This window comes from Hylobates moloch, unplaced genomic scaffold (genome assembly GCF_009828535.3).
Source record: "Hylobates moloch isolate HMO894 unplaced genomic scaffold, HMol_V3 SCAFFOLD_3, whole genome shotgun sequence".
Taxonomy (NCBI): domain Eukaryota; kingdom Metazoa; phylum Chordata; class Mammalia; order Primates; family Hylobatidae; genus Hylobates; species Hylobates moloch.
This window is the reverse complement of record NW_026652278.1, coordinates 25136-95934: the sequence shown is the minus strand read 5'-3', so window position 1 is coordinate 95934 and position 70799 is coordinate 25136. Positions and strand designations below refer to the sequence as shown.

The following is a 70799-nucleotide window of genomic DNA, read 5'->3' as shown; positions in this document are numbered from 1 at the left end:
AGAGTTGAAGAAGCCCCTTTGCTTAGCTTGTTTCCCATAGGCTCAGCACAGGGTCCCCCAGGGAGTGCCTGGTTGACAGTGGTCAGGTGACTCAGACCTGCTGAGCCTTACTGGGGGTGGCCCTGCTGCCTGAGGATCCCAAAATGTTGGAAGATGAGGGACTGTCATCGGGCTTTGAGGATCCCCGTAGCCCTAGGACAATTCCAGGTATGTAGCAGGTGCTCCCCACATCTTACCACTTAGCTTGGATTTTGAGGTTTAAATGCTACAAATATGGTTACTTATTGTGGGCCATGAAATAACCTTAAATCAGTGTTGCAGTGACCTTTGATACTGAATGTTTTTATAAATCAACATTGTTTTTTAAGAAAAGTGGTGTGCTTGATTAGGAAAATCCGGCATAGCTGAAGGTTATATCACATTTGAATAAATTAGAGGAAGTGTTCAAATCTTGGGTTGCTAAAATGCTATTACATACACTGTCATGGCAAATAGATAATCATTGGCCAGAGATTAAAAATATGTGCTGATTGATTGAGTTGAAGGATGTTAGGAGGTTTGGAAAATCAAAGGGGCCAGTTGTCTTCCTTTGATGAAATTGAGAACCACTTTAAATCAGCCATGGCCGTGTCTCTGGTTCTTTTGCAATGACTGTTTTCTGCATGTCTTATTTTCCGCACTTGGTCACTAAGATAAATTGCTAGGTTTCTCCTGAGCACAATTATCGTCTCAGTTCTAACTATGGGCACTTTCTGTGACCACCTACACATGCTTTACCAATCAGTTGTGGGCCTTTGGCCCAAACAAGGAAGTGAGTCCACCCCCATGGGCTCACAATGCCTCATCTACATGGCCAGGCCTGCTGGGTGCAGAGTGGGGGTCTGGGCTCCAGCCTGCCCGAAGACTCTTAGTCTCCTCAGACCCTTTGGATGCTCCATCCTTGAAGGCAGGACAGTGTCTCTCTGGACACTGCAGGCCACCTCAGCGTCTGGATGGGCACATAAGAATTGTGATGAAAATATTAACCTTCTCAAGTTCACATCAACAGCAAGACATGCTGACGGTGTGCATCCCGGTGTGGTGTGATGAGAATGTCACGTGCCTCTGTGTCCTTCCGCCCCAAAACCCATCACTTTAATCACGAGTAAAAAAATAATCAGGCACATCCCAGTCAAGGGAATACCTGGCAAATACAAAATACCTCTGGCCAATGTTCTCCAAAACTACCAAGTTCATCAAGAGCAAGGGAAGTCTGAGAAAATGTCGCAGTCAAGAGAAGCCTAAGGAAGCTCCTAACTGTGATGTGGACAGAAGGACGTTAGGGGAGCACGGAGGAACTGGGAATCAGCCATGGATTGCAGTTGATAGTACAGGATCGATACTGGCACATTAATGTAACACATGCTAATGGGAGATGTCAGTAACAGGGGAAACTGGGTGGGGGCAAATTTAAAACTATTCTAAAAGATTAAGTCTATTTAAATAAAATTCTATCCTCCTGCAGGGAGGGTTGCACATGGCCCTTGCGTGTCCAGGGCAGAGGTGCTGGGGAGAAGCCGCCAGCTGTGGCTTTGTTCTCCCCAGGTCCATCACCCAGAAGCCCTGCAGGTGCCCTGGCCTGTCTCTGCTCGAGCCTGGGGGCGGTTCCCACGGGGACCTCTTTCTACCTCCGAGTGCGGTAACTGCTCCCTGAGAGCCGCTCCTGGGGGGCACATGGGCCTCTGTAGCAACCTCAGCGTCCACCCCAAGGGGACAGACTTTACTCAAAGGTCAGGATCAAACACAGGAGACACTGACTGGGAAGAGACGGGCGCCAGCCTTGAGGCAGCGTCATGTCCATGGACATTTAGACAGGAGCTGGCCCAGCCGCACTCCTCACTCAGTGAGTGGCTGCCACCCTCCGCGCCTTCCGCCCACGTGGATGACCCACCTAATTTTCCTTTCAATGTTTTTGAAAAGTCAGATCTGATTCTATCCTGCCCTGACCTACTTTAATGTGGAAAAAATGTTGCTGAAATTGCTTTGCTGTTGTGTTGAGGGTTTCCGTTTGAAACTGTAAGTGCCTGGGAACCTCTGTGGACCTGCTCTGTGCCCTATCTGTGCCCTCGATCAGGTGATCAAGAAGCCGGAGCCCTGTGGTTTGGCCTTTAAGGCAGATCAGGATCTGTAAGAGGGGCCTGGAAGCTTCCTGTGAATCTGGTGCAAGGCTCTGGGGTGCAAGGCTCAGCCCTGCCCTTGGTTTCGCGGGCAAATGGGGCTCCTGTGATGGAGGGTGGATTTCGGGCCTCAGACTGGGCAGCCAGGGGGTCTTTGGGACTGCCTGAGCTGAGGACTGCCTGGGCTGGGGGCTGCCTGGGCTGAAGGCTCCCTGGGCTGAGGGCTTCCTGGCCTGAGGTCTGCCTGAGCTGGGGGACTGCCTGGGCTGGGGGGACTGCCTGGGTTGAGGGCTGCCTGGGCTGAGGGCTGCCTGGGCTGAGGGGCACTGCCTGGGCTGAGGGGGACTGCCTGGGTTGAGGGCTGCCTGGGCTGGGGGCTGCCTGGGCTGAAGGCTCCCTGGGCTGAGGGCTTCCTGGCCTGAGGTCTGCCTGAGCTGGGGGACTGCCTGAGCTGGGGGACTGCCTGAGCTGGGGGACTGCCTGGGCTGAGGGCTGCCTGGGCTGAGGGCTGCAGCTGAAGGCTGCCTGGGTTGAAGACTACCTGGGCTGGGTGCCTCCTGGGCTGTGAAGGAAGTGGGCTGGGCCTTGTTTCCTCTGATGTTGACTAAGCAGCCTCTCCTTGCCCTGGGCTGGGCCTGTCCTGCCCGAGGAGGCTAGGTGGTCAGAGATGGGTGGTGGGAGAGGTACGTGAGGTTGATTGAGTGGAGGCACTGGATTAGGGGCTGCGCGAGGCTGGGTCTGTGCCTTTCTTTGATGTATCCAGTCTCGGACACAGCCTGACACCCCCTGAGGGAACAAACCTCCCGTCCAGACCAGGAACAGGGATGACCAGTCCGTGCCCGCTTCTGCATGGAGTCTGCCCTCCCGAGGGAGCGGCCTGGGGTGGCCGAGGTAGGGCCGCAGTTGTGGTTTCCACTAAGGAGCTGTGGCCAGGTCAACCCACAGCCGAAATCTGACAGCTGAGGTCACCTGGCCAAAAGAGCTGGAGTCTGGCCTGGCGGTAGTCGGAGCCACTCATTGCCCTGATGTCTCCACGTGCCTCCCATTGGAGAGTGCCCCTCACAGCCTCTGCAGGTGAAACCTGTGCTGTCCTGAGGCTAACTCTCCATAAAGCCCACGCCTGCTGGGTGGTTTTCCTTCTCTGGGACCCAGAGTCCTGTGCCCAGGTCACTGATGTGGTGGTCTCCGCCTGCCTCGGGGGCCAAACACACTTGCACACCACGAGCTTCTGTGTGCTGGAATAATGGAGGAAGTGTTTAAAATCGAAGCAATGAGAGGCTCTTGCTGCACTTTTGTTATTTACTGTGATGCCGGCCCCGCTGCAGGCCGGCAGGGAGCACTGTCCTCGGGGGTGAGTGATGCTGGGCTTGTTGACTCCCCCGCAGAGTGGAGGGTTAATGCTCTGATTCTCCCTGGGCGCAGGGACCCACGTTAACATCTTAATTATGTGCCTTCTGCAGCAAAGTTGCCAACAGCAAACTTTCCCAGAGAGTCTCAGCAGGACAGCGAGCAAGGTCGCCTAGCCACCCTGTTCCTGTGCTGGTGGCACTAGCTGTGCCCAGTGACCCCTGAGGGCCTCGCACTCCTAATGGCAGCAACCAGTCACACAGCGTAGAGGCGTTTGTCCTGCAGGGTTTCTCTGAAGACCCTCCGCTCCAGGGCTGCTGCTTTGCTTTTTTCCTCCTCTTTTACCTGATGGCACTTGTAGGAAACATCCTCATGGTCGTGGCCTTCAGCCTGAATCCAGTACTTCTTTCTCACCAACCTGGCCCTTTAGACATCGTCTGCACATCCATGGACAACAGCAGAGTGGTGGCTGTGCTGTACACAGTGGTCAGCCCCACCCCGAACCCCTCACCTACTCCCTGGGGAACAAGGACGTATCAGTGGCACTGAGGAGAGTGTTTCCTTCCATCAGGTAAAAGGAAGGGAAGTTTCCAGTGTGAAATGTTCCAGGTGTTAACAAACTAATTTCAACATATGACTTTGAGAATCTCATGCAAGCAGCAAGGAACAAGAAAGTAATTAACGCCACATATTTATAAATAATGTGCTCCCCCACGGGGCTGCCATCATTCAATGTGGAACTCCCAACATCCCAAGGCCATATGGGTAGGTGCAGTCAGGGCTACAAGGCAGCAGGGAGCTAAGGGAGGGCCAGCAGCTAGCGGAGCAGGAGCCCAAAAAGGCCACTTAACACCCTCTGACACCCCATGCACCTGCTTGACTCCCTTTCACTGGCAACTGGGACCCAGGAGCAATGCGGGAGCATTTACCTTGGGGGTGCCGCTGGCCATGTCTTCTTTTAGTCAGGGGTTCTTGCCCGGGGATGAGTTGAGAGTCACATATGCCCACTGTGCACACTGCCTGGTCTATGTTGGCGGGGTGGGGGCGTTTCTTGATATCCTGCTTTGAAGAAAATCACCCAAACCCCAACTCTCCAACCCAACTCCTCTTGGTGTGAGGTCAAGGAAAACACGAGAAATGCTCTCCTCCCTGTGTGAGGTTTTGTGGTCCTGGCACCATAAAGGGTGAGAGATGGGGTTATCCAGCCTTTCTTTTTAATGACCTGCAGGAAATACATGGGGCTTTACTGATTTACTTCCTTTCAGAGAAGGGCATTCTCATTCTTTATGCACCAATCACTGACATTCTGTCATTAACTTATTATTTTTGTTTAATTGATTATCCTTGTGTCCATCACCAATCCATCTTATTTTATGCATTTCAAAGCCAGTTGCAAACATCAGTTCACTTCTTAAATACTTCTGCGTGCATATTATTAAACATTTGTTTATAGTTATTTTTCCTTTTAAGGTAACATTTTCAAACAAGAAAATGCATAGATAAGGGTGTACGTTTGCTGAGTAATGCAATTATCAAATCAGGTGCCCGTGTGTGATGATCGAATCAGTTACTTGTGTGTGATGATCAGATCCTTCTGTCTAATTGTATGTTTGTACCCCTTAACAACCTCTCTTCATCCCTTTCCCCCACACCCTTCCCAGCCTCTGGTAACTATCATTTTGCTCTCTACCTCCATGAGATCAACTTTTTAAGCTCCCACATGTGAGTGAGAACATGCAATATTTGTCTTTCTATGGCCGGCTTATTTCACTTGTCATAATGACCTCCAGTTCCATCCATGTTGCTGCACATGATAAGATTTCAGTCTTTTTTATGGCTGAGTAGTATTCCATTGTGTATATATACCACATTTTCCTTGTCCCTTCCTTCATTGATGGACACTTAGGTTGATTCCATATCTTGGCTATTGTGAATAGTGCTGCAATAAACATGGGGGTACAGGTATCCCTTTGATATACTGATTTCTTTTCCTTTGGATAAATACGCAGTGGGAATGCTGGATCATATGGTAGTTCTATTTTTAGTTTTTGAGAAACCTCCATACTGTTTGCCATGATGGCTGTACTAATTTACACATCCACTAACAGTGCACGAGAGTTCCCTTTTATCCGCACTCTTGCCGCCATTCGTTATTTTTTGTCTTTTTGACAATAACTGTCCTAACTAGGATGAGATGACATCTCATTGTGGTTTTGGTTTGTGTCTCCCTGATGATTCGTGATGTTGAGCATTTTTCACATACCTGTTGTCTATTTGCATGTCTTCTTTTGAGAAATGTCTATTCAAATTATTTGCCCATTTTTAAATCTTCTTTTTTTCTGTTGAAATGTTGCAGCTTCTTTTATATTCTGGATATTAATCACCACTCTTTTGATTGTATCCTTCACCATGTAAAAATCTTTTAGTTTGATATAACACTATTTGTTAATTTTTGCTTTTGTTGCTTGTGACTTCAAGGTCTTATTCATAAAATCTTTTTTTCAGACCAATGTTCTGAAGCATTTACCCTATGTTTTCTTCTAGCAGTTTTATAGTTTTGGGTCTTACATTTAGACCTTTGATTCATTTTGAGTTGATTTTTGTATAGAGTAGAAAGGGGTCTAGTTTCATTCTTCTGCATGTGAATATCTAGTTTTCCCAGTACCATTTATTAAAGAAGCTGTCCTTTCCTCAGTGAATATTCTTGGCACCTTTGTCAAAAATCAGTTGGCTGTAGATATGTGGATTAATTTCTGCATTCTCCATTCTGTTCCATTGGTCTATGTGTCTGTTTTTATGCCAGTACCATGCCATTGCTGTTTTGGTTACTGCAGCTTTGTAGTATATTTTGAGGTCTGCTAATGTGACGATAGCTCCAGCTTTGTTCCTTTTGCTCAGGATTGCTTTGGCTATTTGGGATCTTTTGTGATTCCATTCAAATTTTATGATTTTTTTTTCTATTTCTGTAGGAATGTCATTGGTATTTTGATAGAGATAGCACTGAATCTGTAGATTGCCTTGGGTAGTATTCTCATTCTGCTATCCATAAGCATGAGATATCTCTCTATTTGTATCCTCTTCAATTTTGTTATCAATAATTTGTAGTTTTCCTTGGAGAGATCTTTTACTTCCTCGGCTAAATTTGTTCCTAGGCACTGTTTTTTAGTATCTATTGTAAATGGGATTGCCTTCTTGATTTCTTTTTCAGCTAGTTCATTGTTCATGTGCCTTAATCCATTTGTGTTGCTATAAAGGAATACCTGAGGCTGGGTAATTTATGAAGAAATTAGGTTTATTTGGCTCACAGTTCTGCAGGCTGTAACAGAAGCATGGCACTAGCATATGCTTCTGGTGAGGGCCTCCAAGTTTGCACTCATGGAAGAAGGCAAGAGGGAGCTGCTTCACATGGTGAGGCGAAGGGAGAGAGAAAGATGGAAGGAAGGTGCCAGGCTTTTAAAATATAATCAGTTCTTGCTCATTACCATGAAGATGGCACCAAGACATTCATTAGGGGTCTGCTTCCATGTTCCAAATACCTGCCATTAGGACCCACCTCCAACAATGGGGAACAAATTTCAACATAAGATTTGGAGGGGACAAATATCTAAACTGTATCATTATGTATAGAAATGCTACTGATTTTTGTATATTAGAATCCTTCAACTTTACTAAATTTATCAGTACTAAGAGTTAGAACTTTCTTTTCCTCTAAGCACTGAAACAAGGATACCCCCCCCACTTTTCTTCATTCAGTAAGATGTTAACTGTGGGTTTGTCATATATATTTATTATGTTGAGTTACTTTGATTATATATTTAATTTATTAAGAGTTTTTATCATGAAGGAGATGCTGAACTTTATCAAAACATTTTTCTGCATCTATTGAGATGATCATGTTTTTTTCCCTTCATTCTACTGATGTATGTATGATGTTTGTTGATTTGTGTATGTTGAACTACCCTTGCATTCCTGGGATAAAGCCCACTTGAGCATGGTTATTATTTTTTTGATGTGTTGTTTAATTCAGTTTGCTAGTATTTTGTTGAGGATTTTTGCATCTATGTACACAAGAGATATTGGCCTGTAGTTTTCTTTTTGCTGTTGTTGTTACATCCTTGTCTGGTTTTGGTATCAAAGTTATTCTGGTCTTGAAGAATGAGTGAGGAAGAATTCCCTCTGCTTTAATTTTTTGGAATAGTTTAAGAGGAAGCAGTATTAATTATTCTTTAAAAATTCTATAGGATTCAGCAGTGAAGCCATCCAGTACTGGACTTTTCTTTGTTGAAGGACTTTTTAATTCCTGATTCAATCTTGTTACTTGTCTTGGTCTGTTCAGGTTTTCTATTTCTTCTTGGTTTAATCTTGGTAAGTTGTATGTGTCCAGAAATTTATCAGTCTCTACAGTTGTTCATAGCAGTCTCTAATGATCCTTGATAGTTCTGTGATATCCATTGTGATTTCTTCTTTTTCGTTGCTGCTGTTATTTATTTGAGTCTTCTCTTTTCTTAGAGTTAGTCTAGGTAACGGTTTATCAACTTTCTCTTTTCAAAAAACCAACTTTTCATTTTTTGTTATTTTGTATTGTGTTTTTGTTTAATTTTATTTCTGCTCTGATCTTTACTATTTCTTTTCTTCTACTAATTTTGGGTTTGGTTTGTTCTTGCTTTTCTAGTTCCTTCAGGTGCATTATTAAGTCATTTATTTTCTTTCTAGTTTTTTTTTTATGTAGGCATTTATTGCTGTAAACTTGCCTCTTAATACTACTTTTCCATTGTGTTTCTATTTTCATTTGTTTCAAGAAGTATTAAAATTTCATTCTTAATTTCTTCATTCACCCATTGTTTGTTCAGGATTATGCTGCTTAATTTCCATGTATTTTCATAGTTTTGAATGTTTTTCTCGTTATTGATTTCTAGTTTTATTCCATTGTGATCAGATAAGATATTTGATATAATTTTGATTTAAAACATTTGTTGAGACCTGTTTTGTATCCTAGTATATGACCAATCCTGGAGAATGCTCTGTGTAGCGATGAAAAGAATGTGTTTTATGTAGCTGTTGGGTGAACTGTTCTGTAAAGGTTTATTAGACCCATTTGTTCTATGGTGCAATTTAGAACCAATGTTTCTTTGTTGATTTTCTGTCTAGATGATCTGTCCAGTGCAGACAGTGGGGTGCTGAAGTCCCCAAATATTATTGTAGTGGGGTCTACCTCTCCCTTTAGATCCAGTGATATTTGCTCTATATATCTGGGTGCTCTAGTGTTGGGTGCATATATATTTAAAATTGTTATGTTCTCTTGCTGAGCTGATCCCTTTATTATTATATAATGTCCTTCTTTGTCTCTTTTTACAGTTTTTAGCTTGAAGTCTGTACTTTCCAATATAAATACAGGCACTCCTGCTTGTTTTTTTTGTTGTTTGTTTGTTTGTTTTTTGTTTTGACAGAGCCTCATTCTGTTGCCCAGGCTGGAGTGCAGTGGCAGTATCTCGGCTCACTGCAACCTCTGCCTCCCAGGTTCAACTGATTCTTCTGCCTCAGCCTCCTGAGTAGCTGGGATTACAGGTGTGTGCCACCATGCCCAGCTAATTTTTATTTTTGTATTTTCAGTAGAGTTGGGGTTTCACCGTATTGGCCAGGCTGGTCTGGAACTCCTGACCTTGTGATCTGCCTGCCTCGGCCTCCCAGAGTGCTGGATATATGGATGTGAGCCACCATCTCTGGCACTTTTGGTTTTCATTTGCATGAAATATCTTTTTCCATTCCTTCCTTCACTTTCAGTCTTTGTGTGTCTTTATAGGTAAGGCAACGCATATAGTGGGGTCTTGTGGTTTTTTTTTTTTTTTTTTTTTTTTGTCCTTCAGCCAGTCTCTAGCTTTTAAATGGGCAATTTAATCTATTTACATTCAAAGTTATTACTGATAGGTGGCAACTTACTCCTGTTATTTTATTGATTGCTTTCTGGTTGCTTTGTATATTGTTTGGTCCTTGCTTCATCTATTATTATTTATTTTTGCAGTTGGGTGGTTTTCGGTAGTGATAAGGCTTGATTCCTTTATCTTTCCCCTTTGTTATATCAGTTAGTTTTATAGTTTTGCATGTTTTCATGATGGGTTATTGTCTTTTCACTTCCAAATGTAAGGCTCCCTTGAGCATTTCCTGTAAGACTGGTCTAGTGGTGATGAATTCCCTCAGCTTTTCCTTCTCAAGAAAAATTATTTCTCCTCCATTCTTGAAGGATAGATTTGCTGGGTATAATATTCTTGGTTGACAGGTTTTAAAAATTTATTTCAGTACTTTGAATATATCATCTCATTCTCTTCTGACCTGTAAGGTTTCTGCTGAGAAATCTGCTGTTAATCAAACTGGGATTGCCTTGTATTTGAATTGATGCTTTTCTCCTGCTACTGTAAAAATTCTTTATGTTTGACTTTTGACAGTTTGACTATAATATGCCTTGGAGAGGACCTGTTTGGGTTGAATCTATTTGGGGTTCTTGGAGCTTCCTGGGCTTGGACGTTCATCCCTCTCCCAAGATTTGGGATTTTTCTGCTGTTATTTCATTATATGTGTTTTCAATTTCCCTCTTTTTCGCCTCCTGGAATGCCCATAATATTTGTTTGCTTAATGGGGTCCCATATATCCTGCAGGCTTTCTTTATTCCTTTAAATTATTTTTTTGTCTGCCTGTATTATTTCAAAAGACCTATCTTCAAGTCCAGAAGTTCTTTCTTCTCCTTTGTTTAATCTGTTGTTGAAGTGCTTGATTGTATATTTTAATTTCATTCATTGAATTCATCAGCTGAGGATTTCTGTTTGGCTCTTTTTAATGATATCTACCATTTGGTTAAATTTCTTATTCAAATCATAAATTATTTTCTAATTTCATTGAATGTTGTATCTGTATTCTCTTGTAACTCACTGAGTTTCCTTAAGATTATTATTTTGAATTCTTTTTCTGGCATTTTATATATTTCCTTATGATTGAGATCTGTTATAGGAGAATTATTATTTTTCTTTGGAGGTGACATGTTTCCTTGCATTTTCATGGTTAATATGTTGAGGTGTCTGTTGATTTCTATACATCTGGTGGGAAAAAAAATCACCTCTTTTGCTTGTATGGAGTAAGTTTTGAAGGGAAAGACTCATTCATATGAATGGGCCTCAGGGCATCAGTTCAGTGGGGTGCATTGCCCTGGGCTCTAGATGGATGCAGTAATGTAGTCTCTGTGTAGTTTTTTCAGCTGTAATCTACATTAGTGGTGTTTCAAGTTTCTCAGTGGCCTAGTCTGAGAGAGTCTGTGGCACTGATGGTGCAGCTTTCCCTCTCCTTTTTAAAGAGCTTGTGCACTTAGGTCAGGCTTACCAGGCTGTTTCTTAGGTTGGGGTGTGTGTGCATATGCACAATGGGCTGGTCAGCTTGAGGTCTGGCTCCCTGGGGTTGGGGCCACTGGGCTGTTACTCTGGCCAGGAGCATGAGCATAGATATTTTGCTGGCTTATGGGCATGCTCACCATGCGTGGCTGACAGGGCTGTTTCTCAGGCCTGGTATGCAGGCACAGGGCTGCTTGACTGGCCTGGGGGGTGTGTCTGCTGCAGGCAGCCCATGGGACTATTTCTCAGACCCAGGACACAGCTGCATGACTGCTCAGCTGGCCTGAGTGTGTGTCTGCTGGGGGTGAGCCACCAGGCTGTTTCTTGGACGACCTGGGATGTGGGTGTGCATCTTCTCAGCTGGACTGGGGATTCGCCCACCAGGATTGGCCAGCTGAGCTGCTTCTCAGTCCCAGGGCACACAACTGCTTGGTTGTTCTGGGTGTGTTTTGCAAATGGCAGCCCCTAGAGCAGTTTCTCAGCCACTGATTGTGGACATAGGGCCATTGGGCAAGTCAGGGCCTTGTCTGCAGGGAATAGGGCGCCTCAAAACTATTACTCAGGCCCTGAATATAGGCACATAGCCACTCCACTGGCCTGGAAGTGTGTCAGCTCCTCAGAGTCTTGAGGGCCTCTCCCACTTGGAGGAGGGCATGCAGCAGTGTGGCTGGCTCAAGGGCAGTTTTGCCCTGGGTGGGACTGCCAGACTTTCCCTCTGTCTGGAAGTGAGGGTGGTAGGAGTTGGTTTTTCTGCTCTCCAGGGTCACAGCCAATCCTGGCCCCAGGCTTCATGCTGCCAGCATTGTGGTGCTCAGCCTCCAGTGTGGGCTTGGTGGAATAAAGACAGAGCTCCAGTGCTGGAGAGGTGCAGTGGATACTGGCCTCCAGAATAGGGTGCACTCCAGACATGACTCTGATCTCAAGATGGTGCCCTGCTGCAGCAGACTGGCTTACAGGGGATAGTTGGGGGATGGGGAGTGCACACTTTGTGCTCCTAATCTAGGGCAATGGAGCTGTGTGAATGCCCTGCAGCTCTCCAAACTGGATGACGATGGGATTCTCCTGTTGTAAGGACTTTAGGTGTTTACAGTGGCAATCATGGGTGGTGGGGATCTTTTGTTTATCCGCAATAAGTGACTCCTGACATTAGGCAGTTCTGTTCTGGATGAGGGACAAGGGGTTGCAGAGGCCAAGTGCTTCCACACTGCCCTCCTGGACTTCTAATCACCACAGGTGCATTTCCACTCCTCTTTTGCATACCAGCACTCTTCCTTCAACACTCCAGTCAACACTGAGCTGTTTATTTTTTGCTTTGGTTCCTTCTTGTCTGGGATAGGGGGTGGGGAGGAGATGAATACTAGGCATCTCTAGTCAGCTATCTTGTTCCCAAGCTTAGAGGCTCTCTAATGCTAGGTCACATAGGCCTCCTTTATGGCTCTAGGTGGTACCTTAAAAACAAGCTCCCCTTGGCTCTAGTAAATGGTTAGAGCACTGCTCTTCTCGAGTTAGAGGTGGGGAAGTCCCAAAAGGATATCCCAGTAGTGTGGGAAGGCTGGCTAGGGGTTTGTACCTAGGGGATCTGTGGGATGAACCTCCTACAGCATGGTGCTGCTGAACATCCACTGTAATTCGCATCTCATGTGGCTGAATTTCAGAGCAGAGTTTCCAGGGCTGGAGATGGTAGTCCCACCTCCCCACTTTGTCTCTGCCTGTCTTCAGGGATACTGCTTGATGCTTCCCATGGGCTAAGGTAGGGACAGTTCTCCTGCCAGGGAACCCAAGATGGTGGGGAAGCTGTTTGTCTCCTCCATTTGCTTTTCTCAGTGTAGAAACAATGAGTTGGGGAAATTTTTCAACACATGTGGTGCCAGGCAGAATCAGGGAGGGGGCATTGCAAATGTGGGTGTCTAGTTCTCTTACCAACTACTCAGAGTGTTTTCACTTCTCTGTGGGCCTGGAAGTGGTCTCATCTTTTTATTTGGGTTCTGGGATATTTCTGGTGATAATCTTGGTGCTGTGTATTTGTTTTTGGTTTTCTGTGGGAGAGAGTGAAACCAGTTTGCTTCTATTCTACACTGCCTTTTGAAAGTAGAAAAAAAAACCTCTCCTTTTTAAAGAGCTTATGTGCTTAGGTCAGGCTTACCAGGAAAATCTCACTGCCTTAGGGTTAACTATGCCATGTAATGTAACATAATCACATGTATGTTAAAAATGCTACTTGAATAAGTGGGTTTATCAAGGTCACATAAAGTAAAACATACAAAAATAAATAGTGTTTTATGTACTAATAACAAGGATTGGAAATTGCAATCAAATAAACAACACCATTTGCAATTGCATCAAAGGCATGAAATAAGGATAAATTTAGCAAAATGTGTTTAAGACTTATTTATTCCACATGGAATAAAGACTTCCATGTGGAAGCTGCCAAGGCTTAGGGCTTGGACCCTCTGAAGCCATGGCTGGAGCTTTACCTTGGTCCCTTTTAGTCATGGCTAGGGGCAGCTGGGACACAGGACACCAAGTCCCTTGGCTGTACACAGCATGGGGACCCTGGGCCTATCCCAGGAAACCATTTTTTCCTTGTACACCTCCAGGCCTGTGATGAGAAGGGCTGCTGTGAAGACCTCTGACATGCCCTGGAGAGACATGTCTTTTCCCCATTGTCTTGTGAGTGAACATTCTGTTCCTCGTTACTTATGCAAATTTCTGCAGCTGGCTTAAATTTCTCCCCAGATAATGGGATTTTCTTTTCTATTGCATTGTCAGGCTGCAAATTTTCCAAACTTCTATGCTCTGCTTTCCTTATAAAATGGGATGTGTTTAACAGCACCCGAATCACCTCTTGAATGTTTGCTGCTTAGAAATTTCTTCCACCTGATACCCTAAATCATCTCTCTCTGGTTCAAAGTTCCACAGGTCTCTAGGGCAGGGGCAAAATGCTGCCAGTCCCTTTGCTAAAACATAACAAGAGTCACCTTTGCTCTACTTCCCAACAAGTTCCTCATTTCCATTTGAGACCACCTCAGCCTGGACTTTATTGTCCATATTGCTATCAGCGTTTTGGGCAAAGTCTCTAGGAAGTTCCAAACTTTCCCACATTTTCTTATCTTCTTCTGAGCCCTCCAAACTGTTCCAACCTCTGCCTGTTACCCAATTCCAAAGTCAATTCCACATTTTTGGGTATCTTTTCAGCAACACAACACCCCACTCCTGGTACCAAAATCTGTATTAGTCAGGGTTCTCTAGAGGGACAGAACTAATAGGATAAATATTATGTATGTGTATATATATGTATATATGTAAATGGGAGTTTATTAAATATTAACTAACATGATCACAAGGTCCCCACAATAGGCTGTCTGCAAGCTGAGGAGCAAGGAGAGCCAGTCCAAGTCCCAAAACTGAAGAACTTGGAGTCTGATGTTCGAGGGCAGGAAGCATCCAGCATGGGAGAAAAATGTAGGCTGGAAGGCTAAGCCAGTCTTGCCTTTTCATGTTTTTCTGCCTGCTTTATATTCGCTGGAAGCTCATTAGATGGTGCCCACCTGATTAAGGGTGAGTCTGCCTTCCCCAGCCCACTGACTCAATTGTGAATCTCCTTTGGCAACACCCACACAGACACACCTAGGATTAATACTTTTTACAGTCCTTATTTCTACAGCTGGTCATGTGGTCGTAGCTGATATTGATGACTACCTTCTTCTACTGCCCATTGTGTATTCCCTTTGCCTTCTGCAAGCACCTCATCAGGTCGAGGTTTTTTCCTGGTGGAGTGACCTAAACCTTCATTCCTGAAGGGTCTGGACCATTTGCAGTCCTCCCTGGCTTGGGTTGTTGTAGTTTCTCATTGACCTTAATCACAGGGCATGGTAATACTAAGTGACGTCCTAATGAATCTCCTGTATTCCATGCATGCTCTTCCTTACCTCTGTTATGGAGTAGTAGACTGATTTCATCTTGATAGTCTGGGTCAATCAACCTAGACAACACTCTAACTCCCTTCTTAGCCTGTTTACTTAAAGGTAGGAGGAACCCGAAGTGTCCAGGTGACAATCTTAACTTTCAGTTTAATGGAACTGTTGTTGTGTCTCCTGGTGGCAGTGTTACTCCCTCTGGAACTAAGATCTCTAGGCTAGCAGAACGTAATGTTTCAGTAACAGGAAGCAAAAATTTTGCTAGTGGATCAGTAGGGGTGATGGTGAGTGATGCCACTTCCACTTCCACCCCTTGATTCCTGGACCCATGAATCCTGGCTATGGGAGAAACGGTACCATATATCAGATGCTGATTCAGCACATACACAGCCTTCTAGAGTACTTTGCCCCAGCCCTGCAAAATATTGTCACCTAATTGACATGGTAATTGTAGGGTCCAGCCCCACAGGGTCAGTGTGTTTTCTCCTCGTGTGTGGAGATGAGAGAGTGTAGAAATAAAGACATAAGACAGAGATAAAAGAAAAGACAGCTGGGCCCGGGGGACCACTACCACCAAGAGGCAGAGACTGGTAGTGGCCCCGAATGCCAAGCTGTGCTGATATTTATTGGCTACAAGACAAAGGGGCAGGATAAGGAGTGTGGGCCATCTCCAATGATAGGTAAGGCCACATGGCTCATGTCACCACTGGACAGGGGGCCCTTTTCTGCCTGGCAGCCAAGGCAGAGAGAGAGGAGAAAGAGAAACAGCTTACACCATTATTTCTGCTTATCAGAGACTTTTAGTACTTTCACTAATTTGCTACTGCTAACTAAACAGCAGAGCCAGGTGTACAAGATGGAACATGAAGGCAGACTAGGAGCATGACCACTGAAGCACACATCACAGGGAGATGGTTAGGCCTCCGGATAACTGCCGGCAGGCCTGACTAATGTCAGGCCTTCCACAAGAGGTGGAGGAGTAGAGTCTTCTCTAAACTCCCCTGGGGAAAGGGAAACTCCCTTTCCTGGTCTGCTAAGTAGCGGGTGTTTTTCCTTGACACTAACACTACCGCTAGACTACGGTCTGCTTGGCAACGGGCGTCTTCCCAGACGCTGGCGTTACCGCTAGACCAAGGAGCCCTCTGGTGGCCCTGTCTGGGCATAACAGAAGGCTCACACTCTTGTCTTCTGGTCACTTCTCACTATGTCCCTTCAGCTCCTATCTCTGTATGGCCTGGTTTTTCCTAGTTTATGATTATAGAGCGAGGATTATTATAATATTGGAATAAAGAGTAATTGCTACTAATGATTAATGATATATATAATCATATCTAAGATCTATCTCTGGTATAACTATTCTTATTTTATATTTTATTATACTGGAACAGCTTGTGCCCTCGGTCTCTTGCCTCAGCACCTGGGTGGCTTGCCACCCACAGCAATTGTGACTTTGAAAGGCCATTCCACCGTTCTATCAATCCAGCTGCTTCAGGATGATGGGCAACGTGGTAAGACCAGTGAATTCCATGAGCATGAGCCCACTGCTGCACTTCTTTAGCTGTAAAGTGAGTACCTTTGTCAGAGGCAATGCTGTGTGGAATACCATGATGGTGGATAAGGCATTCTATGAGTCCACAGATGGTAGTCTTAGTAGAAGCATCGTGTGCAGGATAGGCAAACCGATATCCAGAGTAAGTATCTATTCCAGTGAGGACAAATCTCTGCCCTTTCCATGATGGAAGAGGTTCAATATAATCAACCTGCCACCAGATAGGTGGCTGACCACCCTGAGAAATGGTGACATATTGAGGACTCAGTGTTGGTCTCTGCTGCTGGCAAACTGGGCACTCAGCAGTGGCCATAGCCAGATCAGCATTGGTGAGTAGAAGTCCATGTTGCTGAGCCCATTCATAACCTCCATCCCTTCCACCATGGCCACTTTGTTCATGGGCCCATTGGGCAATGACAGAGGTGCTTGGTAAAGAGGCTGAATGGTGTCCACAGAAGGGGTCATCCTATCCACTTGATTATTAAAATCCTCCTCCACTGAGATCACCCATTGGTGAGCACTCACATGGGATACAAATATCTTCACAGTTTTTGACCACTCAGAGAGGCCCATCCACATACCTCTTCCCCACATTTCTGTCACAATTTCCAATCATTCTTCTTTCAAGTCCCTGACCATCCAACCAAACCATTGACTACAGCCCATGAGTCAGTATATAATCACACATCTGGCCAATTCTCCTTCCATGCAAAGTGCACAACCAGGTGCACTGCTCTTAGTTCTGCCCACTGGGAAGATTTTCCTTCCCTACTGTCCTTCAGGGATGTCCTAGAAAGGGGCTGTAGTGCTGCAGCTGTCCACTTTTGGGTGGTGCCTGCATATAGTGCAGAAACATCCATGAACCAGGCCCAACTAATTATAGGGAACTTCCCATGAGGCCATCGGGGCAGGCTCCGGGAGAGAAGGCAGGGTGGCAGGAGTGGAGACCATGGGCATTTGAGCCACTTCTCATGTAACTTACTTGTGCCTTCAGGACCTGCTGGAACCTGATCACGTATATACCACTTCCATCCTGTGGTCATTTCCCTAGTGCCACTTCCGTTTGATGATGGAATGCTGCTGTGCACAACCCACGTAATGGCTAGATGGGTCAGAAAGCACCCAGTTTATGATAGGCAGTTCAGGTTGCATGGTGACTTGGTGACCTATAGTCAAACGTTCAGTTTCCACCAAAGCCCAGTAACAGGCTAAGAGCTATCTCTCAAAAGGAGAGTAGTTATCTGCAGAAGATGGCAGGGCCTCACTCCAAAATCCTAGAGGCCTCCACTGTGATTCACCTATGGGGGCCTGCCAAAGGCTCCAAACAGCATGCGTATCTGCCACTGACACCTCAAGCACCATTGGATATGCTGGGCCATATGGCCCAAGTGGCAGAGCAGCTTGCACAGCAGCCTGGATCTGTTGCAGAGCCTTCTCTTGTTCTGGACCCCACTCAAAACTGACAGCTTTTCGGGTCACTCAATAAATGGGCTGGAGTAACACATCCAAATGAGGAATGTGTTGCCTCCAAAATCCAAATGGGCCCACTAGGCATTGTGCCTCTTTCTTGGTTGTAGGAGGGGGCAAATGCGGCAACTTAACCTTCACCTTAGGAGGAATATCTCTACAGGCCCCACACCACTGGACCCCTAGAAATTTTACTGAGGTAGAAGGTCCCTGAATTTTAGGCAGATGTTCTTCCCATCCTCTGGCACGCAAATGTTTCACCAATAAGTCCAGTGTTTGCTACTTCTTGCTCACTGGATCCAATCAGCATAATGTCATCAATGTGATGGACCAGTGTGATATCTTTTGGAAGCAAAAAGCGATCAAGTTCTCTCTGAATAAGATTATGAAACAAAGCCAGATAATTCATATACCCCTGAGGTAGGACAGTAAAGGTATATTGCTGGCCTTGCCAGCTGAAGGCAAATTGTTTCTGGTGGGCCTTATGGACAGGAATGGAGAAAAAGGCATTTGCCAAGTCAGTGGTTGCATACAAAGTACCAGGAGATGTGTTAATTTGCTCAAATAATGAAACCACATCTGGTACAGCAGCTGCAATTGGAATCATCACTTGGTTAAGCTTATGGTAATCCACTGTCATTCTCCAAGATCCATCTGTCTTCTGCACAGGCCAAAAGGGAGAGTTGAATGGGAATGTGGTGGGAATCACCACCCCTGCATCTTTCAAGTCCTTGGTGGTGGCAGTAATCTCTGCAATCCCTCCAGAGACACAATATTGTTTTTGACTTACTATTTTTCTAGGTAGAGGCAGCTCTAATGGCTTCCATTTGGCCTGTCTCACCACAATAGCCCTCACCCTATCAGTCAGGGAGCCAATGTGAAGGTTCTGCCAGCTGCTAAGTATGTCTATGCCAATTATGCATTCTGGTACTAGGGAAATGACCACAGGATGAGTCCGGAGACCCACTGAACCCACTGCAAGTCAGACCTGAGCTAAAACTCCATTAATTACCTGACTCCCATAAGCCCCTACTTTAACTGGAGGACCACAATGACGTTTTGGGTCCCCTGGAATCAATCTCAGCTCAGAGCCAGTTTCCAGTAGTCCTTGAAATGTCTGATCATTTCCCTTTCCCCAGCACACAGTTATCTTGGTAAAAGGCCAGAGGTCTCCTTGGGGAAGGATGGGAGAAAGATTCACTGCATAAATTGCTGGTAATGTAGTAGGGTCCTTCCTCACGGGAACTTGGCTTCCCCTTCATTCAAGTGGTTCTGGATCTGTAAACTGGTTCAAGTCTGGAAATTGATTAAGGGGCCATGATTCTATGTTTTTATAATTCAAATTAGTCTTTTATCCATTTGACCTAGAAGTTTTCTGCTTGTATAAATTAAGTAGGAATGCAGTAGGTTTTCTATCAATTTCACTTCTAGGAACACCATGATTAATTAGCCAGTGCCAGAGCTCTACACGAGTCAGACTATTCTGATTGCTGCTTTGCCTCTGCTGTCCATTATGATAGCTATGCCCACCTTGCTTTTGATGACTGAGTGCCACCACTTGGCCCCTGCCACCTCAGGATCCAATTGTTACCATTGTATTTAAGTTTTGTAGTTGAGTGACTGTGGCTCCCACCATTAGATCTGACATACAGAGAAAAGCAATTGCAAGGCTCTTCAAAGATTCAGGTGCTGCCCTCACAAATCTATTTTGCAAGGCATTGGTCAAGGGTGTATCTTCTGGACCCTCCCAGCTGGGATGAGTAGGTCTGAAGTGACTAATCCACTCCACCATCCCAATCTCCCTAAGCCTTTGGATCCCTTCCTCTACATTAAACCAAGGGAGATCAGGCATTTCCAACTCGCTCACAGTGGGCCATCTTTTAATCCATATTTCAGCTAACCAATCAAACAAACTATTAGAATCTTTTTTAACTCCCCAAGCTGCAACATTAAAAGCAGAGTTCCTACTTAGTGGGCCCAAATCAATAAATTCAGCCTGATCCAACTCTATATTCCTCCCCCCTTATCCTATACCCTTAATTTCCATGCCCATGCCTGTTCTCCAGATTGCTGTTTGTATAAATTAGAGAACCGAAGCAGATCTTTTTGAGTGTAGTGCACCTCCTCATGGGTCACACTCTCAACCTCACCTCTAGGGGCCCACCAGGACTTTACATCTAGTTACAGGTCTAGAAGCAAACAGAGGTGTTGGAGGGTATCTCCTGAGAAGAATCAACATTATCTTGCCTGGCATCTCCCTCAGGGGAGGCCATTATTGTTGTCTCAGGCAGCACAGGGTTTATCTCTTCAGACAAAGGTGGAAAGGCTGATGGCAGCATCGGTCGGGGAGGGGATGTTGCCACTACTGGGGATGGGGAAGTTGTTTCTTCTGGCCAAAAAAGTTCATCAGCATTTATGAACTCAAGTGTCTGCAGCCTCCTCAGGGTCCTCCCACACGTCCCCATTCCAAGTTTCAGGGTCCCATTTTTTTCCAGTCAATGCACTCACTTTAACAGTAGACACCTGGTGAGACTGTGCATGCATCTTTCATTGCAGGTCAGCCACTCGAATGATAAGAGCTTGTGTCTGTTTTTCCACAATTTCAGCTCTTTCTCAGAGCAGTCAATGTTGCAACCTATCCGTTCTCCACAAATTGATCTACAGATTCAGTGCGATTCCAGACATTTCAGTAGTTTTTGGTAGAAATGGACAAGATGACTTTAAAATGTAGGTAGAAATGCAAAGGGCCAAGAATATCCCCTAGGAGAGGAACAAAGTTGGAAGAGTTACACTATCAGATATCAAGAGTAATTTTTAAAATGTTCTAAATAAGACAGTGTGGGATTGGTGCAAGGAGAGACAAATAAACCAATGGAGCCACACAGAGTGCAGACTCACACGCATAGAACCTTGACTTATGACTTGTGTTTACCTTACGTTACAGCAACTTCACTTTTAGATATATAAACAACAGAAGTAAGCAACACACGTGCATTAAAAGGGAGACACTGAAATGTTCACGATAGCATTATGTGCAATAGCAAAAAAGTAGAAAAAACAAGTATCATTGGGGTATAATTGATGCATCATGCTCTACTCATGAAGTGGAATAAAATATAGCAGTGAAAAACAATGAACTACTTCTGCAAATAACAACATGAGTGAATCAGGCAAACATGAAGTTAAGTAAAAGAATTAAGACACAAAGAATACATACTGTGTGATTCAGTGAATGTTACATCAAGTCTAAAAGTGGCCAGGACTATTCTGTGGTATTAAAAGTTAGGATAAATTCCTCTAGGACTAGGGGAGGAGTTGGTGACAGAAAGTGATGTTTTTCTGAGGGCGGGTGATGTTTTATTTCTACTCTGAAAGCCCTTCAGCATGGCCAGACTCATGTTGTGATAATCCATCAGACTATACACTTAGCATACTTTTCCTTATGCATTTGATAGCACTGAGATTACAACAGCTGCAATATTTATAGTTAAATGCACTAAACAGGACACAGAGAGGTAGAAGACAATTATAAAAGGCATAATTTATGAAGAAGATGTAACAGCCACAAATCTCTATTTACCAAACAACATGGAACTAAATATTTGAACTGAGATCTACTAGAAATAAAAAAAGAACTAGACCATAGTTCTATGACAGTGGCAACCTTCAAAACACAGTTTCAGAATTGGACAAATTTAGTACAAAAAGCAAATATGGAAAAAACTGAATAATGTAATCATTAAACTTACTTTTTAAACAGAAGATAACGTTTTGTTTGTGTGTTCATGTCCCAATTACAAAAATCAATTTTGTACTTGGGAACAAAGTAAACCTTATCAAATTATAAAAAGTAAACACTTTACAGTCCACATTCTTTGATCTTAAGTCAACAAAGTTAGAAATAGTTAAAAGGTGACTCCTCCAATCTTCATTAACTAGAAATTGAAATCAGATTACTGAAAAAAGTAAGAACTTTTGAAACTGATATACGTTGGTGATGTTCTCATACCTACTATGGGAAGTGCCTTATTGCCAGCTTTTCACATTATGCTGTCGTCATCATTTAACGGACTCTTTTGCAAATTGATCCAACTCTTGCAACATATTATCATTCGATTTCATACAAAGGTTATTCCCTGGCATGCACTTGAGGAGTTTGGGCTTTGTAGGAGTTGTTTCTGGGCATATATTAACCTACAAAATATACAACACAGAAGATTGTCCTGGTAAATAGAGTTTTAAGTTTAAAAAATACAAACTATGGAGTGTTAGATAAGGCTCTATTTCTTAGCCTATGAATACAAGTGACATGTCTTCTGCATATGAAACTTCCAAATGAGATAAATATATTAAAAGCACCACAACTTCCACATGATTTAAATCCAGAAAATAATTCCCCAGGTTTCTGAAATGCTTCTCACAGTCTTGGCAATTTCAAGATGCCACTGGATTATTATAGGATGTCTGCATGCCATGATTGTCCTTAAAATCTCAGAAATGGATGCTAGAAAATTACTTTAAAAGATGCTGCATAAGTGGAAGTTACTGATTCTCTCCTTATCTAGTGCTCTGTGGAGGGACATAATCAAGGAGGAACTTCTACCTCTGAAAATTACAGGTGATCCCATAGCATTCCTGGAGCTTGGAAGGGCTGGAAAGACAGGGCCTGCCGAAGACTGGGGCTAAATTAGAACCTCAGGGAATGCTGTCCTCCTCCACACTCCATAATCTCACTGACAAGCATCATATAAAAATATCAGTGGAATAGAGCTGGTGGAGCTGCAAGAGAGAGCCTCTCTCCCAGGAGCAAAGAGAGAGCGCAAGTGATGCATGCAGACAAACACGAAGTATGTCTAGGGGAATCAGGAGCTGCTGGTACATGTTCACACAGAAACAACAAACTTGAAACTCAGCCTAACCCCCATTAAGATGAGCACAAGCCCCCACACATAAAGAACTAGCAAAATAAAATGTGTGCTCTTCTCAAAGCATAAAACACTTTTGACCTTAGTATCTACTGTCTTACACAACATGTCCAGTATGCAAAAAAGCAAGGAAAAACAGAAGACATAAAATAATCATTAGAACTAGACTCAGATGTGACACAGGTGGCGGAACTATCAGAAAGGGAATTTAAAACACCTCAGTAATATGCTAATGGTCCTAATGAAAAAGACAGACCGTATGCAAGATCAGATAGGTCATTTTAGCAGAGAGCTGGAAACTATAAACATGAACATAATGGGAACAATAGAAATTTTAAACCACAGCACTAGAGAAGAAAAATGCCTTCAAAAGGCTCACCAGTAAACTCGCACAGCTCAGGAAAGACTAAATTAACTTGAAGACAGAGCAATAGAAACTGTATGACTCCATTTACATGAAATAGCCAGAATAGGTCAATTCCTAAAGACAGAACACAGATTGGTGATTGCCAGGGACTAGGAGCAGGGAGAAATGGAGAGAAGCTGCTTAATGGGTATGAGATTTTATTTTGGAATGATGAGAATGTTTTGGAAGTAGAGGTGGTGGTTGCACAATATTGTGTATGTACTAAATGCCACTGAGTTGTTCACTTTAAAATGATCCACTTTATGTTAAATGAATTTCACCTCAATACATTTAAAAAAATAATAAATGGGAAAATTAATGTAATTTTCTGTATTAACAGACTGAATAAGAAAAATTATATTGTCTTTTCCAAAAATACTGTAAAAACAATAAGATTCATCCTCCATTCCCAATAAAAATTCACAGCACTCTAGGAATAGAAAAGAATGTCCCTTCCTTAACAAACGGCAACTACAAAAACTTATGGCTAACATCATATTTGAAGATCAGTGGGTAAATGCTTTCTCCTAAGACTGGAAAAAATGCCAACAGTTTCCTCTCTCACCATGTATTAGTGTGCTTTCATGCTGCTAATAAAGACATACCTGACACTGGCTAATTTATAAAGGAAAGAGGTTTAATGGGCTTACAGTTTCACGTGGCTGTGGAAGCCCCATGGTCATGGTGGAAGGCGATGGAGGAGCAAAGTCACATCTCACATGGCGGTAGGTAAGAGCGCTTGTGCAGGGGAACTCCCATCTATAAAACCATCAGATCTCGTGAGATTTATTCACTACCATGAGAACAGTCTGGGGGAAACTGCCCCATGATTCAGTGATCTCCACCTGGCTCTGCCCTTGACATGTGGGGATTATTACAATTCAAGGAGAGATTTGGGTGGGGACACAGCCAAACCATATCACCACTCCTATTCAATACTGTGCAGTAAGTCAAGAAAAAGAAATAAAAGGCAGGCAGATTGGAGAGAAGAAATAAATCTGTTTTCATTCATAGATTATATAATTATCTATATAGAAATCCCTACATATTTACCCCCCAAAAGCTACTGGAACTAATAAATGGGTTTAGAATATAAAGGCTATTTAGAATATTAGGCTAGAATATAAAGTCAATGTACAGAAGGCAATTGTATTCCTATGTACCAGCAATGCATAACTAGACAGGAAACTAGAATTTTTAAATAAAATTAAATGTTTAAAAAACATTTACAATAGCATCAACATATGAAGCACTTAGATATTAATTTAATAAAATATATGCAGGATATGTCATGTTCATGGGTTGGAAAAGATTCTTGTTAGTGCATCAATTGTCCCCAGTTTTATCTATAAATTCAATGCTATTCTAATCAATATCTTAGCAATCAGATATTGATCAAATAATTCTAAAATTTATGCAGAAAGGCAAAGGAACTAGAATGGTCAAAACAACTATGAAAAAGAACAAAGTTGTAGGACTCTCGTTACCTAATTTATTCTCGCTGCCCAATTTAAAGATGTAAGCTGGGTAGCGAGAATCCTCCAGCTTAAGGTACAGTCAAAAAGAGTGTGATTTTGGTGAAAGACAAAGACAAGTTAATGGGTCAGGATAGACAGCCCAGAAATAGACCCAGACAAATATACCTTACTGAGTTTTTACATAGGTGCAGTAGCAACTTGATGGACAAAGGGTAGTCTTTTCAACAAACAGTGCTGGGACAATCGAGTGTCCACATGCAAAACAAATAAACCTTGACATATACGTCATACTTCATTAAAAATTAAACTTTCCCAGTGCTTTGGGAGACCAAGGTGGGAATATCGCTTGAGGCCAGGAGTTCAAGACCAGCCTGGGCTGCATAGTGAGACCCTGTCTCTAAAAAAAAAAATTAACCAGGCTTGGTGGCACGCACCTGTAGTCCCAGCTACTTGGGAGGCTGAGGTGGGAGGATTGCTTGAGCCTAGGAGACTGAGGCTGCAGTGAGCCGAGATCTCACCTCTGCACTCCAGCCTGGGCAGTAGAGTGAGACTGTGTCTCAAACACACACACACACACACACACACACCCACACACCCACACACACACACCCATACACACACAACACCTGGTTTTTCTTTTTTTTAAAAAAAATTAAAAGTAAGGAAGGCAGGAGACCTTTGAGCCCGAGAGTTTCTATCCTGAACTTTGATTGTAAGGATGTTTTAATTCAGGTGATATTTGGACATACATATGCAACTTTAACACTGAATTATGCCAACATTCATGACTTTTCTTTAAATTCTCTTAAGCTGTTTAATATCTTATCACGTTTTTACACAGAGTAGTTGAACTGTCTGACTTTTTTGCACCTTAATTTTACATTAATGGTTTTAATCTAGATTAGTTTCTCCATTTAAATTATCCAATGAAGATTTGGTTTCTTAGTTTTTTTGTGGGGGGGTTCATATCCATTATTTTTAACTCATTATGACTTCTGCCAATATGAATTTTCCTTTGTGGCCAATATTTCTTCCAATCCTATATTTAAAGGAAAACTTTATTAGACAAATTAAATTTAACAGAGTTTAATTAGGGCAGAATAGGCTCAGAGAGACTGCAGTGGAGCCACGTGGTGGAAGATTTATGAACAGAAAAGAAATGTACAAAAAATGAAAATGAGGTCTAGAAACAGCTGGATTGTTTAGAGCTCTGTGTTTGCTGTATCTGAACACAGTTTGAACAGTTGCCTGCTCTCAATTTCTGTACAGCCTCGTCACTGATGGTCTGCGTACCACACTCTAGGGAGCACTGTGCTAGGCCATACAGTAAGTTCAGTAAACTGTACAACATTTATATACACACCACATTCTCTGACAACAATGGAATTAAATTAGACATCAGTAAAAGTATAAACTAACAATCTTCATAAAATTATTTTATTTTTAGATGTGATATTGGCATTGTAAGTAGTTTGAGAGAGATTAGAGAGAGTAAGGTCTTAACTCTAAAGATGCAACAAAATTAACTGCATTTTGACCATTGCTGAGTTTGAGTGTTAGCTATGTGGGGGTGCTTTATCTTTCTCTCACTGTTTTTTCACATTTGAAATTTACTCTAATTAAAAAATAATTTCTATATATTTTGAAAAATACCCCATTTGCACATGAATCATGAATCAAGGGATGGAGATTAAGAAAGCACACAGAGCTCAGTGAATAATGGAATCGTTAAATATCAGCACTTGGGGAAGCAGTAACAGAAGATCTTACAGGTAAATATATAATCATAAGTCCTTGTACTAAGAAAGATGGACTGAAAATTAATAAGCCAAATGTTCAACTGAAACTAAGCAGCATACTGGACCCAAAGAAGGGCAAGGGGCAAGATAACAAAGGCAGAAATCATGAAATACAAAATAATGAGGAAATAGGAACACAACCAAGGCTTGCTCTTTGAAAAAGATTAATAAAGTAGATAAACTGCTTCTGAGACTACTTAAGCACAAAAAAGCACAAATAAACAATGTTTGGGATGTAAAAGGAACATAATGATAAATACAACCATGACTGTAAACATAAGACAATACTAAAACAAATTTATGTGAATAAATTTGACAGCTTAGAGGAAATCACAAATTCCTAGAAAAAATGTAGTTTTCACAATCAATTCAAGAAGTGTAAAGCCTGACCAGTTATGGTACTCTTAAATACATTGAATTATTAATTCTAAATGCTTTCACAAATAAAAATACCATATGGTTTCAAAAGTGAGTTCTTCTAAACCTGTTAGATCATTTCAATCTTATATAAACTCTTCGAAAGGATCAAATATGAATGAATGGTCATCAAATCATTCTCTGGAGCCTGGATAATTTTGATATTAAACACAGAGAAAGACAGAAGAGAAAAGTATGAGCCAGCCTCATACTCAACATAGATGCAAAAATCCAAAACAATCTGTGAGTAAACCAAATGCAGCTGCCAGCCAGCCCTTCCTCTGGGTGCAAATCCATCAATACAGTAAAAAGACAAAGTGTCAGGACCAAATTGTGTTTATTCCAGGGTCTCAACAGTGCTTCAACAGTAGAGAATATACAAATTTATTCACCACTTTCACAAATTAAAGGGGAAAATCATCTGAACATTTCAAAAGAAGCATTTAGTACAATTCAACATCTATTATTAACTTAAAAATTCTTAGTAGACTAGAAATAAAAGAGAATTTCCTTAAACTTAAAAAGCATACCTATCAAAACACCACGACAAACCTCATTCATAAAGGGGCAATGGCTACTGAGCGTCCTCTTAGAGAACTTCTGAGATGTTTCCCATTGAAATAAAAATCAAGGCAACAGTGTACTGAGGATCTGTTTGTGCAGTAAGACAAGAAAAAGAAATTACAGGAATAAGGATTGAAAGATATAAAGCAAAACTCTCATTGGTCACAGATGACAGGATGGTCTACTGAGAAACCACAAAAGAATCTGCACAGAAATTATTGGAAATAAGAGAGTTTAGGAAGGGGGCTGCCTCTAGGATCAATAAACAAAAATCATTTGTATTGCTATACACTAACAATAAACAGTTGGAAAACATAATTTATCAAGAACTCTGCTTAAAAAACTCAACATTACCTAAGAGTAAGTTTAACAAAAATGTGTACAATTTACATGCAGAAAATTATAAAATTTATTGAAAACATTTTAAAATGGCCTAAATAAATGGAAACAGATTCCACATCATGGATAGGAAAAATCAGTATTTTAAAGATATTTAATTCACAGAGTTTATGTGATTCCGATCAAAATCCCAAAAGACTTTTTGAGGAAATTTAACTGAGTCTTAAAATTTGTATGGAAGAACAAAGACCCAAGGCACTCTTGAAATAAAAAATGGTGGTGGGACTCGAGGTATTGCTCCTCACAAGAGGGCATTAGCTGCGGGGATCTGCCTGCAGACCCTGACCCAAACGACGGATGAATAAAACGTACATTGACACACAGATATTCTGCTTTGCCAGTCCAGCTGAGTGTTCGACAGCCTACACATCAAGAGAGGTTTGTCACTGCGGCTGGCTCTGAACAGCTTACACTTCAGGCATTTATTTAGTATACACTTAACAACAGAAGCTCTGAGTCAACACACTTGTGGATAATTAACATGGTTAAGACAGTAGTTCTATGAATGATTAAAGCTCAGGTACCACGGTTTAAATACTATTAGGGGGCAATTTCCCTGGTCAACTTCCCCCGCACGGGCCATCTGGCTCAAAGGTTAGTTAATGGAGGTAGGGTAAACAGACTTAACTGGGGAAGCCTCTATTGTCCCTAGTATTTACCCTGTGACCTAATGCTCTAAGGTAAGAACCGGCTGCCTTCAGCCTGTTCAATTATTACAAGCTATGTAATCTTTCAGCCTTCCAAAAAGGTTTGTGACTATTCCCTATAACTTTCCCTAATATTTCCCTTTAATATTTCTGCCACCATCCTGAGTTAATCCCAACAGGACTTGCACTATTTGATATCAATACTACTATAAAGCTATAATAATTAAAATCTTGGACCAGGGAGAGACAGGCCTCTGATGCATCCCCTGTGTAAGAACTTTGTCTTGTTCTGGAAGAAGATTTGGGGATCAGAGACAGGATCCTGGGACAATTTATATCTATATGGGAAAACAAACTTCCTTAGTCCTCACTATGTACAAAAATAAATTCTACATAGATTTAGGGCATTAATGGGAACAGTAAAACCTTATAAATAAGCAGTTATCTTTATCATCTTTCTGGCTAGGAAAGGATTTTTCTTTTTGAGGCATGGTCTCACTCCAACACCCAGGCTGGAAGAAGGGATTTTTTAAGCCCAAAAAGTGCTAATCCAAAAATGCAAGACTGATAACTTGAGAACATCTGTTGATAAAAAGAATGCCATAAATAGTGTAGAAAAGTAACCTAAAGAACGGAAAAAATTATTGCAACACATAGAACTGAGGACAGATCAGAATAAAGCATTCCTGCAAACAATGAGAGACCAAAACCCCAAGGGAAGAGGAAAGCAAAATACATAAAATACATGAGTAGGCATTTCAGAGAAGAGTATGTATAATTCTGACGAGAGAGAGGGAGAGAAAGTTTCTGTACTTTATAATCAGGGAAATGCAAAATGGGACCACAGTTAAATATCATTTTATATTGACTAAATGGGAAAATATTAAGAAATTTATTAGTACATACTGTTGGGAATAACAGGAACACTTAGACACCACTGGAAGCAGGTAAATGGTTCAAATACTTGGAAAACAATCTGGTTCCATGTATATTAGGTTGCCCAGGTATACACTTGGCCTAGAGATATTCTTACACAGTGCTCCAGGAATCATGTGCAAAACTGTTCCTAGTCTGCAGTAGCAAAACCTTGGGAATAATCTGACAGGACAGTGGTTAAACAAAGTGCCACATATTCATATCTGTGGAGTCACAAAGTCGAGGAACTGCAGCAACACCTCACGACGTGGTAACGAAAAACGATCAGCAAAAAAATTCAAGCCTCAGGGAATATAAATGTTATGAAATCCCTTTAAAAATCCAGTTACACAATATAAAAAAGAAAATCACGGAACATTCAAAGCAAAATTCGGGACAGCGGCTACCTCTGGAGGGAGGCAGTTGGAAGTGAGAGCTTCTGGCAGACGCAGCTTGAATGAGATGTGGTTTGGGGTTCGGAGTGGGCTGCCTGGTGTTCATACGTCACCACACTTGATAATTTACAGAAGCCTTTCACACGTTTTTTCCTGTGTCTCAAACGGGGTACCAGGAGCCTCAGGGAACCAGCGGAGGCGCGTCCCCGGTGGCTTCTCTCTGGCGCCCTCTGGTGGGCGGGGCCCAGGCGAGCGGGGTCCCCTCAGGGCCTCAGGGAGCTGCAGCCCCAGCGGAAGCGGGAGGGCGCCCTCGTCCACCCAGCCGCGCGGCCACTTCCGGGTTGTTTGCTCCTGAAGCCCTGACCGCAGCTCGGCGTGTGGGCAGAGCCGGCTGACAGGAAACAGGACACAGCACAGAGCCCCGCGCCCTCTGAGGCGGGAGGCTTCGTTCCTGCACCAGCGTGGCTTGCCCTTTGGACGCGGCGAGATTGTGTGTTCTCTGCTTTTGTTTTACTTGGAACAGATGTTTGGCTGTTGTCAAGGTCGTTATTTCCAGTGAAGTATGGCACCGAACATCAGATACTTGCCCACACAAATGTCTGTTTTAAGGTTCTCAACCTTCTTGACAATACAAAACAAGAGGAAGTTTCCAGGGGAAGGCCCTCAAATCAGCCATTCTGAGCATGTTTTCAGCCCCATCCGTACTCTCCTCCCTTCTTATCCGGAGCCTTTTGGGTGCCCAGAAGAGTAATATTCTTCTGCCTCGTAGCTCTGTGGTCCAAGGGTTCATGGCTACTGATTGTCCTCCTAGAGCACTTCTGAGATGTTTTATGCTTACTATTTGTGAGTGTGAAGGGAGGAGAGGCAAGTTCGCTGTCAGTCTAACAACATGTTTTTGCCACGTGGTCTGCCACTGAAGAGAACTTGGCTATGGAGGGAGGTCAAGTAGCCTAGGGAGGTGGGCATTCCAAGTGTACCTCCTCGTGCAGCCCACCCTCTCCACATAAAATTGGGTCCTGATTTTATGTGGAAGATGTTGTGTGTCTAGGAGCAGGAATCCACGGAAGACAAGATCTGATATAGAACAAACAGGCAAAGGGACTGGTACAGCATATATTTGAGGGCAAATAATCACTCGATAGGTGGCTGAAAATGTGAATGCCTTTGATAAAAATTAATTTATAAAACAGAAGAAAATATTTGAACAAATTTAAAACTAATGTTCTGAAACTAAAATTCCTGAGGTTTGGGGTAGAGTGTATATTGCAAGAGAAGTAGAGAACAGTATGCTAAGGTCACTTCTTGTTCAGATCAGAAGATATTGACAAATTATTCAAGTGAATAAAAAAAACTATAGGTCTATATGTGTTTTCAGATTCAAGGGTAACCAGTGGTAGAATAACAACAGGATTCCAAATCATCAAGCAAAAAGAAGAACAAACAAAAAATGATCAATCCAAACACAGGGAAAGGAAATGCACATACACACATACATATACATACATACATACACACATGCACACACATACAGACGTGTACACACATGCACATTATATTTAAGTGATCATGATAAATTTAGTGATCTTGATAAATATGATCGTTTAATTCTCCTATAAAAAGGAAAAACTTTCCGTTTATGTCAAAGCTATAGAATGTTTACAGGACACCTATCAATAACAAAAATAACATAAAGATACTTTAAATATTATGATGAGCAAAGATAGACCAGGGAAATACTACGAAAAGCCAACACATGTAGCAACAGTTATCAGGGGGGACAAAAAGATGTTTATATAACAGTAAAAGGTACAATTAGAAGATTAATTGCCAATTTGTAATACATATTAACATATATGAGTAGATTTTTAAAATAAAAGATGATGTAATAAAACATGATTCTAGTCAGAGAAATCAAGGCACCTTACCTAGAAATGACAAGATCACATAGATCTTTTCTAAAGGTGACTTTTTTTTTTTTTTGAGATGGAGTCTTGCTCTGTTGCCCAGGCCAGAGTGCAGTGGCGCGATCTTGGCTCACTGCAAGCTCCGCCTCCCGGGTTCACGCCATTCTCCTGCCTCAGCCTCCCAAGTAGCTGGGACTACAGGCACCCGCCACCACGCCCGGCTAATTTTTTGTACTTTTAGTAGAGACGGGGTTTCACCGTGTTAGCCAGGATAGTCTCGACCTCCTGACCTCATGATCCGCCCGCCTCGGCATCGCAAAGTGCTGGGATTACAGGCGTGAGCCACCGTGCTCGGCCATAAAGGCGACTTTTAAACTAAAAATAATTGATGGGGAAGATCTTTTAGAAAACATTGTCTAAATTCCAAAGGCCATAAAGGAAAAGTCTGAAAATTTTAACTGTATAAAAATCTAATTTTCTACATGGGAAATCAATCAAGAGACTGGGAGGAACTTCCAAACCATCAAACATAAAAACAACTATTATTTATTTGATAGACAAAGAGTCCTTAAAATCTGAGAGGAAATATGTAAAATCCCAATATGAAAAGGGAAGGAATTGTTTCATTAAAAAAGAAATTCTAATAAATAATCAGTAGATGAAAAGATGCTCTACTTCTTTATTGACCAGAGAAATGCAAATTAAAGTAATGACATATGAATTTTCAGTTATCGGTGACTGACAGTATCTAGTGTTGGAGAATATGTGTAGAAATTGGCACTCCCATCCTACTGTGGGGGGTTTTGTTTCAACCTTTTGAGGAAGCAGTTTTATATACCTATTAGCATTATAAGTCCTCATATCCAGTGACCTAACCGTCCCACTCCCACAAAACTGACTTACAGAGATAGGTGCATGTCTGAACAAAGATACATCTACAGGGCACCATTGTGGCACCTTTTGTAACATAAATAGTTGGGGAAACCATTTGAATTGTTCATCAACGCTAAATAGACAAATTGTGAAATACTCACAAAATGTAGTATGTGTGTGTATGTTTATATAAATTGTTTTTAAAGTTTGGAAGAATACACAGAATACTTTTAACCATAGTATGGTACACACTATTGATTAGTAATCAATCCCATTCCTAATTCCCTTAATATTTTGACACAGTCACTTAAAAAGTCTTTCCACTTTCCAGCCCCTCTTGCACAGAGGAGTGATGACATTCTAACTGATAATTTAAAAAAATCTCAGATTTTCTGGAAGTTTCTTGGAAAGCTCTCATTTTCCTGATAAATAGGATAGACAAGAGAAGCACTCCCAGAATGGCAGGATAAGAAGCTCTGAAAATCTGTTCCTCCAGAACGGCAATGTGAACACCAGCAAAAGTGTTGAAAAATGAATGGAGCCTCAGAGACCTTTGGGGCATCATCAAGGGTATCTAACAGGTACAATGGGAATCACAGAAAGAGAGAAAATAAGGGGACAAAAATACTATTTGAAGAAATAATGGGTGTAAATTCCCCAAATTTGATGAAAAAGATCCATCTACATATCCAAAAGCTTAATAAATGAATATTCATTTATTGTCATTTATTCTCAAAATGGAATAAATGAAAGGAGAGCTGTACCCGCACACACTGTAGTCAAACAATCAAAGGGAAACTGGGAGTCCTGGAAGCAGCAAGAGCGAGATGAGTCGTCAGGTAAATCAGCCCTCGATAAAATAGCAGGAACCTGTTCACCCTAAACCGAAATGAGTCGTCAGGTAAATCAGCCCTTGATAAAATAGCAGCACCTGTTCACCCAAAACCAAAATGAGTCAACAGGTAAATCAGCCCTCGATAAAATAGCAGGAACCTGTTCACCTGAAACCGAACAAGTCGTCAGGTAAATCAGCCCTTGATAAAATAACAGCACTTGTTGACCAGAAGCCATGGGACCAGCAGGCAGGGAGATGACACAGTCAGGGCACTGAAGGAAAACACTGCTAACCAAGAATTCTGTATCCAGAAAACATGCTTCCAAAAAGAGAGAAGTATTACAGCTCTTTAGAATTTGTCTGGCAGGTTTTCTGGTACCCTCCCCCATTAATTTATTAATTAAAATTTAAAATATGTCTTAGCCTTTTGGCTAAGATCAAATGTCAAAAAGAAAGAGAAATTAAGACATTCTTGGATACACAACACCGAGAGAATTCATAAGCCTGTCATAAGAAATACTAAAGGAAGTCTCTTGGGTCAAAGTCAAAGAACGCTAGTAACTCAAATGCACATTATACACAGAATTAAAGTAAGTACCAAAAAGTATTTTAGTAGGTACAAAATTAAAACTGCAAATAATAAAAAGAGAATTAGCAGAATTTTTCCTTCTCAGTGGGGTTTAAAATATGGAAGCTGCCTTTGTAGGGTGAATTTGTGACTTGCAGTTTCCGCTTCACCCACTTTCGTGTTGTTTGCGTTTGTTAAAAGGAGATATTTTACTTCCCCAAGTAAAATTATCTTTCTAATATTTATAAACAATTATTTAATTCCAGTAAATCTTCTCTATATTGCTTTACTAGTGAGTTCTATTAAAAATTTGAAGCGCAGACAATTCCCCTACAGTATAAAGTATGCCCAGGCACAGAGAAGACAGGGGTTTTGCAATGATTTCTAGAATAGTGCAATTTTTATGCAAGAACCTAATATAACACAAAAATTGTAGCCCGATTTTATTTGTGGGTATAGATGCAAAATTACTAAAAATACTATTAACAAGTTGAATCCTTAGAGTGTTAAAAGAGTATCACTCCATGAACAAGTTGGTTGTGATGTAGAACTATGAGGTACTTTTATGATACAATATAAAAGTTTATGGTAATTTTATGGTACATTGTGAGACAGGTCTACGGAGAAAAATCACAGGATTGTCTCAATCAAAAAGAGATTTCATTAACCCAACTCTCATCCCTGATAAACACTGTTAGTTATCTAGAGAAGGAAGAAAATTGTCCCAATACAGTCACCTGTTTGCCACACCCAGCCAACAGCAGACGTGACGGAAGCCTGAAGAACACCCTGCCACAGGCACAGGCATCACAGGCAGAGGCACAGGACAGGCACTCTGTCATCCTGATTATTTAACCTTGTCACAGGTGCAGTCACAGGCACTCTGTCATCCTGATTATTTAAACTTGTCACAGGCACAGGCACACACACTCTGTCAGCCTGATTATTTAACCTTGTCCTAGAGTGTCCTGCCAATGGGACAGATGCAAAACAAATAAAAGCCCCGGCTTCTGAAAAGAAGTACACAGAAATGTCATTATTTTCAAACGATGTGTTCCAGTACATAAAATTTGATGTTGGTTGGGCATCTAACAGTATTATGGCCAGAGGACTCAGACCACAGCTGTATCCCTGTGAGGCACAGACTTTCCAGGGCACGTGGGTCCCGCCCGGGATGTGCACACTCAGGTAAGCTGCACAGACGAGGCTGTCCTCAGCCTAGGGGAGCCAGAGGCCTGCTCTGCCTCTCCACCCTGATGCTTCCTGTTCTCACCCCACCAAAGCCAAGGCTTCAGTTTCAGTCTGCAGGGAGCTGACTCTGCTGCTCTCAAGCACTAGGAGAAGGAACCAGTAAGCAAGGAAACTTGTGGACCCCAGTGGGTGTCTGTCCCGGCCAGGCCTGGCTGGGCCCACACAGGAGAACAGGGTGCAGGGGTCTGGACAGCTGTTTGTGCCCAGGGAATTGTCCCTGCCACCTCACACTGGCCACTGGAAAGGAAAGACAGGAGGAGGGGGCCTGCTAACCCACCCATGAGCCAGTCGAATCTACATTGTCAGTTCTCACCTCCAGGGGTGCAAAAAACCAGAGGGAAGCAAAGGCCACTGAAGCTTCTGCCAGAGGCCAATGCCCCTTCTTGGTTCAGGAGAGGTGCAGTGTTAGGTGCAGCACAACAAATGACTTGCTTATGTGGCTAATAAATTGTCAAAAGAAAAACTGGGTTAGAATGCAATATATAGTATATAGTCTCATTTTTGTATAAATACAAGTATAGAGTGGCATAACTCAAAATCCACAAGTGATTTGGTTGGATTATAAATGACTTTTATTTTCTTCATTTCTCATCATATTTTCTATTATACATAAAGATTCATTGTTTATATAAAAGTACAAAATTGCAACCTATGAATTAAGAACTTCTATATATTGCCAGTTAGAAGACAGAATGGAAAACATTCTCTTCATTCTAACCACACACACAAAAAAGCTCCACAAAATACCTATGGACTACCTTCATAGAAGGTGGAAGAGGGCCTGTATGAAGAAAATAATTAATACATGAAAGAAGAAGCTGGTCAATGTGGAGCTCCACTGTGTCCCGGGATCAACAAAGACAAGATGTCTTTAAAATCGTCTTCCAAATGTACCGTAATGTAAAACAAATCCAATAAAACTCTAATGTAATTTTTTAAGAATTTAAATTTGGAATAATTCCAAAGAACAATATTTCTTAATTTTCTACAGCCAGAATATATACCTTTAAAAAAAATGAAAACAGAGATTAACTTTCTCAGAATTGGTTGACTCTTTCTTTCCTTTTATTTTTCTTCCATGGAATTTTCCAGTTAACTTGAGAAAGTGGAATTGAATTCCGATGTTGAATTTTCCTTCTGGCCCCATTCATGTGGCAGGTGGTGATTCAGGTACTACTGGGAGCTGCTCAGACAAACCTCCTCATCAGACATCAAGAGGCTGTTGCACCTGGAGGGCCAGTACCCTGTCTAGAGGTGGTTGGCATGTGGTTGGTGTTGTATTACATAAACCCTACTCCAAACAAATTCATGGCAATGTGGCTGGAGTTCCCCTTTGTCTAACCAGTGGCAAAGGGCAGGACGGTACCTCACCCCGCGTTCTTAACTATGGGTTGGCAACATGTCCCTGGATGTGTTTGCTGGCACAGTGACAGGTGCTAGCAACCAGGGTGTTGACACAGCCCAACTCCATCCTCACCAGGTCACTGGCTGGAACCCCTGGGGGCCACCATTGCGGGAATCAACCTTTGAAACGATGGCCAACTGCAGCTAATAATAAACTAGCAATTTGGGCTAGATGAGAAGCAAGAAGGCATTGGTTGGTGGGTCACCCTCCTTCTCAAAAGACATGATAAAAAGCCCTGCGTGTCCACAGGATTGTCCTCCCAGGCTGGCAGCGGGACCCCAGTGGCACCATGTCTGCCCTCGGAGTCACCGTGGCCCTGCTGGTGTGGGTGGCCTTCCTCCTGCTGGTGTCCATGTGGAGGCAGGTGCACAGCAGCTGGAATCTGCCCCCAGGCCCTTTCCCACTTCCCATCATCGGGAACCTCTTCCAGTTGGAATTGAAGAATATTCCCAAGTCCTTCACCCGGGTAAGAGAAATAGTGTTGGTTTTAGGGAGAATAACTCAGGAATTGTATCTGGTATGTGTGTATTCAACTCATTTGCAGACAGATTGTGGTTGTTCAATACCAGCCTGTTGTGAATTAACTGAATTGATAGCATCCTGGAGTGACACTCAAAATGTGTCGCTTGTGGTACAGCTGGAGCCCGGAGCCTGCGTGCTAGGCCCCAGAGGCCCCCGCCGGTGCCTTGTCCTGGGGCTGATGATGGGGAGGCCGGCGAGGCCGGGCTGCTGCGACGCCAGGATAACCGGGCTGGCGGCCAGATGCGCACCCGCCGGGCGTCAGCCTGTGTTTGCCAAAGCACGACTTGAAACGTGAAGTGTTGGGCCAGCCCGTGTGGCACCAATACCTGCCGCCTACGACTGTTGTGAACACTGAATGGGCCGACAAATCTAAACGTTAAATGAACTGATAACGCCGTCAGCACGGAGCAGGCGCTGGGTGTTCGCGCTCTGGAGCGTGCGCTCTGCGGGGCGCAGGACGGGGTGGTTGGTGGGCGCGCCTGAGGGAAGGGACGTGAGGAGCCGGAGTCCGCGGAGTTGCCCGAGTCCAGGCGGGTGGGGAGCAGAGCAGCTGGAGCCCCCCGAGCGCCCTGCAGACGCAGCAGCCTCTTGTGGGGAGGGTCTCCCCCACCTCGGGCTGTACAAAGACAGCCTTTCCCCACATCCCACTGGCTTCTCTAGAGCGACAGCGATACCCGCCCGGCAGGGGTGTGGCTTAGAGCCCGCCCCTCCTCGCCGCGCCGCGGGCCTGACTTCCAGCCTCGGGTCTCCGCAGCTGGCCCAGCGCTTCGGGCCGGTGTTCACGCTGTACGTGGGCTCGCAGCGCATGGTGGTGTTGCACGGCTACAAGGCGGTGAAGGAAGCGCTGCTGGACCACAAGGACGAGTTCTCGGGCAGAGGCGAGCTCCCCGCGTTCCATGCGCACAAGGACAGGGGTGAGTCCGCGTCCCTGGCACGGGGCGGGGGGCGCATAACACGCCCCGGGACAGTTACGGGCGGTAGCCGCGTCGGCGATGGCCAAATACTAAACTAACAGTAACATTACAGTAACAGCACCCCGAGGATGATACCAGGATCAGAGCGATGGCGCCCGCGCGTTGCCTGCGGCCCGAGGCGCACTGGGTCGCCCAGGAATCCGGCCTCTCGGCGACGGTGCGGGCGAGTTTACGGGGATGGGCGGGGCTGCTGCTGAGCAGGAGTCGCCGCCCCCACCCCCTCCGTTCCGCCTCTGGGCCCGCAGGCTCTTCCTGGGAGCGCTTTCCCCTCCTGTTCAACCGCCTGGGGACAGGTGGCTTCGTCCACCGATGTCCCCTCACCCACGCTGAGGCGTCGCAAGCTGCGGACACTGCTCGCTTCAGGGCTTTGCTCAGCTGCAGCTGGTGACTTCCAGAGAGGGAGCCTCTGATGTCCCGCTGGGGTGGATGTCCTGAGACCCACTGAAATCCCATCTCCCAGCCTCACCTCTGCCGCCTCCTCCACGCTTCCTGTCTCCAGAGCCCCGAGTTCAGCATAACCAGAAAGCGGCCTGTTCCCTCTCTAGGGAGAGGAGGGTTGGGGTCTGGAGGTCTGGCTCGTCTTTATCTGCGCATTCTCCCAGCCTCCTGGCTTCAGACCCCAGCAAGGCGGCGGCTGCCGGCCGGCTCCCCCTTCCTGCTTGCAGACCTGGCCTGCTGCTTCTTTCTCCTTCCTCCCTCCCTGCCCTGCGGTTTCAAGGTAGACTCGAAATAACACAGTGTCCCACATGGAAGCCTCTACGTCTTCCTGGGTCAACTTTGATGACGAGGCTCCAGAAAACCTTTGCAATGCTGTGTGGAATTTTTAAATCGGTGAGCTCGTGCTCTTGCCCTATTGTACACTTCTGAACATTGTGAACATTGAATAGGCCAACAAATCCAAAAATTAAACGAACTGATAAAGAACGCCGTCAGCACAGAGCAGACGCTGGTGTTCGCGCTCTTGAGCGTGCGCTCTGCGGGGCGCGGGCCGGTGGCGGGCGGGGGTCGCCGGCTCCAGCTCAGGCTCCCGCGCCAGAACCGCGTCCAGAACCTTGTCTCCGGAGCGGGCAACGGGGTGGTTGTATCACAGTTAGTGGCCTTTGGTTTTCCTTTTTCTGCATTGTGGGTTTTACTTCTCTGGGGTTGCCAAAAACAAAATTAACCATCTCAGTTCTTGTCGTTAACACAGGAGAAGCATTACTGGAGGAGGCTCTGGGGGTCTGTGGTTGAGGAGCTCAGTTCTGGTTCCGGGGAGCCCTTTTCTGCCACCCACGGGTCCAAGGCACAGTCGGAGGCAGCAGGGAGGGGAGCGGAATTCACATCAACACAGATGGGGCTCAAGGGGACTTTGCTGCCTTTGCCTGGAGGCTCTAAAGTTTCATTTTCATATGACCCACAGGGCGCAGACCGGCGGAAATTAGCCGAGCCCTGGGCATGGGCTGCACCTGGCCCTTGAGGGACAATGGTGGAAATATCCCTTATTAGCACAATACCGAGCACAGGCTGTGTGATAATGTGTCAAGGGAACTGCGGACATCCTTTCAGAAAAAGTTCATAAAACGGAGAAAGTTTGGTTTCCAAGCGAGATTTTTAACCTGTTGAACTCTGTCTAAATGGGTCATCTCGGGATGCCCTCCACTCAACATGACCATGTCTGCCCCTCTGTCCCACCTGTCTCCTCAGTCCTTCCCCCCTCCTTTCAGGATGAAATGAAACCCTCAGTCCAGCTGCACCCCTGCCCCACCCACCTCATCTCATGTGCCCCCCGCCCCTCTCAGGCCGGACGGCCTTGCTTCTGGAACACACAAGCACAGCTTCACCAGGCACTTTCTGAGCACTCTGCAGGCGCCTCCCAGGAGTGGTCAGTGGTCAATCAGCTAATGAAGCTGCATAGGACATGACCCTTGTTTACCACAGACTGCCCAGAGCTGGCAGGATGTCTTATATGCAGGAAGTACCAAAAATGTATGTATTGAGGAAGTGATGATGGATAAGAGGAAGACAGAGAGCGAGGGAGAGAGGGGCTAGGGGCCCCTGAGGTGTAAAGGGGGTGTGGCTGGGAGTGTGCAGGGGAACAGGGATCATTTCAAGGTTCCTATCTGGGAGAAAATAAAAAGATTTATAGTTAGTCGAGATAAGGGTGGGAATATGTGAACATTTTTAAAGAATAAAAACTTTAGCTTTAGATTTGTTGATTCCAAATGTGTTCATACTCCCAGGAGGATCCATCAGGCAACTCTTGGGAGGAGAGACAGGGCAGGGTCAGGCCTTGACCGCTGAGAAGGGCGCAGAAGGGACAGTTCCTGGTTTTCCCAGCTCTGATGCTTTGCACAGTCAGGGACTTGTGTGACCTGTCAGATTTTAGTGAAGAAACTTGCTGTGGAGTCGGAGAGCTGCAAGTTGAGGTGTGTGTGGTATGAGGGTTAACAATCTGTGAGAACAGAATGAATGGCTTCTCAAGAATGTTGCTGATAGACAGGAGAGAGGTGGGAGGTGTTCTTGGAGTGGCCATATGTGGTTTTATGTAGCATGGGGAAGACTCAGCAGAAAGGAAAAAGAAAGAAGGTAAATTGACAGCATGAAGAAGAGCACCCAGGAGAGGCTACGTGTGATGAAGAAACCACAGTGCAGACTGTGAGGACCTCAGAAAGGCTCTTCCCCAGAACCTGACCAGTGGCCGGTGCTGGCAGCTCCCAGGCTGGGACATCCCTCTGTCTCTCTGTCCCTCTGCCCCCTCTGTTACTTCTTTACACACCTGTAAATCCTGCCCTGCTCTCCAAGGCCCTCTGTAGCCCATTTCTCCCCAAAATGGGTATTTAGAATAACCTTCTGCTGGCCCCTCTGCCTTAGGAATCATTTTTAATAATGGACCTACCTGGAAGGACATCCGGCGGTTTTCCCTGACCACCCTCCGGAACTATGGGATGGGGAAACAGGGCAATGAGAGCCGGATCCAGAGGGAGGCCCACTTCCTGCTGGAAGCACTCAGGAAAACCCAAGGTGCGTATCTGCTGCCTAGCAGGGCCCAGTCCTCATGCAGACAGCGCGGGGAGCCCTGGCTGGGACTCCTAGACTGCATCTGAACCACAGGGACCTACGGACAAGGAGAGGGTCTCGTGAGTCCCCAGATACTGCATTTTACAACTCTAGTTTCCAGCTACACAGTTCAGGGAGCAAAGGTGGCCATTAAACACGTGACTTGTATCCTAAATACTGTCGAAAAGCAAAGGAAACTCAAACAGGTTCAGACATTCACTATCTTTCATAAATTGGCAGTTTCCAGGGCACCTTCTCACAGGCCTTGGTGAGCCTCAGCGGGTGACTGAGCAGGTGGAGGAGTCTGCTCGCCCCCATCTTCTGATTGCCCCGACTGCCTGTTTTCTAGGCCAGCCTTTTGACCCCACCTTCCTCATCGGCTGCGCGCCCTGCAACGTCATAGCCGACATCCTCTTCCGCAAGCATTTTGACTACAATGATGAGAAGTTTCTAAGGCTGATGTATTTGTTTAATGAGAACTTCTACCTACTCAGCACTCCCTGGCTCCAGGTGAAGCCACTTTCCTCTTTCATCAGTCATCAACTGTAGAGTTTACATTAGAAAAAGGAGGAAAATTCAGGTTATATGTGATAGACAGGACTGCAAAAGCCAAAGAACATAGCTTTGAGGGGTGTTTGATTAGACAGCCCAACTATTCGCCCCAGAGACGTCAGGATGCGTATCGACCTGTGTGTGCACATTTGCCGTGCAGAGTGTGCACTGCTGAGGAGAATGGTGCCCAAGAAGGACACTGTTGACCCAAAATATTCCAAATAAACAATGATTACAGCCACAAATTCAGGTTCGGAGAAAGTTGTTGGTCCAACACACACAATTATGTTGCATCCAGAAAAAAGCAGTAAAATATTTTTTTCCCTCTCTAGCTTTTCAATAATTTTCCCAGCTTTCTACACTACTTGCCTGGAAGCCATAGAAAAGTCATGAAAAATGTGGCTGAAGTAAAAGAGTATGTGTCTGAAAGGGTGAAGGAGCACCATCAATCTCTAGACCCCGACTGTCCCCGGGACCTCACCGACTGCCTGCTTGTGGAAATGGAGAAGGTAGGCTCGGCCCTCTCATGATGTGGGCTCTCCGGGGTGGGCAGGGAACGCACAATTTCAGATTTACAGTGTGACCTGCACTCGCTGGTGTCCAGACCTCCCACCGCAGCATGCTCTGAGTTTCGTACACACACTCTTGGCTTCAGCATGACCACTGGACGCAAGTCAGCCTGCCTGGCTGCCAAGCTGGCCTGGGGCTTTGGGGTCGCATGGGCGGGACCCTTAGCTCTCTCCAGGCCCTGCTGCTCAACCCTTTCTAGTCTGCAGACTTTGAGAATTGCATTTCGTGTGAGGAGAAGCCCTCAGCCTTCCTCGTGGGCATGTACTCCCAACCGTGCGCAGCTGCAGGACTTCCAGGCCTCCCCAGCTTCACCCACCTGCAGGCGCTCAGGATCCTGATCCCCTGCCCCCTTCCCAGCTTGGTGAAGCTTCTTGTATCCTTGTCTTGTCCTTTCCTATGGCTTGTGGCTCAAGAACAAATGTGGAGCCCACACTGATTTCCCGGGGGCTGTCTGAGCGTCTTCTCCACCAGTTTGGCCCCTCATGGCAGCAGACACTAGCCCTATAGCAGGAGGGGTTAGCAGGAGCCGTTTAGCTCCTGCCTGAGCTATGACCAAGGTCAGGGGGATCTCACCTCTCCCAGGATGACCCTCATGCTGTGGAGGGAGACAGAGCCCTGGCCTGCCCTCAGCAGATTTCCTGGGAGCCTCAGTTTCCCTGGCTGTGAGGTGGAGATGACCCTGTCTGTCGCAGCTCCAAGTCACAGTTCCACTGGGAGAGCCTCTTGGACACTGTCTCCTGTGTCCCTGTGGAGCTGGGAGGTGGCTGGTTCTGTGCTGAAAGGAGACAAGCAGCCCCTTCTCCTCCTGTCTGTCTCTGGCATCACAGGAAAAGCACAGTGCAGAGCCCTTGTACACAATGGATGGTATCACCGTGACTGTGGCCGACCTGTTCTTTGCGGGGACAGAGACCACCAGCACAACTCTGAGATATGGGCTCCTGATTCTCATGAAATACCCTGAGATCAAAGGTAGACAAGTGACTGGAGGGACACCGTGCGTGCGGCTGCATCTCCCTGGATGGCCAGCCTTGCACACTTTAGGCTGCAGCTTTCTGTTTGAAGCTGCTTGTTAACCCTCATGGTGATGTGGTGAGACGGCTGGATGCACTGCTCTGAGGGGAGATGTTACGGTCTGTGCAGGACGCCTGGTACTCTTGCACACTGGTTGGTCCATACCCCACTAAGAGGCCCCTGGTTGCAGAAAAGAACATCCCAACACCAGAGTGGAGAGAGGTGGCAGGGTCTGCATTCTGCTCCATAAATAACCTCTTTATGACAGAGAAGATAATGTCCCCGTTCCCCCCGAGTACGACCTGGTCTTCTAGGCAGAGCAGGTGGGGAGGTTGGAGCTGGAGGGGAGGGTCCTTGCTGGGGCGTCTTCCTCAAATGCGGACGTGAGGAGGGAAGTCCAGGAAGAAGCAGCTACAGCTGCCCTGGCCCCTCGTCATTCCTTCCACAGGGCTCCTCCCAGCGGCACCTGGGGCAGTAGGGACTCTGTGCCTGGAGGAGGTGTGAAGGTCTGGGTCTAGGTGGGCAGAGGGTCGTGCCCTGAGAAACACCCATCTGGGCCAAGTAGAGGTGATGTGAGGGCACCCGCATGCAAACAGGCCAGTCAGGGCTGGCTCCAAGTAAAGGGGAGGAAAGGGAGCTGCAGCCTGGCTGGAGAGTGCCGGGGGGCCCAGAGCCCCTGCCTCTCGCTGGGCTGGATACAGGGCTGGGCAGCCTCTGCCCGAGGCAGTTCACAGCCTGAGTGGTCTGTGTCGCCCTCCTCATGAAGCTGCTGCTAATGGTCACTTGTGGTCTTAAGGCTCGTCGGTTCCTTGAAGTAGGTATTATAGGGCTATGAAGTTATTTCCCCCAAGAAAGTCGACATGTGATGGATCCAGGGTCAGACCCTGGGCTTTTCTTGTTCTTTCCTTCTTCCTTTCTTCCTCTTCTTCCTTTTTCTTTTTTTTGAGGGGACAGGGTCTCACTCTGTTGCCCAGGCTGGAGTGCAGTGATGCAATCATGGCTCACTGTAGCTTCTACCTATTGGGCTCAAGCAATCCTCCCACCTCAGCCTCCCAAGTAACTGGGCCACAGGTGCGCACCACCACACCCAGCTGATTAAAAATTAAAAAAAAATTATTTTGGCTGGGCATGGTGGCTCATGCCTGTAATCCTGGCTCTTTGGGAGGCCGAGGCAGGCGATCACGAGGTCAGGAGTTCGAGACCTTCCTGGCCAACGTGATGAAACCCTGCCTCTCCTAAAATACAAAACAGTAGCCGGGTGTGGTAGCATGCGCCTCTAGTCACAGCTACTCAGGAGGCTGAGGCAGGAGGATCGCTTGAACCCCAGAGGCACAGGGTGCAGTGATCCAAGATTGCACCCCACTGCACTCCAGCCTGGCAACAGAGCAAGAATCAGTCTAAAAAAAAAAATTTTGTAGAGACAAGTTGTTACTATGTTTCGTAGGCTGGTCTTGAACTCCTGGGCTCAAGTCATCCTCCTGCCTTGGCCTCCCAAAGTGCTGGGGTTACAGGTGTGGCCACCATGCCCCATCCCTGGCCTTTGCTTTTTCAATCACATGGAAATGTTAAGGGTGAAGGAGCCAAAAGTTTAGGGAAGGAATCATTTTATGGATCTGCAGTGATTATAAGAGAACTTTTGACTACTCTGCACTAGGGGAACCATGGACTCAAAAAATGTTTTAAAGTATTATTTATGAGGAGGTTCCAATATAGACAAAAGGAAAATAAATATGATTGACATGTATATATCCATTGCCAAATTTAACGTTTATTAACATTTTGCGATACTTACATCAGAGCTCTTAAAAAGAAAATGTGTTACAGAGCCAGCCAAAGTCCACCTCCTGACGTCTCCCCACCTCTCTCACCAGAAATGGCTCCAGAATTGCTGTGTGGCTTTGCACTTTTAACAGTTGTTAATTATCGGCACAATATTCATATTATTGCTGTATGTGTTTAATATTTTACTTGGGTGCTGTACATAACATTTTGCAGCTTGGTTTTTTCACTCAACATATGATGATGTTCCATGGGAAACTCCAAACACGGGAAGGCTAGGCAACTTGCTCAAGGCAGCTGTTACCTCTGTCAGAAAGACAAAGACTTTCAGACTTCAAGAAGTAGACCCTGCATGTCTGATTCTGTTCTGTAAACCCCCTTCATACTCAGAAGCACGCAATAAACAAGCCTGGGGTAATTATCAATGCAAAGAGTACCCTCCCAGAAGAAATTTCCAAAACACTTTCATTATTCTCTGCTCTTGACATGAAGAGAACTGAATAAGCCATCATCAACTAAGATAATGGATGGCAAAACATCCTGTAAATAACCTCATAGAGCTTAGCTCTCACTAAGTTTTTGGATCATTTTCCAGTAATTCAAAGGACCTAGGGAAACTTAAGCACTGCTTAGGATGCTCCGTAAACATCTTCTGCGTGGGTAGGGGAGTGGATGGATGGCTGGATGGGTGGGTGGATGGATGGACGGATAGATGGATGGATGCATGGGTCAATGGATGTGTGGATGGATGGATGGGTGGGTGGATGGGTGGATGGCTGGATGTATAGATGGATGGATGGGTGGATGCTTGGATGGATGAGTGGGTGGGTGGATGCTTGGATGGATGCGTGGGTGGGTGGATGGAGGGATGGCTGGGTGGATGGGTGGGTGGGTGGGTGGATGGGTGGATGGGTGGATGGTTGGATGGATGGGTGGTTGGATGGATGGGTGGGTGGGTGGGTGGATGGGAGGGTGGATGGCTGGCTGGCTTGGGTGGGTGGATGGATGGGTGGGTGGGTGGATGGGAGGGTGATGGCTAGCTGGCTTGGTGGGTGGGTGGATGGATGGGTGGGTGGGTGGATGGGAGGGTGGATGGCTGGCTGGCTTGGTGGGTGGGTGGATGGATGGGTGGGTGGATGGATGGAGGATGGATGGATGGATGGAGGGGTGGGTGGATGTGTAGGTGGGCAGATGGATAAAAGCGTGATTGAATAGATGGGTGGATGATGGGTGGATGTCCAACTGGCCGGGAACCAATCCCTGAAATTTGTCCCATTAATATCTTGGCAGAGAAGCTCCATGAAGAAATTGACAGGGTGATTGGGCCAAGCCGAATCCCTGCCATCAAGGATAGGCAAGAGATGCCCTACATGGATGCTGTGGTGCATGAGATTCAGCGGTTCATCACCCTCGTGCCCTCCAACCTACCCCATGAAGCAACCCGAGACACCATTTTCAGAGGATACCTCATCCCCAAGGTCAGGCGTGAGCCTGCAGCACACAGCATGAACACCATCCTATCAGCTAATCGCCTTCCTGCCAGGGAGCAGGATGGGGGGGGTCACTGAGTGGAGGGGCTGGCCCCACTCCCGCCCTGTGGGGTACTGCATCTCCAGGAGTGCTCACATTGGCCTGGTGACCAGAGAGGTGGAGGAAATCTGGAAAAGAGCCTCAGCAGATAGTGCCTGGGACTGTAGTGAACTCTAATGCCAGGAACAAACTATCACAACCAGCCCTGGGGTTAATCCTGTGAGAAGATTAGGGCTTTCATCTCCACTTAGACTTGACCCCTGACTGCTTTCTATCTAATCCTTCACTAAGCAACTCCTTCAACTGGAAATATACTATCCTATATAGCATAATATTCAAAACAACATTCTTCACTGGGGGTTTCCAGATGAAAGCCCACATTTTGTTAACATGACTCACTGAGACAGTCTTTGTTTCTTCTAGGGCACAGTCATAGTGCCAACTCTGGACTCTGTTTTGTATGACAACCAAGAATTTCCTGATCCGGAAAAGTTTAAGCCAGAACACTTCCTGAATGAAAATGGGAAGTTCAAGTACAGTGACTATTTCAAGCCATTTTCCACAGGTGAGAAAGATCAGAGGCAGTACCTTCCCTTGAGGAGCAGCCCACACTCCTCATCTCCACTCCACATGTGCTCTGCCCTGGTCCCAGGCACCCACTGAGACCCCAAACCTCACTGTGTGCCCTGTTTCTATTGACAACATGACCCAAATGTACTCTCCCCTGTTCAGAGAAGTTACATAACATCTTTTAGCAGCAATCCTGGGAATGAAGTGTTGTAGGTGCTAGACATTTTAGGCCAAAGACTAGACATTTTACATCATTCATTGCTAAATTTTGTTTCTATTTTAACAAGACTTAGTGAAAAGCTCTCAAAGCCGTATTACCCAATTCTCCCTAATTTTAAACCAGAGCTACTAAACAAAACCTAACCTTTGGTTACCTAGAATCATCACAGGAAGCATCAAAGCCTTCCTGGGATGTGACTCAGTGATTCTCTTTGAGGCACTTGTCCTCCTTCCCAGAGCCTCATCTTAGGGACTGTTGTGGGAAGATCATACAACCAACTCCATACTTTTATAGGGCACTACTTCCCTCATGAAGGCATCACTGGTGAGCACTGGGGGTGCCTTCTTTACTGGGCAGACACGGTCTTCCCAACTTAACACCGGTTTTTGCAGTTGAGCTCTGGATAATTGAGGTTGTATGAAGGCTGGTCCCCGAATTAGTCAGTGTCGCTGGTATTCTTCCACTCAAGTACATTTTGTGCTTCTTTTAATAGGCAGAGAGGGGTGAGTCCTGCCTTGTGATGGCCGTTTGCCCACAGCCTCCTCCTCCCCACTTCCCCTAGTCTCACTGTTAACAGTGTCGTGTCTCTGAAACTCCCTCAGTGTCTCATCAATACCATTGTTACTTCTAGGAAAACGAGTGTGTGCTGGAGAAGGCCTGGCTCGCATGGAGTTGTTTCTATTGTTGTGTGCCATTTTGCAGCATTTCAATTTGAAGCCTCTCATTGACCCAAAGGATATCGACCTCAGCCCTGCACATATCGGGTTTGGCTGTATCCCACCACGTTATAAACTCTGTGTCATTCCCCGCTCATGAGTTTGTGGAGGATACCCTGAATCCTCCGCTTTCAAACAAGTTTTCGAATTGTTTGACATCAGGATTTCTCAAACTGATTCCTTTCTTTGCATATGAGTATTTGAAAATAGATATTTTCCCAGAATATAAATAAATCATCACATGATTATTTTAACTATACATTAAGTCATGGAATATCTTAATTGTTCAAGTGATTCTCACAGAGAGAGGTTTTTTTTTTTTTTTTTTGAGAGTTTTGCTCTTGTTGACCAGGATGGAGTGCAGTGGTGTGATCTTGGCTCACTGCAACCTCTGTGTCCTGGGTTCAAGTGATTCTCCTGCCTCAGCCTACCAAATAGCTGGGATTACAGGCACCTGCCACCATGCCAGCTAATTTTTTCTATTTTTAGTAGAGACAGGGTTTCACCATGTTGGTCAGGCTAGTCTTGAACCCCTGACCTCAGGTGATCCACCTACCTCGGCCTCCCAAAGTGCTGGGATTACAGGCATGAGCCACCGTGCCCAGCCAGAGAGAGGTTTTAAATATATGTTTACTTTAATATTAAGTTATAACATAACTTTCATATTATTGAAAAGCTTTTCCATCTAGGATCACATCACTTCAGTGTCAGAAACATATTGAGGTGGGGAATTTGTATTAGGTTCCTCTAAAGGGACAGAAACAATAGGATAGATGTATATATGAAAGGGAGTTTATTAGGAGAATTGACTCACATGATCATAAGGTGAAGTCCCACAATAGGCTGTCTGCAAGCTGAGGAGCAGGGAAGCCAGTCTGAGTCCCAAAACCCTAACAGTAATCCTTTCCTAACGTCAGGATGTGTATCGACCTGTGTGTGCACATTTGCCGTGCAGAGTGTGCACTGCTGAGGAGAATGGTGCCCAAGAAGGACACTGTTGACCCAAAATATTCCAAATAAACAATGATTACAGCCACAAATTCAGGTTTGGAGAAAGTTGTTGGACAACTCACTTTATGGGACAAGTTAATAAGATTTTGCAAACCCAGTTGCACTATCATCCTCACTATTCTGGAAAGGTTGAATGGACTAATGGTATCTTGAAGCTAAAATTAGTTAAACTAACAGAATCGAGTGTTTTATCTTGGTCAAAAGTTTTTACCACTAGCCTTAATGGTAATTAGATTAACCCCTATGGGAAAACACAAACTAACCCCTTATGAAATAATTACTGGAGTATCTATTCGTTTGATAATACAATGTTGTGTATTCCCTGTACTTGTTAGCTCTGATGTGACTCAACAATGCAAGGCTTTGATGTATTTTGCAAATGTACATTTCCACCAGTTGAAGTAGGCTTTCTATGAACCACCAATTGATAATGTTCAGATCTTCCATCACATAGAACCTAAAGATTAGGTCTTTTGGAGATGACACTAGAGAGAAACTGCCCTTGAGTCTCACTGAAAAAAACCATACCAGGGTCTTCTTCCTACTCAACACTGCAGCAAAGCTTCAGGGTCTTGAGCCTTGGGTTCATGTCTCTGAGCTAAAGAGAGCTCCCTTGGATTCTTGGACTTGTCAACCTATAGGTGACTTAAAATTGAGAATATCCAAGGGAAATCTTTTTTAGAAACAGATGGCATCGCAAAGTAGACAGCTTTCCCAAGACGGTGCACAGAGACTTCATTTGACTCTTTTTCATTGACTAAGATTTGTTTTTGTTTTGCATTAATGTAAAGATGTTCAAACTTCCCCTTTTGTTAGGAACTTTCACTACTCAAACCAAACATCCTCTAAGGTCTACTGTGCAGAGTATAGCCACTTTCACTAACTGAAGCAATTGCTGACTATGTCATCTAGTTATATGGGAAGAATCAAAAGTAATATTAGAACCTCATCCCATACACATTTGGGTGAGCAATTCAGGAAGCTGACTTTATCAAAACGTTTGGTATCCTTCCCTTGGCAGATTGGTTGATTTTTTTTTCAATGTATAAATATTATCATTCTGTGTTTGTTTCTTGATTGTGAAAACATTTGGAGAGAACTGATTATTATAATCAGAGCTAGGAAGATTATAAAATAATATTGCTGCTGCTATTTGAAGGGGTGGCCTGCCCCTCCACACTTGTGGGCATTTCTCGTCAGGTGGAACGAGACACTTAAGAAAGAGACACAGAGACAAAGTATAGAGAAAGAAAAGTGGGCCCAGGGAACCAGTGCTCAGCATACGGAGGACCCGCGCCGGCACCAGTCTCTGAGTTCCCTTTGTATTTATTGATCATTTATCGGGCATTTGTCGAGAGCGGGATGCGGCAGGACAATAGGGTAATAGTGGAGAAAAGGTCAGCAGGAAAACGTGAACAAATGTCTCTGCATCATAAACAAGGTAAAGAAAAAAGTGCTGTGCTTTTGATGTGCATATGCATAAACATCCCAATGCCTTAAAGAGCAGTATTGCTGCCAGCATGTCCCACCTCCAGCCCTAAGGCGGTTTTCCCCTATCTCAGTAGATGGAATATACAATTGGGCTTTACACCGAGACATTCCATTGCCCAGGGACGAGCAGGAGACAGATGCCTTCCTCTTATCTCAACTGCAAAGCGGCCTTCCCTCATCTCTTAATAATCCTCCTCAGCACAGACCCTTTATGGGTGTCGGGCTGGGGGATGGTCAGGTCTTTCCCTTCCCATGAGGCCATATTTCAGACTATCACATGGGGAGAAACCTTGGACAATACCTGGCTTTCCTAGGCAGAGGTCCCTGCGGCCTTCTGCGGTGTATTGTGTCTCTGGGTACTTGAGATTAGGGAGTGGTGATGACAAGCATTCTTCCTTCAAGCATTTGTTTAACAAAGCACATCCTGCATAGCCCTTAATCCATTTAACCCTGAGTTGACACAGCACATGTTTCAGGGAGCACAGCGTTGGGGGTAGGGTTACACATTAACAGCATCTCAAGGCAGAAGAATTTTTCTTAGAACAGAACAAAATGGAGTCTCTTATGTCTACTTCTTTCAACATAGACACAGTAACAGTCTGATCTCTCTTTCTTTTCCCCACACTATTGTATTTTATTTTTTATTTTTTAAATTTTTTCATCTCCATACGTTCTTGGGGAACAGGTGGTAGGTATTTGGCTACATAAGTAAGTTCTTTAGAGGTGATTAAAAAAAAACTTGCTCATGAATGTTTATAGCAGCACATTCACAATTGCAAAAATGTGGAACCAACCCAAATGCCCATGATTCGACGAGTGGATAAAGAAACTGTAGTATATACATATGATGGACTACTACTCAGCCATAAAAAATAATGAGTTAATGGCTTTCACAGCAACCTGGATGGTATTGGAGACTATTATTCTAAGTGAAGTAACTCAGGAATGGAAAATCAAACATCGTATGTTCTCACTCATGAGTAGGAGCTAAGCTATGAGAATGCAAAGGCATAAGAATAGACTTTGAGGACACACAATGGACTTTGGGAACTCACGGGAAAGGGTGGGAAGGGGGTGAGGGATAAAAGACTGTAAATTGAGTTTAGTGTGTACTGCTCAGGAGATGCGTGTACCAAAAATCTCACAAATCACCACTAAAGATTGGTTGATATTTATGATCAACTAGTTTGACATTGGGAAGAAGCCAACATATGAAAAAAAGATCAGCATCACTGATCATTAGAGAAATGCAAATGAAAACCACAATGAGATACCATCTCATGCCAGTCAGAATGGCGATTATTAAAAAGTCAAGAAACAACAGATACTGATGAGGCTGCAGAGAGATAGGAACACTTTTTTTTTTTTTTTTTTTTGAGGTGGAGTTTTGCTGTTGTTACCCAGGCTGGAGTGCGGTGGTGCAATCTCAGTTCACTGCAACCTCCGCCTCCCAGGTTCAAGTGATTCTTCTGCCTCAGCCTCCGTAGTTGCTGGGATTACAGGTATGTGTCACCAAGCCCGACTAATTTTTGTATTGTTTTTTAGTAGAGACAGGGTTTCACTATGTTGGTCAGGCTGGTCTCAAACTCCTGACCTCAGGTGATCCACCCACTTCGGCCTCCCAAAGTGCTGGGATTACAGGCATGAGCCACCACACCCAGCCAAGGAACACTTTTCTACTGTTGGTGGGAATGTAAATTAGTCCAACCACTGTGGAAATTCCTCAAAGACCTAGAACCAGAAATACCATTTGACCCAGCAATCCCATTACTGGGTATATACCCAAAGGAATATAAATCATTCTATTATGAAGATACATGCATGTGTATGTTCATTGCAAGACTATTCACAATAGCAAAGACAAGGACTCAACCCAGATGACCATCAATGACAGTCTGGATAAAGAAAATGTGGTACATATACACCATGGAATACCATGCAGCCATAAAAAGAAATGAGATCATGTCCTTTGCAGAGACATGGATGGAGCTGGAAGCCATTATCCTCAGCAAACTAATGCAGGAACAGAAAACCGTATATTCTCACTCAGAAATGGGAGCTGAACAATGAGAACACATAGATACATGGAAGGGAACAACACACTCTGGGGCCTATGGGGGGGGTGACACGGTGGGAGGGAGAGCATCAGGAAAAATAGCTAACGCATGCTGGGCTTAATACTTAGGTGATGGTTTGATAGGTACAGCAAACCACCGTGGCACACGTTTACCTATATCACAAACCTGCACATCCTGCACACATACCCTGGAACTTAAAAAAAAAAAAGAATATCCTTAATATTTGACCTTAATTGAAAATGCCACATATCTTTAGTAAAAAAAAAAAATTAAAAAAAAGAAATATTCAGGAAGGACTTAGGGATGGTGGAAGTTAAGCTTACGTGGGTCCTATTGCAGATGGTCAGCTACCTGGTCCATGGGACATTCTACAGTTAATGGATCTGGCCTCTAGCCCTTATGGGATGGGGACAGGAACAAAATGTTATAAAGATAGGAGACATTATTAAAGGTCCTCATTTATAAACAGTCTTTATATACATAGAGATGAAACATATCCCACTTCAAATATAGGAAAGGGTGATGGGAAGGTTTTTCAGGTTGGTATAAGGTGTGAGTCTACAAAAAACCCTTCAATTAAGAGAGTAAGGTTTGTGGCAAGACAGAGACCTATTTAGGGATCCATTACTGAATTGAAATTTGAAAAGGGATTGTTTTAGGAGACCACTATGCCTCTTTGTTAAATCAGCTATCTTTGGCCTATCAGGGAAATTAAAGTTTTATTGAATGCCTCTTTCAAGAGTCCAGCGTTGTGTATCCTGACAAGTGAAATTGTTACTACAGTGCTTTGGTTATTATCAGTAGTGACTCCAACTCCAGAAGGAATAATGAATGATAAGGATATATCTGTATACACATTTGCTTGCAGACAATGCTTCTGCCATTACTACTACTGGTGGACTTACAGAATGCCTTTTCCACAACCATAGTATTACAACACAGCATTGCTGCTGATCAAGGAACTCTCTTCACAGCAAAGGAAGCACCTCAGCGGGTCCACGCTCATGGAATTAGCTTGTCTTACCATGTTCCCCACCACCCTGAAGCAGCTGGTTTGACAGACTAATGGAGTGGCCTTTTGAAGACCTGAAGTACTAGCTAGGTGGCAATACCTTGCAGGGATGGAACAAGATTCTCTAGAAGGCTGTATATGCTCTGAATCAGTGTCCAATATTTAGTAGTTTCTTCTGTAGCCATAATTCACAGGTCCAAAAATCATGGGGTAGAAATGAGAGGGGTATCCGCATTATCACCTCTAGCGACCCATGAGCAAAGGTTTTGCATTCTGTTCCCATGATTGTGCTCTTAGGTCTTAGTTCTGAAGGAAGAAATTCTTCCACTGACACCCTGGTGATTCCACTGAACTGCAAAGCTGCCGCTGGCCACTTCGGGCTACTCATGCTTCTGAATCAACCAGCAAAGGGGGAGTTACTCGCTGGGGTGATTGATCCCAACTACCGAGTGGAATTCGGACTACTCTTTCATAAGGAAGAGTGTCTGGAATACAGAAGATTTCTGCAAAATTTTATTGAAATTATAATGGACTTATATGTCCTTAGGCAGGAAGGACATCTTTACAGTAATGAGTTTCCATTAATGAACATGACTTTCCTCCATTTATTCAGATCTTTTAAATTTTCTCTAAAGTTGTTTTGGGGAAATAATGTACATCTGTCACTATATTAATTCCTTGGTACATGGTATTTTTATAATACTGCATTTATTTTAAAGTTTATTTTTGCTTTTTGTAGCTGGCTATTAGTTCTAGCAGGTATGCAATGGGCTGAGCTCTTTTGCTGGAATGAGATGTACCTGCATGGCAGTGACCCCTAACTGAGGTGTCAAATATACAGATTAATAAGTGAATCCAAGCTGAGTTTGGGTGTGGTTTGTCCCATCTCATCACCATTGCTATTGGTAGTAGTAAAACTGATGATTAAATAGTTCCCACTTGGTCTTGGTGAAAACATAGGAGATCTTCTGTTGGGAGCTGGTTAACCGTGAGAATATGTCTACATGATCAGCAGGGTATATAAGAAGCCCAGCTTACACTATACTCCTACACTACGGCTCCAAATAGTATAGAGAACCAGCTCTCCCGTTCTGAGGTATTCTACACACACAGCTGGTTTCTTATCTGAGGAAGAACATCCTGGCAGAATCCTGCAGAGAGAAAAAAATAGAGCTCGTGCCAGCCTCTCCTGACCCTTCACTGAGGCAGCCTTTGGCTGAGATGCTTATCCTTATCTGATGCATATCATTTTGTTACTGGTTTATTGTATCCTTTTCAATCAACCAACCGTAGATTCCTAAGTGATGTATTTTGTGGGTCCTGTGCCCTAGCATTGAGACCTAAAGGTGATTTTAAAATATTGACCTGTATTTAGCAAACTTTTATACTCATTTAGACGTTGTGAAATTTATCTGTAGATTGATTCATAAAGCATATAATCATAAATCTGTCTTAACTATTTCACTGTATAGAACTTCCAGTATGATGAACAGTATTTGAATATTGCAGACATCCTTGAGTTATTCCTAACATGAAATTCTTCAAACATCTCACCAATAAATCTAAGGGAAGCTGACTGTTTATTAGTCTTTTTTTTTTCACATGAATAGGTGAACTGTGTCAAAGGCCTTTTATTCATTAACTGAACAATCATTGATTTTTAAAAAAATTGTGGTGAACCAATAAAAGCTAAAGTTCCTTCTAATCGTGGGCTTAACTGAGTTACAGTTTTAAAATGTGGTGTCTTCATTGCCATTCAGTTCAATATATTTTCTAACTTCCACTTGATTTAAAAGTCATGTTTGATAGTGTATTGCCAGTTTGTTTAAGACAGGTATGATTAACTGCATCTTAGAGAACTCGTCTGTCCTGGACTGAGTGAAGAATTTCTGCACTTTGCCATGTTCCATTTTTCCGTGGAAACAGTGCTCTGCAGTGAGCCTCTCTTTTCAACTCCAACATGTCACTGGTCTACCTGGTCTGGGAGCCTGTCAAGAAAAGGGATTGCTTTGTCATTAATTCAATGCATTCTGACTCAGGAGATGCAGACTTTGACTCCCACCATTGGCCTTGATTGGGTCAACGCATTTCAGTGAATTTGAAACATGCATCAGATGCACATGACTTACATCCTAGTTGATTGACCCCTGCAAGCTGAGGATTTCTATCCTGTTCCTGTCCAAAAGTGCCTGAGTTATACATTTTGTGTTCTTGAGAGCACAAACTACACAGCTAACCGGTGGGGACTACCATATGGAACCGACTGATTTTGAACCCCAGCTCACTGATCCTCATTTTTAATTTTTTTTTTTAATTTCGGGGAGTCTGTGTAGTCCAGACCTGTAATGAAGGAATTGAAGAAATAATCACAAGGTGTGTGTATGTGTGTATGCAGGTGGGTTCCAGACCTCCTTGGCCCACTGTGAGAGCGTCTTGGGCCTGCATCCCTCTGCCTGAGGACCCAGAAGTAGCTGGCAGGTCCCAGAGATGAGCAATCCAGAGACCAGGAGGTTAAGGAAGCATTTACTGAAAACCTGTGATGTACCTCTGGCCCAGACCAAAAGGCAGAGTCAAGCCAAGGCTTCGATTAGTCACAGGAGACTGGAGATCTTGGGCCCGACCCCTACTCCTCACCAGTAGACTCAGCTGAGACGGGCTGTATCAAAATAGCTCCTTTATTTCCTGAAAGCCCCTTGGGCTAAGGTCGGGGTGGAGTGTGTCCTCCTGGCCTATGAGGACATCAGGCCCTGCTCGGTGTGCAGCTCCAGGTCTTTCTCCTTTTAGGGGCTTGGGACTGGCCTGCAGGAGGTTAGTGTCCAGGGTGGGAATTTATACCCATCCCCATGGCCACATGGTCCCCTCCTGCCCCATCACCACCTTGGGTGGACCCCCTATGGGAAAGCCCCTCCCCACAGACCATCCTCTGAGGAGTCCCAGGACCCCCTCCCTTGTCCTCCCGCCCCTTCCGCCGTCCCTTCAGTAGCTGTCTCTGTTCCCTGACGCCCACTTCTGGGGCTTACCACATCTCCTGGGCCAGCCTCTTCCTCTTGTGTGCTCTGGGCTTGGGCAGGGAGTTGCATTCCATGCTTTTCCAGCTCTTCCTTCAGCCTGGACAGGAAGAGGTAGGATGGGGGAAGGAAGAAGAGGAAAGGGTGGAGGAGGGACAAGAGGTTTTCAAGAGTCAGAGAGACAGAAGGTGGAGAGAGGAGATAAAACATCGGTCACTTTCCTGGTGGGGGTTGTGGGGACAGGGCCTCCACACGCACCTCTGCCGCTTCTGCTGCTGTTGTCGGCACTTCTGCTGCAGCTGCTGGTGGCGCTGGGCAGCAGCTGCTAGGAGCTCCTCAGCCTTCCTGTGCTCTTCCTGAAACAGCTGCCTGTGGGGGCCCAGTATGGGGTGGTCAGCACTGGCCACTACCTCCTCCTACCCTCTTCACCTCCACATCTTACACTGTGGCTGCAGCCTCCTGGCTGTGGAGAAAGAGTCCCTCATCGAGGGTGGAGGGGCCCTCAGCCCCACACAGGGAGCACAGCTGATGCTTCACGTCTTCCAGTGTCGCCTTGACCAGCTTCTCTGCAGCATGAAGGGGCAGGTGAGCACATGAGGGCACGTGAGGTCAGATATGGGCCACCCACCATCCCTGGCCTCACCTTCCTTGAGCAGCTGCTCCTTGCTGCTGTCCAGGGCACAAATCTCCCTTGCCAGCCGCTCTGGCCTCTGAGGGGGCAGAAAAGAGGCCTGTCCACTCCTCTTGGCTTTCCCCCATGTCTCAAAGGCGGCTATCTGGATCTTGTTTCGTACTTACTCACTATGCCTCACTTCCAACAACTCTGCCCCTCAGTGCACACCAGCTACAGTACAGCCTCAGGGTCATGGCACTGGCCATTCCCTCCCTGTGCACTTCTGTTATCCCACATCTCTGCAGTACTGCAGTGGGGATGCTCATGGATTGTTATTTATAACAGATAAACCTGCAAACGCTGTGAGTCTTGGCTGTTTTCTGGAGGATCAGGTATCGGTTTAGCTCTGCAGCTCCTCCCCACTCCCCTCTGTCCTAGTGTGACCTCCTCACTGAGCCCTTCCTTCCTAACACTCACTGTCTATTTTCTCGTTTAGTACCTAGGATCCTCCTGGCGGACAAACACGGGCTGCTTATCCTCATTGTCTCCCTAGTGACCGTGATGGTCCCAGACACATCCACGGACATCGATGGAAGACTTGACCTTGGCCTCATCAGAGATCCCCCTGACCACTGAGCAGCAGGGTCACAAGGAGGTGACAAGGGACTGGATTCAGGCAATGTCAATCTTAGCACCACCAAGGCTTGCTTGGGGACTGGTTGTGGCAGGTGAGAGGAAGAAGTGACTGTTTGGGCCTGGTGCTGCTAGGGAAGATGTGGAAGCGGGAGGAGTGGCTTTGAGGGACTCACGTGGAAGTCCCAGAGGTCCTTGTGCTGGCCCATCAGATCTTCCAGCTGTTCCTCGAATGTCAACCTGGGGGCCAACCATAGGCATGAGGGGATATGGGCTGAAATCATCACCTTCACAGCCTGTCCAAGTCTGTGGGTCTTCAGGCACAGACTTTGGGGTGCTTTGCCCGTGGTCTCTGCTCCACTGGGAACATCTTCACCACCTGGAACCTCCATGGCTCAGTGTAGCCAGCCCTTCTAACCCCCATCTTTGACATTGTATCCCAACTACCAGCCATCCAAACCCCCTGCCTCAGATGCTAAGGTTTACCTCAGCTGTCTCTGTTTGTTCTTCTCTTCTTCAATCTGCAAGTTCAGGGCAGAAATTCTCTCCTTGCACTCCTGCAACATGGTGTGCTTCCTGGGAGAGGTGAGGCAGCCCTCAGCCATGTTCTCTTAAGCCCCAGGAGGGCACTGGGCTGGGGCTTCTGCCTCCCTCTATTGAGGCTATTTTTTCCCTCTACATTAAGGTCCTTCTCTGTAACATGTGGTGGGTAGAGAGTGAGATGACCACTTGCCCCCTGAAGTATTGTTGTCAGGTTAAGAGAGATTAATGTGACATGGTCAAGTGAGCAAATGCACACACATCTTAGTATCGTCTGGTTTTCCCAAAGAGCTGAAATCTTAGGGTGCCAGGGCCTGGGGCCTCTGGTAACAAAATGAGCTAAATCAGGAGGTGGAGAAATGGATGGACAAATCGATGGGTGGATGAAAAGATAATGGATGAATGGATAGAGAATGGACAAATGGTTGGCTCAATGCCTAAATGGACAGATGAGTGAATAGACATCCAAGGAGTATGACCAAGAGTAAAAGGCAAAAAATAAAAACCAGCTGAAGAAATTTAATTGATAATTTAGCAAATGAATGTCTTGCCATTGAGAGAGTTACCCTTAACACTACTGCCAGCTGTTGGAGCCGAAGGGGAAAGACACTCTTTGGACTCTCCATTGTTTAGAGGGAAACAATGAGAGCTGTGGGTCTCAGATTCATCTTCCTGCCTCTTTCTGCTCTACCAGAATAAAGAGGTAGTGCAGAGTGAGGCTCAGCTGGAAGCTCTTACCTCTGTGCCTCACTTTCCTTTTCCTGGCAACGCAGCCGGAGGATCCTCAGGGTCTCTGTAGGGAGAGCAACAGGGCCCTATGAGAACCTGTCAAGGTATCGGGTTTTGGCAGGGGGAACACGGCCAGATCATGTCAGGTCTGTGGACACCTGATTGAGCTTTAACATTTACTACATGTCTGGTGGAAGCCACAGGAGAGAGGCAAGCTGGGACAGGTTTCAAAAGGCTTCAGCTGCCATAGGGAGAGTAGGCTTCTGTGGGTTGGCAAAGGCACAAGCCTGGAGACAGGGGAGCGGCAGATACCTTGTTTTTTGCTCAAGATCTCCTTCAGTTGTACTTTCTCTCCACGCACTGGAAAACAGTGACACATTTTGGCATCAGGGACTATGCACTGCACCCTCAGGGATGGGGCTTGCTCACGGTCACATGGGAAGTTGGGCACAGCCTTGGCCCCAACCCAAATGTGAACCCCTTGAGGTGAGCCCCTCCCTACCCTCTGGTGCCCACATTCCCTGTAAGCACCAAAGGGCCTTCACATTTACAGAGGGTGGCTGTGAGGGCCCTGGAGGATGCCCATGCTTTTACATGGGGAGGAGAGAAAAAATACAAACACCCATGAAGTGGGATAAGGGCTATAAAGAAACACATCAAATAGGATGGGGCATGTGACCAGATAGAGGCAGGGTGCCATCTTTAGATGGGATGACTGGGGAATGCCAGTCATCCTGTCTGGGGACATTCTAACTTAGAGCTGATGATGTGAGGAAAGAGGAACCTGTACTATCTCAGGAAGCACAGACAGCATCTAGCAAAAGCCCTGAGGTGGGAATGAGGTTGGAGGGTGTTTCCTGAACACTCCCACAAGCAGAGAGGAGAGGGGGAGATTGGCAGGACATGAGGCTAGAGAGGGTACAGGACCCTTGGCCATGGCAAGGATGCTGATCATCTGGAATACAGGGTTAGGGGAGGCTTAAGACACTGTGGGGACCTCTGGGTGACCCCCGGCTCTCTTACGCGAGTCCAGTTCCTTCTGCAGGGCCTCACAGATGGTCCGGGCCTCTCCTAGGTCTTTATTGGCTTTCTTTTTTGCTTCACCAAAGAGCAGAAAAACATTGTGTGAGTGCAGCCTCTATTCTCTTGCCAACAGTGACATTTCTCATTTGCCTTCAGGTAAAGCTATAGTGGCCTAGATTTTATAGAGTAGGAAATGAGGCTTCTGGCTCTCCTTGCCAGGCTCTGCTGATAGCAGGGACAGGATCATGGGCATGTAACTATGGCAGTCACATGCTGAAATGCCCTGTACTTAATTTAAGGCTCTGCTGTTGCTGTTGTGAATAACCAGTAACTTTGGAACAAGGGACCCTGCATTCTCATTTGGCACTGAGCCCCGCAAACCATGTAGCTGGTCCTAGCTGGCAGCCAAGGCGCCTGAACTCACCTTGCTGGACCTCATTAATCCGGTTAATCAGGACCTCAACTCGGGGCTCTAGGCTTCCCACTGCAGGGAGGAAAGGAGGTTGAGTTGACACGGCAGGCAGAGGTGGGGCAGTTGCCAGCCTTGTGTCTCTGCTGCTTTCACGCAACACAGATCTATTGAGTACCTCCTGCAAGCAGGTGCTCTGTGGGGCCCTCACAGGGCTCACATTCTGGGTGGGCGAGACTGGGAACAGACACCATAAGATACCGAGTGGGGCTGTGGTAACCGTGTTCAAGAGAAATAAAGTAGGGCAAGGGGGGTTAAAGAGCAAAGGAGTGGGAAGTGCTACTGAGATATGGGAAGGTATCATGAGGGCCCCAAATCAAGTGGTAGGGGGGCAGGCCCTGCAGCTCTTTGGGTGGAGTTGGGAGATAGTCAGTGCAAAGACCCATCGTGAGGTGGGAACATGGCTGGCAGGAGCCTAGTGAGCAAAGAGGGAGTAGCGGGTGAGGGAGAAGGAAGGGAAGTGAAGGTGGCAACTTCTGGATCTAATGGACTGCAGCGGAGCCAAATGAGTGACCAGTGAGAGGTTTGGGACAGGGTTTTGGGAAAACATTTTGCCTTCCATACCCTTTTGCTTCTTTAATTTTGAATCATGGGGCCCTATTTTTCGTTTAAGTAATTAAGTTTTAAAAGGAAGAGAAGGTGAAGAGGATTATTTCCCAAATTCGTACACTGTGGGGCCTGAAATTAAACCCACATCTGCCTGGCCCCAAACCTCAGGCTGTGCCTCACACAAAGGAGACACATGACCTTTCTGCAGCTTTTGCACCATTTCCATCAAGTCTTCAATTTTCTGTGAGGATGTGTCCTGCCCTGTGGAGACAAAACCAAACATTTCAGAATCAAGCAGGGTGAGAGGCCAGCCCCTGGGCTGAGACTGAGGTAGGCTGAGGGCAGGTCTCCAGCCAGAGTGGTGCCCCTTCTCCTTGTCCTGAGGTGGACAGTACACTAGATGAATCGGGCTCCTCCATGGTCAGCTTTTCCCTATAAGGTAAAATTATACCAGATATTCTCTTTGTAAAACTGTGGGTGAGGGCAGGGGTGTACTCTCACTGCTGAGGCTATTCAAAGTAAGGTCAAAGCTCCTGATATAATAATTCAAGAAAAAAAATGAGGGTATAACAAACTGGAGCAAGGAGTCAAAAATCACTGTAACTGGCAGATGACATAATCTAGGAAGTTCTTAGAGAGTTTTCTACAAAACCATAAGGATTAGTAACAAAATGCATTAAGATGTTAGGTTAAAAACATATATAAATACAAATAGCTTTCCTATATATAACCAATATTAACCCTGAAATTTCCCCATAAAATATTTCATATTAATTTTTATAATCACTATTGGAACCTATTTTTAACACTAAAATTAGTAGATCTAAGAAATTACTATTTATGGCATTAACGTTGTGAAAGGAAAATACATCTTTTTATAAATAAATCTTTGAAAATAAATCAATTCAAAGTCATCCCTCTGCTCACTGAGATAAATGCATATCTGATTTTGTAAAATAAATATCTGAAAATAAATCAATTCAAAGTCATCCTCCTGCTTACTCAGATAAATGCATATCTGATTGCCTCCTTTGGAAAGGTTAATCAGAAACTCAAAATAATGCAACCATTTGTCTTTTATCTACTTATGACCTTGAAGTCAACCCCCCTGCTTCAAGTTGTCTCATCATTGCTTTGAGTTGTCCCACCTTTCCAAATCGAACCAATGTTCATCTTACATATGTTGATTCATGTCTCATGTCTCCCTAAAAAGCATAAAACCAGCCTGTGCTCTGACCACCCTGCCACCCTGGGCACAGGTCATCAGGACCTCCTGAGGCCGTGTCACAGGCATGCATCCCTAACTTTGGTAAAATAAACTTCCTAAATTGACTGAGACCTGTCTCAGATTTTTGGGTTTCGCATTTTGGCAACCACAAAGGGATTCTGAGTAGAGGTGCCCCTGATCTTTGACAAATATCCTATCAGTGCTTGCTAGCAGCTTGAGCTATCTTTATGGCTCAAACTGATATGACAAATTGCTGAGTTCCGGAAGTCCCCCGTCCAGGGAATCCCTCATTTCCTAAAATTCGCTCCAGATCCAAAGTTTATTTTGCTAAACAACTATTTTTTTTTTGGAGTTTTACTTGCTTCCAACACAGAAGGCAAGTTTTCCTGCTTCCATGAAAGTTCTGGAGTTTGAACTCAGTCCCAACAGGGAAGACAAGTTTGAGGGTTTTTTTCCTGCTGCTAAGATGATAGAGAGCAGTCTTCAGCCTAAGACCCATCCTTAGGTAAGTAACTGAATTGGGGTTTGTCTTGGCTAAAGGTAAACTTAACAACCAGTTGGTCTTAATTTTTCCTTACCATTAGAGTGTCCAGTAATCATACAAGTTGTGTGATCATTTGTTTGTTTTGCTTAACTGGTATTTTTGTTGTTGTTGTTTCTTTCTGTTTTTGTTGTTTTGGTCCTTTTCCTATTGTGTTTGGCCAATTCTGACTTGATCAAATCCAAAGGAAAGTTCCAAATTATGTGGAACAAGGCCTCTGAAGTGGCTAAATTCCCACCAGAAAAGGGGTGGTGGGGGAAGAAAAAACAGCCAGCAAAAGGAAAAAAGGCGGGGAAGATTTTTGATTTTGACTACTTAAGGGGCTTTATTTACATAACAAGGCCACCTTTTTGCTAGCCAGGCCGAACTGAAAGAGAAAGGATTGTCACCCCACACTGCAGTTCCATAGCTAAGGTTCTGTCTTCTTTTTTCCATGACAGCCTGGGTTTGGTTCCTAAATCAAGACCTTTCTGGTTTGATACTTGGTACTTCTGAAATAGCAGCTATTTGTCCTAGCTGAAATATGTTGATGAGATTTAAAAAATTTTTTAAAAAGAAACTCAAATGGTTAAAAGTCATCTTAATTAAAAACTAACATCCAAGATGTGTGCGTGTGTGTGTGTGTGTGTGTGTGTGTGTGTGTATTTAAAAGGGCTTCATGATTTTTCTTTTTTCTCTCTCCTAGGACCTTGTGTTTTTTGAGCAAAAGTTTTTTTTTCTTCTCAGTTGACTGAATGCTATTTTCTTCATTTAGTTCTGCTGTCTCTCCTTTCCCTTGCATGCTCTGCTGCATGAGGGACCTAAAATAGTTTCTAATAGCCTGAGGTTCCTTCAAGAAAATGGAGAAGGCACCAGACTCCCTTTTGTGGAGAAAATTGTTTTTCCTTATGTATCCCCAAGAGTGTAAACACACAAGTTCATGTCAGCTCTTAAACTGCTTGCTTTTGTATTGTGTTACCTGATTTTTTTTTTTTTTTACTAATTATTGCAACAAAAGCTACTCTTGGATTTTTAAGGAAGAGTATATTTTAGACACTTAGAAATATTTTTTTTAATGTTTTTTAAGTGCACTGGAAAAGCATCCATGTGGTCAAGCCTCATAATAATTCTCCCTTTTTGGAGACCCAGGATTTAGTGTGGCCTCTTCCCAGAGCTCAGAGACCCAGTTAAAAGATAGGTAGTCACTATCTAAATAAAATTGATCTCCTGTGATCCAAACACCTCCCACCAGGCCCCACCTCCAACATTGGGGATTACAATTCAACAAATTTGGGTGAGGACACAGATCCAAACCATATCACAGGCCAAGGCCGAGGCATGGTTGAGAAGGCTCAGAGGCACCTGACCAAAGTTTGTAACAGTTTTGATTGACATTACCAAATTACCCTCCACTGATGTATACAAGATACCCAGTTTTTCATTTTTACCAATCACCTATGTTTCCAAATGTGTTTATCTTTGTCAACCAGATATGCAAAATTAAGGTGGCTCCTTACAAACTTTCTGATAGTAAATATCAAAAGTTTGGGTGCATCTTCTTTTCTAAGACTATGTCCTAAGTAATTCTGGATATGGCTAATGGACAAGGTGTTCATCACTATATTGTTTATAATAGTGCAAAACTGGAAGAAGCCTAAATATGCCTTAGGGGATTTGTTAAATAAATTATAGCACATACACAGGATGAAATCATTTACAGCCATTAAAAATCATGCATACATGCTTAAGGCCAGGCTCAGTGGTTCACATCCATAATCCCAGCACTTTTGGGAGGCTGAGGCAGGAGGACTGCTCGAGCATAGGAGTTCAAGAGCAGCCTGAGCAATGCAGCAAGACCCCATCTCTACAAATAAAAAATTTAAAAAAATTATCTGGGCGTGGTGACATGCACCTGTGATTCCAGCTACTCAAGAGGCTGAGGTGGGAGAATCTCTTGAGGCCGGGACGTCAAGGCTGCAGTGAGCAGTGATTGTACCTCTGCACTCCAGCCTGGGCAACAGAGCACAATCTTGTCTCAAAAAAAAAAAAAAAAATCAAGCATAAAATTTTGTGAAATGCTTATTTTTGAGTTTATGGAGTCCCCTCATTTTGGTCCCACCTGAACTCTTACACAAATTACTGCTCATAAATTTTTGCATTAAGTTTTAAATTATTCAAGTAATTGGTATGTGTGAAAAAGCATGAAGAAAAAATTGAAACAGCAACATTCCCTTTCCCCAGTCATTCCCCTTTCTAGTAATAACTGCAGCCAGTTAGGTGAAGACTAATAGACCTTTTACTAAAATGTATCTAGTGTCACTGACCCTGGATAACATCCCTGCTTCCTTTTCAAAACAGATAGACTAAAACTGGAATCTTGTCCTTTAAATTTCTTCTGTAGCTGGTTACTATAGACTGAATGTTTGTGCCCCCATCCATAATTCGTATGTTAAAATCCTAACCCCCTAGTGTGACTGCATTAGGAGGTGGGGCCTTTGGGAGGTGATTAGGTCATGAGAGTAGGGCCCTCAGCAATGGAATTAGTGCCCTTGTAAGACCAGAGAGGTCTGCAGCAACTTCCCCAACATGAGGACACAAAGAGAAGATGGAAGTCTATAACCAGTAAGCAGGCCCCCACCAGACACTGAATTGCACCTTGATCTTGAACTTCTAGCCTCGAAAACTGTGAGAAATAATGGCATTTCTGTTGTAGCAGTTTGAACTAAGGCACAAGCGACGTTGGTTAAACCTTATCTAAATATACTAGGTTATGTGAGGAACATGGAGCCATGATACTGAAAGGCTAGCACACTGGCGGGCCAGCAGGTGCTTAATGAAAGGGATACGTTTGTGTCTGTCCTGTTTACTTGCTTTGTCCTTCGCTGGGGCTTTCACTGTGCCACATCTCACTGTAGGAATGTTTTCTGTGCTTAGCTTGTTTCAGTATTCAAACCTTCATTTTGTAAGAACACAACAGAGCACCTGCCAGGGCATTCACGCAGGTAGGGCTGGAGGCAGCCACTGGCGTTTGTTAATTGCAGCATTTTAACTCAGGGGAGACAGATGATCTCAGGACAGAGTGACAAGCTGAGTGACAGCAGGAGGGACGTCACCGTACAATTCTCTCCACTTTTCTGTAAGTTTGAAAATCCTCACAAAACACCCAGAGGCACACGGCATCCTGAAGTGGAAACGGCCAGGACAGTGTCCTTTCTCTTTGTTGGGCTGCAATTTCTGGACTTCTGTACAACTCTGACCAGCTGCCTGTCCTCCCTTCCCAGGGTGAGGTAGGAGCCACTATGGCAGGTCAGGGTCAGGGAGAAACAAACGGGGGATCTGCGTGGAGTCGGCCTCCCCCGGCTCCCCGGGGGCGTCGGGATGCTGGGTGGGGGGACCCACTGTCAAGAACCAGTTTAGTGCGACTGGGAAATCTGGACACTTGCTGGTTCTGGGGAGAGGAATGTGGAATTAGGAATTCCCTTGGGATCGGGAGCGTCAGGAAAATGTCCTTTTTGTTTTCAGAGGTGTATATGTAAAGTCTGTGGGGCGACGGGAAGGGATGTCTTTTGACTAATTACCTAAACCAAAATTGGAGCAACTACGATAACAGTTCAATGCTTTCAGACAAAGTGGGGGGTGTGCGGGCAAGCACTCCCTCATCTTGGCCGAAATTTTTCTGAAGAAACCCGCTAAGTCTCAATCAGCACCATCAGGACTGAGAGGAAGAAGCAGCCGCCACCCGCGCCCCAACCCTGTCCCGCCTCGGCGAGGTCAGACCCTGACGCACAGTTCCCTGCCTCCCACCACTACCTCCGGCCTTCTCAGCCCTGTCCATGGCTTCTGCGGTGGGCTCGGCTTTCGATGTCAGGGACCTCCCGGCCATTTCCTCTCAGCTCGCCAGCGCTGGTGCCTCAGGAGGGAGCCTCCAGTGGTGATTGGAGCAACCGCTGCTGGGGGCGGGACTCCAGGCAGCGCGCCTGCGCAATGCACTCCTGTGCGCGCCTGGAGATGTGAGGTAATTCTCTGGCAGGCTTGCCTGGCAGCTAGTGCGCATGCATAAAGGCGCGAGGGCTACAAACGTGGCGTGAAACCCTCCAGGGCCATGTGCGGCCGTCCAGGCTTGCGATTGGCCCGCTGCCGGGTGCCCCCGCGCATGTGTGCTGGCTTCCGAGGGGACCGGCCCTGGTTCTGGAGGCCCTCCCCACCAACGAGCAGTACACATGTGTCGCGCCAAAGCTTCCTGTGAAGTGTGCGTGTCTGACGGATGACTCCACAAGGCGCTGTGGCCCCGGTAGCCTCATGAGGTGGCGGCTCTGCGGGACCACACCGCCGCGGTAGTGCAGGGGCCCCAGCGAGTGAAGTCTGCGGCAGTCCCCGCTGGGCCTGCTGTTCCCACGCGCGCAGAGGAGCGCAGCCTGCCCCTAGGCCGCATTACCGTGAGCTCCATGCCCACAGTGGCCCAGGCCGGCCACACGCCCACGGTCCCTTCTGCACGGGCCCTGCCACGCTGGGGCCACCGTGGAGGCCCGGAGGGCCCTGGGAGGAGGGAGGAGGAGCCGAGGTTTTCGGAAGAACCCAGCCCTTCACCAGCCAAGGGAGGCCACGATGCATCGCGACTGGTTGTGAAGAGCCAGGGGAAGAACTTTCCTGTGCAAGTGAGTGGGAGACATCAGAACACCTGCTTGTCCTAAACACGAAGCCTCGAATCCTAACCTATAAAAGATTACCTTAGGGTTTAGGGTTAGGGCTACAGATTAGAGTTAGGAATTAAGGTTAGAGTTAGGGTAGAGTTAGGGTTGGGGTTGGGGTTTGTGTTAGGGTTGGGGTTAGGGTTAGGGTTGGGGTTAGGGTTTAGGGGTTAGGATTAGTTGGGGTTAGTGTTAGGGGTAGGGGAAGGATTAGGGGTAGGGTTAGGGTTGGGCTAGGGTCGGGGTAGGGGTAGGGGTAGGGTTTTATGGTTAGGGCAGGATTTTAGTGTTGGGGTTACAGTGTTAGGGTTTGGGGTTAGGGTTTGGGGCTAGGGGATTAGGGTCAGGGGTAGGGGTTAGGGCTTGGGATTTGGCTAAGGTTTGTAAGGGTTAGGGGTTAGGGTTTTAGGGTAGGGGATAGGGGTTAGGGTTAGGGGTTACAGTTTAGGGTAGGGGGTGAGAGTTAAGGGTTAGGGTTAACCTTAGGAGTTACGGTTGGGTTAAGGGTTAGGGGTTAGGGATTAGGGCTAAGATAGGGCTTAGGCTTAGTGTTGTTATGGTTAGGGTTAGCTTCAGGGTTTGGTGTCAGAGGTTAGGGGTAGGGGTAGTGTTAGGGGTAGGGGTAGTGTTAGGGGTAGGGGTAGGGTTATGGGTTAGGGTTTGTGGTTACAGTTCGGGTTAGAGTTTTAGGGGTTGGGGTAGGTTCGAGTCGGGTTTGGGGGTTAAGTTTATGGCTAGCGTTAGGGTTAGAGGGCTAGGGTTGGGGGTTAGGTTAGGAGTAGGGGTTGAGGTTATGAGTTGAGGTTAGGGTTAGGGGTCAGGGGTCCGGTCAAGGGTTGGGGTTGGATTTAGGGGTTAGGGGTAGGGTTAGGGCTAGAATTAGGGGTTCGGGTTAGGGGTTTGTGTTGGGGTTGGGTTGGAGGTTTGGGTTCGGGGTCAAGGTTAGGGTTGGGGCTAGGGCTTAGCGTCATGGGTTAGGGGTTAGGGTTAAGGTTTAAGCTTAGGGGTTAGTGCTTGAGGTAGGGGTTAGGGCTTAGGGTTTGGGGTTAGGGGTTAGGGTTAAGGGTTAGTGTTTTGCATTAGTGGTTAGGGTAAAGGGTTATGGTTAAGGGTCCAGGGGCTAGGGGTAGGGGTTGCCCTTAGTTTTAGGGTTAGGATTCCTGGACGGACGGCTTTCCTGCTTGGGAATGTCCCTGGGCTGTGAGATCCACTCTTCTCTTCTGGGCAGGTGGTTAGCACCTTACATTTTCCCCTCACTTCCCCCCTAATTCTTAAGTCCTTTGGTCCATTTCATTACTTCTTTTGGGGAGGACCTGATTCCTCAGGGCCTCAGTGGCAGAACCAGCTTGAGGTCACCTCCCTGCCCATGCGTCACCACGGCCCCTGGGCAGGCGAGGGGAGCCGGGGTGGCTTGGGTTCCTGGCCTTAGCACCTCCCTTTTGGCGGCTCTGGAGCGTGGCTGGGCTGTTGGTACAGGAGCCACAGGCCGCTGCCTTTTTGGCTGGGGGGACCCTAACATCCTGGAGCGGATGGGGCAGGGCCCATGGTCTCCTCTAGGTGGGAGGTGGGAGGCTGAGGCGGCGTGTGCAGGACGGTGGATGGCGAGGCGGCATGGGCAGGACGGTGGATGGCGGGTCCACAGGGACAGCCAGCAGCTCCTGCACCCGCTGGGGCTCCAACACTGTGGGCAAGGGAGGAAGGGGGAGCCCAGGCTGGAGGATCCTGGGGGACGGTGCTGTCCGGGGGCCAGATGTGGTCCCCAAGCCCAGCCAGGCCTAGGGCCGCAGCAGCCCCAGGGCGCCGAGGGCGCCGCCCAGCATGAGACAGAGGCGCGGGCCACGCGTGGGTTCAGCGCCCAGAGTCCACGTCCAGTAGCTGTAGATGCCGAGCCGGTCCTGTTGCCTCCGAGAACCCAGTCCTCGTCCTCCAGGCCGCGTTCCCCGGGTGCCGCGGCCCTTCTCCAGCCTGATCCCGCTTCCCCGGCCGCAGCCACGCGCAGGGAGGAGCCCGGGGTGCCATAGCGCAGCGCCGGCCTCACACACACCCTCGAGGCCCCTCTCGAGCCCCCGCGGAGCCCTCCGCAGTCGCACGCAGAGGAAGGCGGCCGCCGGAAGCAGAGCCCAGCCGTTCGCGGGTGCCCAGTTCATCTTCATGGGGCCAAACCTGCGGGAAGAGAGGGAAAGGGCCCTTAGTTTCCATGGAGATCGGGTGTCCAGGGGCGGAGGGCTCAGGGCTGGAGAGCAGAGGGACCCTCGTCTTTTGTGGGATCAGGGTGCCCCCAGCATCTTGGAGGCCACTGAGGCCTGGGGGGCGCGGTTTAACCTCTAACATCAGTGACTTAGGCCTGAGGGAGGCGCTGGGAAGTGGCGGGTGGGGCAGGAGGGTTCTGCAGCTGAAGGTTGTGCACCTGGATTGGGGGCGTAGAAGCGGGGCAGGAGCGCCGCGATGGGAGCGTCCAGGCCTGGGGGGCGTCTAGGCCCTCGGCTGGGGGTGCAGGCCTGGGGAAGGGAGCTTTGCACGCGTTGCTGGGATGTGGGGGGCAGGGGTTGGCGGCATGGGGGTAGGGGCGTTGTGTTTGGAGTACGCGGTAGCGGGGACGGGCCGTGTCTGGGCGTGGTGCCCACTTTTGGGACCAAAGCCTGGGTGCGGGCCTTGCGGGTGCTGCAGAGGACAAGCAGCTGCTGACACCGTGCGGACCCCGCCCCAGCAGGCCCGTACCCCAGGGACAGTCTCTTTGGCGCGCGCCTCGTGCTCCATGCCGTCCCCGGCCGCCTAGTTCAGCAGCTGGCGGGGGACGGGACGGGGTCGAGTTGCGGGGCCGCGTCCGGACACGGCTGTGCGGGCGACAGCTGCATCCCCTCCCGGCGCCGCCCCTCGCTCTCGGCCTGGCCTTACCCGCCACAGGCCTCAGTTGGAACCGCGCGCTGGAGTATCCGCCCCTGGGGCCGCAGCTGAGCGGGAAGGAGCGGGCGGGCGGCGGCGCAGACCCTCAGCCAGAGCACGGAGCCGTGGCGCCTGGGTTGTGCGCGAGGCCTCCGCCCTGGGATGGGGCGGGCAGTCGCGGATTCGCATCCCAGGTGAGCCAGTGGGAGGGGAAAAGGACGTCCCGGTCCCCCATCCTTGAGGCCTCCCGTCTT

General features: G+C 45.8%; 2 protein-coding genes and 2 pseudogenes across 4 annotated transcripts; 2 read left to right on the top strand and 2 right to left on the bottom strand.

Moving 5' to 3' along the window:
• Positions 1-33700: 33700 nt before the first annotated feature.
• On the top strand, positions 33701-33749 carry LOC116466181 (U7 small nuclear RNA; annotated as a pseudogene).
• Positions 33750-36846: 3097 nt separating this feature from the next.
• On the top strand, positions 36847-48329 carry LOC116481584 (cytochrome P450 2E1). Its single transcript, XM_032174290.2, has 9 exons — positions 36847-37056; positions 37867-38026; positions 40937-41086; positions 41472-41632; positions 42007-42183; positions 43072-43213; positions 46325-46512; positions 46988-47129; positions 47986-48329. The coding sequence occupies exons 1-9, from the start codon at positions 36880-36882 to the stop codon at positions 48168-48170; spliced, it is 1482 nt and encodes a 493-aa protein (XP_032030181.1). The 5' UTR covers positions 36847-36879; the 3' UTR covers positions 48171-48329.
• Positions 48330-55223: 6894 nt separating this feature from the next.
• On the bottom strand, positions 55224-66911 carry SYCE1 (synaptonemal complex central element protein 1). 3 transcript variants are annotated; one of them, XM_058435852.1, is made up of 14 exons: positions 66785-66911; positions 61425-61487; positions 60633-60692; positions 60209-60283; positions 59498-59545; positions 59195-59249; positions 58403-58492; positions 58093-58156; positions 57314-57380; positions 57113-57236; positions 56929-57039; positions 56683-56770; positions 56297-56461; positions 55224-55650 (listed from the first exon to the last, which is right to left on the bottom strand). In XM_058435852.1, the coding sequence occupies exons 1-13, from the start codon at positions 66855-66857 to the stop codon at positions 56324-56326; spliced, it is 1056 nt and encodes a 351-aa protein (XP_058291835.1). In that variant the 5' UTR covers positions 66858-66911; the 3' UTR covers positions 55224-55650; positions 56297-56323. The 3 variants fall into 3 exon arrangements, with proteins under 3 accessions (XP_058291835.1, XP_058291834.1, XP_058291836.1); XM_058435851.1 differs by having other exon boundaries at positions 66782-66857; XM_058435853.1 differs by lacking the exon at positions 66785-66911 and adding an exon at positions 63033-63416.
• Positions 66912-69437: 2526 nt separating this feature from the next.
• Positions 69438-69809, bottom strand: LOC116481703 (shadow of prion protein-like; annotated as a pseudogene).
• Positions 69810-70799: the final 990 nt, after the last annotated feature.

Coding starts and splice junctions, on each gene's coding strand:
- SYCE1 (XM_058435851.1), bottom strand. CDS start 66,857: ATGGCCGGGAGGTCCCTGACATCGAAAGCCGAGCCCACCGCAGAAGCC. Junction 59,546..60,208: donor GCAGAAGGAACTGGACTCGC/GTAAGAGAGCCG, acceptor ACTGTTTTCCAG/TGCGTGGAGAGAAAGTACAA. Junction 58,493..59,194: donor AAGGAAAGTGAGGCACAGAG/GTAAGAGCTTCC, acceptor CACCTCTCCCAG/GAAGCACACCATGTTGCAGG.
- LOC116481584 (XM_032174290.2), top strand. CDS start 36,880: ATGTCTGCCCTCGGAGTCACCGTGGCCCTGCTGGTGTGGGTGGCCTTC. Junction 41,087..41,471: donor AGCACTCAGGAAAACCCAAG/GTGCGTATCTGC, acceptor CCTGTTTTCTAG/GCCAGCCTTTTGACCCCACC. Junction 43,214..46,324: donor GAAATACCCTGAGATCAAAG/GTAGACAAGTGA, acceptor ATATCTTGGCAG/AGAAGCTCCATGAAGAAATT.